The sequence below is a fragment of the Lagenorhynchus albirostris genome, chromosome 2, assembly GCF_949774975.1.
Source record: "Lagenorhynchus albirostris chromosome 2, mLagAlb1.1, whole genome shotgun sequence".
Taxonomy (NCBI): Eukaryota; Metazoa; Chordata; class Mammalia; order Artiodactyla; family Delphinidae; genus Lagenorhynchus; species Lagenorhynchus albirostris.
The window spans coordinates 80,181,495-80,253,583 of record NC_083096.1 but is presented as its reverse complement, the minus strand read 5'-3'; the positions used below and the strand labels follow the sequence as shown (position 1 = coordinate 80,253,583).

The 72,089-nt window shown below is 39.9% G+C and overlaps 1 non-coding gene and 1 pseudogene across 1 annotated transcript; both read left to right on the top strand.

Moving 5' to 3' along the window:
• Positions 1–35,726: 35,726 nt before the first annotated feature.
• On the top strand, positions 35,727–55,067 carry LOC132515469 (flavin-containing monooxygenase 5-like; annotated as a pseudogene).
• Positions 55,068–61,522: 6,455 nt separating this feature from the next.
• TRNAQ-CUG (transfer RNA glutamine (anticodon CUG)) lies at positions 61,523–61,594 on the top strand. Its single transcript has one exon. It is a non-coding gene; the product is annotated as a tRNA-Gln (tRNA).
• Positions 61,595–72,089: the final 10,495 nt, after the last annotated feature.

Sequence of the window (72,089 nt, the reverse complement as noted above, 5' to 3'; positions counted from 1 at the left end):
AGAAGAGAAAACATAGGGAAAACTCCTTGACATTGGTATTGGCAATGATGTTTTTTAGATGATCCAAAAGCACAAGCAACAAAAGCAAAAATAAACAAGAGGGACTACATCCAACCAAAAAGCTTCTGTATAGAAAAGGAAACAATCAAGAAAATGAAAAGACAACCTATAGAATGGGAGATAATATTTGCATCATATATCTGATAAGGGGTTAATATCTAAAATATGTGAGAAACTCAGGCAGCTCACTAGCAAGAAAACAAATAATCTGATTTTAAAAATGGGCAAAGGACCTGAATAGACATCTTTCCAAAGAAAATATACAAATGGCCAACAGGTACATAAAAAGGTGCTCAACATCAATAATCATCAGGGAAATGCAAATCAAAACCACAATGAGATATCACCTCACACCTGTTAGAATGGCTATTATCAAAAGAAATATATGTAAGAAATAACAAATGTTGGCAACGATGTTGAAAAGGGGAACTCTTGTACATTGTTGGTGGGAATGTAAATTTGTACTGCTATTGTGGAAAACAGTACAAAGGTTCCTCAAGAAATTAAAAATAGAACTGTGATAAGATCCAGAAATCCCACTTCTGAGTATGTATCTGAAGGAAGCAAAATCAGTATCTGGAAGAGATATGTGCACTTCCATATTCATTACAGCATTATTCATGATAGTCAAGACATGAAAATAGCCTAAATGTCTGCCAACAGATGCAAGGATAAAGAAACTGCATTATACATACATACAATAGAATATTACTCAACCATAAAAAGGAAATCCTGTCATTTGTTACAACATAGATGAACCTAGAAGCCATTATGCAAGGTGAAATAAATCAGAAGGGAAAAACAAATACTGTATGCTATCACATATAGTATGATGTGGAATTATTTTATGTGGAATCTGGAAAAAAAAAGTTACATTTATGTGGAATCTGGAAAAAAGAAGTTACATTCTACTGTAAACAGTAGAATGGTGGTTACCAGGGGCTAGAAGGTAGGGGAAATGAAAAGATTTTGGTCAAAGGGTATAAACTTTCAGTTATAAGATGAATAAGTTCTGAGGATCTAATGTACAGCATGGTAACTATAGTTAATAATGCTGTATTGGATACTTGAAATTTGCTAAGGAAGTAAATGTTAAGCATTCTCACCACACACACACAAAAGGTAACTGTGTTAGGTGATGGATCTGTTAATTAACTTGATTGTGATAATCATTTCACAATGTATAAATGTAGCAAGTCATCGTGGTGTACACTTTAAATATGTATAATTTTACTTGTCAATTATACCTCAGTTAAGCTGTGGTAGGGGCATGGAAATCTGAGTGCAAAACTTATGTATGCACATAAGTTTTCAACTCCTTTGGGTAAATACCAAGACTCACGATTGCTGGAGGGTTGGATGCATGGTAACAGTATGTATAGTTTGTAAGAAACCTCCAAAGTGGCTATACCATTTTGCATTCCCACCAGCAATGAAAGAGTATCTGTTGCACCATATAGCCTTGCCAGCATTTGGTGTCATCAGTGTTCTTGGTTTCTGGCCATTCTCATAGGTGTGTAGCGTTACCTCATTGTCACTTTAATTTGCATTTGCCTGATGACATATGATGTGGAACATCTTTTCATATGCTTATTTGCCATCTGTATATCTTCTTTGGTGAGCTTTGTTCTTTTTCAGGTGTCTTGGCTAAGATTTTAAAATCAGCTACACACATACAAACAAACACAGACACACACACACAGTTCTACACATTGAGATTTTGACTGGCATTGCATTGAATCTGAAGACTAAATTGCAGTGACCTGACATACTTGTAATATTGATTCATAACTCATAAACATGGTATCTCACTCCATTAATTTAGGTCTCTTTAATTTTTTCCAATATTTTTTCCCACTTTCTGCATAGAGGACTTGTATATTTTTGTTAGGTTTATTCCCAGGAGTTTAATATTTTGATATGGTATTTTTAAAATTTTCACTTCATATTCTTTTTAAAACACTATTTGCTGTCTAAAACAATAATACTGTCAATGTATTATGGGGTTCATAACATGTTAAAGTAACATATATGACAATGATAACACAAAATTCAGAAAAGATAAATAAAATTATAATTATACTGTTGTAAGGCTCTTACATTGTTTGTGGAGCTATTGAGTGCTAATTCAAGACAGATACTAATAAATTAAAGATACATATTGTAATCATTAGAGTAATTAGTAAATATATAGGAAATATATGTAAAAAGACAATAAAAGAGGGAAAATGGAGAACTAAAACATGCTTGAATAAGCTAAAGAAAGTTGGAAAGGAGGAACAAAGAAACAAGTAACAGATGGTAAAAATTAAAAAACAAATACGGTATACTTAAAGCTAACCATATCAGTAACCACAATAAATTTAAATAGACTAATCACTCTGTAAAAGAAAAAGATTGTCAGACTATTTTTTTAAAAAGACCCAACAATATCTTGCCTACAAGAGACACACTTAAATATAATTGATTTAAATATAAGTAATTGGAAATAAAACATGGGAAATGATAGTCCATGAAAACAGTAACCATATGAAAACTAATGTGGCTATATTATTAATGGTCAAAGTATATGTTAAGGAAGAAGTAACAGAGAAAAAAAGGAAATTAATAATAATTAGAAGATTAATTCCATAGAATACATAATCCTAAATGTGTATGCACCTAATACATAATCCTAAATGTGTATGCACCTAATAATATAATAACGTCAAAATTTATGAAGTAAACAATTGACAGAACTGTATGGGAAAGACCAATCTAGAATCAGAGTTAGAGATTTTAACATACCTTCTCAGTAATCAATAGAACAGGCAGACAAAGTATTAGTAAGGATATAGAACATCTGAGCAACAATACTAAGCAACTTAATTCACACTTGTAGAAAACTATACTCAAGAACTGTAGGTTACACCATCTTTTCAAATGCATATGGAACATTCAACAAAATATATGCTGAACCATAAAACTAGTAATCAATTTCAAAGGATTACAATTATACAAAATATGTTCTTTAACCACAGAAAAATTAAACTGGAAATCAATAGCAATAAGATCTTTTATGGAACCAAAACTTGGGTCCACTCACCTGCGAGCAGTAAAGCCAATCTACTGACACCAGGTTGTGGTGAAGGAAAGTGCAGCATTTATTTTAAGGCACCATATAATGAACATGGGACAACTAGTGCTCAAAAAGCCTGAACTCCCCAATGGGTTTCAGCAAGGCATTTTTAAAGGCAAGGTGAGGGAGGGGCATCCCAGGGTATGTGATGAGCTCCTGCAGAATTCTCTGGTTGATGGTGAGGTAACAGGTTGATGTCACAGAGGTTAACATTATCAGTCCTTAGGCTCCAGTAGGTCTGCAGGCTAGTGCTCATGGTCATCAAGTACTGAATTTCTTCCACTTGGTGGGGGATTTAGCATCTGTAAAACAACTCAGGAACTGTGCGTCGGATACTATCATCTAAGTACTTCAGAGGAGCTAAAGCAGAGGTTATGGGGGAGGGGCCTGTCAGGGGAAGGACCCATAGGGGCCTGCTTGGTTACATATCTAGAAAATCCCAAATTATCTGGAAATTAAGTAACTTATTTCTAAATAATCCTTCATCAAAGACGAAATTACAATAGAAATTAAAAATGTTTTGAAAGTAACAGTAATGAAAATACAGCATATCAAAATTTGTGAAATGCAGCTATAGTAGCTCTTAGATGGAAATTTTATGAATTAAGTATCTATCTCAACAAGGTACAAAAAAGAGAAGGTAGAAAGAAATAAAATCAGAAATTAATGAAATAGAAAACAGATATAAAACAGAGAAAGTCAGGACTTCCCTGGTGGTCCAGCAGTTAAGACTCGATGCTCCCAATGCAGGGGGCCTGGGTTTAATCCCTGGTCAGGGAACTAGATCCCGTGTGCTGCAACTAAGACCTGGTGCAGCCAAATAAATAAATAAATATTTTTTTAAAAAACAAAAAACAGAGAAAGTCAATGAAGCCAAAAGACGGTTCTTTAAAAAGATTAATAAAATTGACAGAATTGTTCAAGGAAAAGAGTGAGAGAGAAAACAGATATACCTAATATCAAGAATGACAGAGGCAACATCACCATAGATGCTACACACGTTAAAAAAATGAGGATTCATAAATAACTTTATCTCAATAAAAACACAACTTACAGAAATTTTGAATAAGCCTGTATCTTTTAATGAAATTAAATCCATAATTTATAACATTCCAACAACAAAAACACCAGATCCAGATGGCTACCCTGGTAAATGCTACCAAACTATTAGAGGAAAATATTAACAATTGTACACAAAATCTTTCAGAGAGGCCAGCATAACCTTGATACCAAAATCCATCAAGGGCATTACAAGAAAAAAAAATTACAGAGTAATATCCCTTAAAAATACAGATGGAAAAAAAATTCCTAATGAAACACTAACAATCAAATACAATATTATGTAAGAACCATACACATCATGGTCTTGTGAGTTTATTCCAAAAAGACATAGCTGGCTTAACACTTAAAAAGTCATACAATATAATTTTAACAATGTGATCATCTTAAAAGATACAGAAACAACATTTTATAAAATTCAAAACCCATATTAAAAACTATTTCATAATAAAAACTATTAGTTGGCTAAGAACAGAGAGAAATTTCCTCAATTTGATAAGATTATTTACCTAAAACATACAAATAATATCACACTTGATGGTGAAATAGTGAATGCTTCACCCTAACAAGACAAAGGTATCTGTTATCACCACTTCTATTCAACATTGTATTGGAGTTCCTGTCAGTACAATAAGAAGAGAAAAAAAAATTTTTAAATTGCAAAGGAAATAGAACAATCTTTATTCATAAATGACACGATTGTATACATAGAATATCCAAGGAACCTATAAACTACTAGAAGTAATAGGTGAATTAAGCAAGGCCATGTGATACAAAGTCAATATACAAGTATCAGCTGTATTTCTTTATACTTGCAGCAAACAATTGAAATATGAAAATGTAAAAATAATACCATTTACAATTAGATTTAAAAAATAATAAAGTACACAGGACTAAATAAAATGCATAGCGTTCTACAGTGAAAATTGTAAGACAGGAGAAATCAAAGAAGACCTAATGAAAGAAGAAAGAGCCTATTTCACAGAGGAAGATTTAACTGTTACAATGTCACTTCTTTCCAGTTGGTCTATACATTCAATGCAATCCTAATCAAAATCCCAGCAGGCTTTTTTTTGTAGAAATTGATAGGCTAATTTAAAAATTTAAATGTAATTGCAAAGAAACCTAGAATCATCAAAATCATCTTTAAAATAAGCATAAAGATGGAGGATTAATACTACCAATTTTCAAATTTTACTCTCAAGGTAAGTAATTAATACACTGTGGTATAGGCATAACGATAAACAAATAGATCAGTGGAACAGAATACAGTCCAGATATAAGCTCACACATATATTGTTACTTGACCAATGAAAAAGACACCAATGCAATTCTAGCGGAAAGAAAGGTCTTAGAATAAATGGTGTTGGAAGAACACAGCATTCAAATAGAAAAAAAAAAACCTTGACTCTTACACTCATACCATTCATAAAAAATTAATTTTAAATGGATTGCAGATATACATGTGAAATCTAAAATATAAATCTTCTAGCTGGAAACACAGGAGACTATATGAACTCGGAGTAGGCAAAGATTTCTTAAATAAGAGCAAAAGGTATTAACCATAAAGGAAAAAATGATAAAGTAGATTTCATCCAAATTTAAAACTTCTGCTCATCAAAAAACACCATTAAGAAAGTGATCAGTTAAGTCACAGACTGGGAGAAAATATTTGAAATACATATATTTGCAAAGGATTTGTAACCAGACTGTACAAGAACTCTTACAACTTAATAATAAAACCACTCAGCTTTTAAAAATCAGGCAAAACATTTTCACAAACACTTTGCGAAACAGATGTACAAATGGCCAAAAAATTAAATAGAAAGAGGTTCAACATCATTAGTCATCAGGGAAATTCAAGTTAAAAACACCGTGAGATAACACCACACACCTACAAGAATGGCTAACAGTACCAAGTGTTGAGAGGCTATGGAGCTACAGGAATTTATATATATAACTGGTGATTTTATAAAATGGCACAACCTCTGGCAGTTTCAACTAAAGTTAAACATATACCTACCCTATGACCCAGCAATTCTACTCTTAGGCACAAAAGAAAAATGAGAGCAGATGTCCAAAAAAAGACTTGTTCAAGAATAAAACATCTTCTTCATAACACCAGAAAGTGGAAATAACCCAAATGTTCATCAATAGGAGAATGGATAAACAAATTATATATTCATATAATTAAAAAGAGCAGCCTACTGATCATGTAACTACTTGGATAAATCTTAAAAATACTATATTGTATAGTGATTCCAAGCACAGAGAGTACGTACTATATAATTCTATTTATATGAAGTTTGAGAACAAATAAAATCATCAAATGTTAACTAGATTTATTGTGGTGGTCATCTCACAATATATGAACAGCGTATTCATATATACAAGCGTTATACACCTGAAACTAATATGTTACATGTCAATTATACCTCAGTAATAAAAAACAAAAACAAAGGAATCTATGGTGATAGAAATAAAAACAATGTTTACCTCTGGAGGTGGATATTGGCTGGTAAAGTGCACAAGAAAACTCTCTATAGGACACCTCTGCTCCACATCCATCATTACAGTCATTCTATCTCTGAACCATACCTAGAATCATCTCCTTCTCATGATCTCCACTGTCCTCACCCTAGGACAAGTCTCAACTATCTCTGATGTGCAGGCCACAAGAAGGACCCTGTGCCTGAGGAGTGAATGGGAGGACAAGAGCCCCCAGAGACTCATCAGATATGAGTGCTGTTCTTCTTAATGTGAATGAGCCATTACCACAAAACTTCCATTCCTACTGATCCAGAATTTTAACTGATTTTCTTTTGTGCTTCAATTGCTTTTTACATTTCCAGTGCATTAACCATGGAAAATGACATTGTTCCTATGGGAATATGTATTCTGATTTTCAGTAATTGATTAAAATTGATTAAACTTTTTAGAACCCAGTCATTTCTTCATTGGAGATTTTCCTCTTGTTTTTTATGGTATTTTTAAGTATCTTTAAATCTTTCTAATGGGTTTATATTCTGTATTTCCAATCATCTTTGAAATTCACGAAGGGCAGGGTCTTCCATTGCTTGTTTTTGTACCTTAGGCCAGGGGTCCCCAACCCCCAGGCCAGGGACCGATACTGCTCCGTGGCCTGTTAGGAACCGGGCTGCACAGGAGGAGGTGAGCAGTGGGTGAGCGAATGAAGCTTCATTTGTATTTACAGCTGGTCCCCATTGCTCACATTACCACCTGAGCTCTGCCTCCTGTCAGATCAGTGGCAGCATTAGGTTCTCATAGGAGTGGGAACCCTACTGTGAACTACACGTGTGAGGAATGTAGGCTGCGTGCTCCTTATGAGAATCTACTGCCTGATGATCTGAGGTGGAGCTGGGGTGGTGATGCTAGCACTGGGAAGCGGCTGCAAATACAGATTATCATTAGCAGAGAGGTTTGACTGCACAGAGACCATAATAAATCAATTGCTTGCACACTCATATCAAACCCCTATCAGTGAGGGGCAAATGAAAATTAAGCTGCATCTGGAGGCAGGCTTTATAGTGGCAAGTGAGTTGATGTACTTCAATTGTACAGCTGCATCTGGTGGCAGGCTTCAAGTCAGAATCCGACACATTTTAGTCCACATGTGGACCACACATTATTTTATTTACCACTTCCATTTGTGCCTCTTTCCTGCACTGCGCACTTGTCTCAGTCACAGTTTTGGTAAGCCACAGCTAACCCTAGCCAAAATGAGTCAAAAACAAACATTGCTGGAGAGCGTCTTTGAAAGGGGGAAAGACCAATGATGAGACAGCAGAATACTCTAAGACTGCCAACAAAAGGAAAGCTGCATTTAAAAGAAAATACCGAGTCCTACTTAAACTATGGTTTCATTGCAACAGGTGATTCACATTCTCCAAGCCCGCTTTGTATAATTATGTGGTGACTGGCTATCCAACGAAACCATGAAACCTTCAAAACTGCTTCACCACATGGAGACCAAGCACCCTGCATTAAAAGACAAGCCTTTAGAGTTTTTTAAAAGAAAAAAAACCATGAACACGAAGAACAGAAGCAATTATTGAAGGCCACCACTTCATCAAAAGTGTCTGCACTAAGAGCATCATTCTTAGTGGCTAACTGCATTGCTAAAGCTAAGAAGCCCTTTACTGTTGGTGAAGAGTTGATCCTGCCTGCTGCTAAGGACATTTGTCGTAAACCTTTGGGATAGGCTGCAGTTCAAAAGGTGGCACAGGGAGGCTTCTGGGAAGATGGTGGAAGAGTAAGACGCGGAGATCACCTGCCTCCCCACAGATACACCAGAAATACATCTACACGTGGAACAACTCGTACAGAACACCTACTGAACGCTGGCAGAAGACCTCAGACCTCCCAAAAGGCAAGAAAGTCCCCACGTACCTGCGTAGGGCAAAAGAAACAAGAATAAACAGAGACAAAAGGATAGGGAGGGGACCTGCACCAGTGGGAGGGAGCTGTGAAGGAGGAAAGGTTTCCACACACTAGGAAGCCCTTTCGAGGGCGAAGACTGCGAGTGGCGGAGGAGGGGAGCTTCGGATCCGCGGAGGAGAGCACAGCAACAGGGGTGCGGAAGGCAAAGCGGAGAGATTCCCGCACAGAGGATCAGTGCCGACCAGCACTCACCAGGCCGAGAGGCTTGTCTGCTCACCCGCCGGGGCGGGCGGGGTTAGGAGCTGAGGCTCCGGCTTGGATGGGAGCAGAGGGAGAGGACTAGGGTTGGCGGCGTGACCACAGCCTGCAGGGGGTTAGTGCACCACGGCTAGCCGGGAGGGAGTCCGGGGGAAAGTCTGGAGCTGGTAAAGAGGCAAGAGACTTTTTCTTCCCTCTTTGTTTCCTGGTGCTCGAGGAGAGGGGATTAAGAGCGCGGCTTAAAGGAGCTCCAGAGATGGGCACGAGCCACGGCTAAAAGTGCGGACCCCAGAGACGGGCATGGGACGCTAAGGCTGCTGCTGCCGCCACCAAGAAGCCTGTGTGCAAGCACAGGCCACTATCCACACCCCCTTCCAGGGAGCCTGTGCAGCCCGCCACTGCCAGGGTCCAGGGATCCAGGGACAACTCCCCGGGAAGAACGCACGGCACGCCTCAGGCTGGTGCAACGTCATGCCTGACTCTGCCGCCGCAGGCTAGCCCCGCACTGCGTGCCCCTCCCTCCACACCCCCACCCCACCCCGGCCTGACTGAGCCAGAGCCACCAAATCAGCGGCTCCTTTAACCCTGTCCTGTCGGAGTGAAGAACAGACGCCCTCCAGCGACCTACACGCAGAGGCGGGGCAAAATCCAAAGCTGAGCCCCAGGGAGCTCTGCGAACAAAGAAGAGAAAGGGAAATCTCTCCCAGCAGCCTCAGAAGCAGCGGATTAAAGCTCCACAGTCAACTTGATGTACCCTGCATCTGTGGAATACATGAATAGACAACGAATCATCCCAAATTGAGGAGGTGGACTTTGAGAGCAAGATTTATGATTTTTTCCCCCTTTCCTCTTGTTTTGTGTATGTGTATGCTTCTGTATGAGATTTTGTCTGTATAGTTTTGCTTCCACCATTTGTCCTAGGGTTCTATCTGTCCGTTTTTTTGTTTCTCTTTTTGTTTAAATTTTTTTCTTTTTTTCTTAATAATTATTTTTTATTTTAATAACTTTATTATATTTTATCTTACTTTATTTTATTTTACTTTATCTTCTTTCTTTCTTTTTCCTTCCTTCCCTCCTTTCTTCCTTCCTTACTTCCTCCCTCCCTCCCTCCCACCCTCTCTCCCTCCTTTCTTTCATTCTTTCTTTCTTTCTCTCTTTCTTTCTTTCTTTCTACTCCTACTAATTCTTTCTTTCTACTTTTTATTCCTTTTATTCTGAGCCGTGTGGATGAAAGGCTCTTGGTGCTACAGCCAAGAGTCAGACCTGTGCCTCTGAGGTGGAAGAGCCAACTTCAGGACACTGGTCCACAAGAGACCTCCCAGCTCCACATAATATCAAACAGTGAAAATCTCCCAGAGATCTCCATCTCAACACCAGCACCCAGCTTCACTCAACGACCAGCAAGCTACAGTGCTGGACATCCTATGCCAAACAACTAGCAAGACAGGAACACAACCCCACCGATTAGCAGACAGGCTGCCTAAAATCATAATAAGTCCACAGACACCCAAAAACACACCACCAGACTTGGACCTGTCCACCAGAAAGACAAGATCCAGCCTCATCCACCAGAACAAGGCACTAGTCCCCTCCACCAGGAAGCCTACACAACCCACTGAACCAACCTTAGCCACTGGGGACAGACACCAAAAACAACGGGAACTACGAACCTGCAGCCTGCGAAAAGGAGACCCCAAGCACAGTAAGATAAGAAAAATGAGAAGACAGAAAAACACACAGCAGATGAAGGAGCAAGATAAAAACCCACCAGACCTAACAAATGAAGAGGAAATAGGCACTCTACCTGAAAAAGAATTCAGAATAATGATAGTAAAGATGACGGAAAATCTTGGAAATAGAATAGACAAAATGCAAGAAACATTAAACAAGGAACTACAAGAACTAAAGATGAAACAAACAATGATGAACAACACAATAAATGAAATTAAAAATACTCTAGATGGGATCAATAGCAGAATAACTGAGGCACAAGAACGGATAAGTGACCTGGAAGATAAAATAGTGGAAATACCTATTGCAGATCAGAATAAAGAAAAAAGAATGAAAAGAACTGAGGACAGTCTCAGAGACCTCTGGGACAACATTGAACGCACCAACATTCAAATTATAGGGGTTCCAGAAGAAGAAGAGAAAAATAAAGGGACTGAGAAAATATTTGAAGAGATTATAGTTGAAAACTTCCCTAATATAGGAAAGGAAATAGTTAATCAAGTCCAGGAAGCACAGAGAGTCCCATACAGGATAAATCCAAGGAGAAATACGCCAAGACACATATTAATCAAACTGTCAAAAAATAAATACAAAGAAAACCTATTAAAAGCAGCAAGGGAAAAACAACAAATAAAACACAAGGGAATCCCCATAAGGTTAACAGCTGATCTTTCAGCAGAAACTCTGCAAGCCAGAAGGGACTGGCAGGACATATTTAAAGTGATGAAGGAGAAAAACCTGCAACCAAGATTACTCTACCCAGCAAGGATCTCATTCAGATTTGATGGAGAAATTAAAACCTTTACAGACAAGCAAAAGCTGAGAGAGTTCAGCACCACCAAACCAGCTCTACAACAACTGCTAAAGGAACTTCTCTAGGCAAGAAACACAAGAGAAGGAAAAGACCTACAATAACGAACCCAAAACAATTAAGAAAATGGGAATAAGAACAGACATATCGATAATTACCTTAAATGTAAATGGACTGAATGCTCCCACCAAAATACACAGATTGGCTGAATGGATACAAAAACAAGACCCATATATTTGCTGTCTACAAGAGACCCACTTCAGACCTAGAGACACATACAGACTGAAAGTAAGGGGATGGAGAAAGATATTCCATGCAAATGGAAACCAAAAGAAAGCTGGAGTAGCAATTCACATATGAGAGAAAATAGACTTTAAAATAAAGACTACTAGAAGAGACAAAGAAGGACTCTACATAATGATCAAGGGATCGATCCAAGAAGAAGATATAACAATTGTAAATATTTATGCACCCAACATAGGAGCACCTCAATACATAAGGCAAATACTAACAGCCATAAAAGGGGAAATCGACAGTAACACATTCATAGTAGGGGACTTTAACACCCCACTTTCACCAATGGACAGATCATCCAAAATGAAAATAAATAAGGAAACACAAGCTTTAAATGATACATTAAACAAGATGGACTTAATTGATATTTATAAGACATTCCATGCAAAAACAACAGAATACACATTTTTCTCAAGTGCTCATGGAACATTCTCCAGGATAGATCATATCTTGGGTCCCAAATCAAGCCTTGGTAAATTTAAGAATATTGAAATTGTATCAAGTATCTTTTCCGACCACAACGCTATGAGACTAGTTATCAATTACAAGAAAAGATCTGTAAAAAATACAAACACATGGAGGCTAAACAATACACTACTTAATAACGAAGTGATCACTGAAGAAATAAAAGAGGAAATAAAATAATACCTAGAAAAAACTGACAACGGAGACATGACGACCCAAAACCTATGGGATGCAGCAAAAGCAGTTCTAAGAGGGAAGTTTAGAGCAATACAATCCTACCTTAAGAAACAGGAAACATCTCGAATAAACAACCTAACCTTGCACCTAAAGCAATTAGAGAAAGAAGAACAAAAACACCCCAAAGTTAGCAGAAAGAAAGAAATCATAAAAATCAGATCAGAAATAAATGAAAAAGAAAAGAAGAAAACGATAGCAAAGATCAATAAAACTAAAAGCTGGTTCTTTGAGAAGATAAACAAAATTGATAAACCACTAGCCAGACTCATCAAGAAAAAAAGGGAGAAGACTCAAATCAATAGAATTAGAAATGAAAAAGAAGTAATAACTGACACTGCAGAAATACAAAAGATCATGAGAGATTACTACAAGCAACTCTATGCCAACAAAATGGACAACCTGGAAGAAATGGACAAATTCTTAGAAATGCACAACCTGCCAAGACAGAATCAGGAAGAAATAGAAAATATGAACAGACCGATCACAAGTACTGAAATTGAAACTGTGATTAAAAATCTTCCAACAAACAAAAGCCCAGGACCAGATGGCTTCACAGGCGAATTCTATCAAACATTTAGAGAAGAGCTAACACCTATCCTTCTCAAACTCTTCCAAAATATAGCAGAGGGAGGAACATGCCCAAACTCATTCTACGAGACCACCATCACCTTGATACCAAAACCAGACAAGGATGTCACAAAGAAAGAAAACTACAGGCCAATATCACTGATGAACATAGATGCATAAATCCTCAACAAAATACTACCAAACAGAATCCAACAGCACATTAAAAGGATCATACACCATGATCAAGTGGGGTTTATTCCACGAATGCAAGGATTCTTCAATACACGCAAATCAATGTGATAAACCATATTAACAAATTGAAGAAGAAAAACCATATGATCATCTCAATAGCTGCAGAGAAAGCTTTCGACAAAATTCAACACCCATTTATGATAAAAACCCTGCAGAAAGTAGGCATAGAGGGAACTTTCCTCAACATAATAAAGGCCATATATGACAAACCCACAGCCAACATCATCCTCAATGGTGAAAAACTGAAAGCATTTCTGCTAAGATCAGGAACAAGACAAGGATGCCCATTCTCACCACTCTTATTCAACATAGTTTTGGAAGTTTTAGCCACAGCAATCAAAGAAGAAAAGGAAATAAAAGGAATCCAAATTGAAAAGGAAGAAGTAAAGCCGTCACTGTTTGCAGATGACATGATACTATACATAGAGAATCCTAAAGATGCTACCAGAAAACTACTAGAGCTAATCAATGAATTTGGTAAAGTAGCAGGATACAAAATTAATGCACAGAAATCTCTGGCATTCCTATACACTAATGATGAAATATCTGAAAGTGAAATCAAGAAAACTCTCTCATTTACCATTGCAACAAAAAGAATAAAATATCTAGGAATAAACCTACCTAAGGAGACAAAAGACCTGTATGCAGAAAATTATAAGACACTGATGATAGAAATTAAAGATGATATAAATAGATGGAGAGATATACCATGTTCTTGGATTGGAAGAATCAATATTGTGAAAATGACTCTACTCCCCAAAGCAATCTACAGATTCAATGCAATCCCTATCAAACTACCACTGGCATTTTTCACAGAACTAGAACAAAAAATTTTGCAATTTGTATGGAAACACAAAAGACCCCGAATAGCCAAAGCAATCTTGAGAACGAAAAACGGAGCTGGAGGAATCAGGCTCCCTGACTTCAGACTATACTACAAAGCTACAGTAATCAAGACAGTATGGTACTGGCACAAAAACAGAAATATAGATCAATGGAACAGGATAGAAAGCCCAGAGATAAACCCACGCACATATGGTCACCTTATCTTTGATAAAGGAGGCAGGAATGTACAGTGGAGAAAGGACAGCCTCTTCAATAAGTGGTGCTGGGAAAACTGGACAGGTACATGTAAAAGTATAAGATTAGATCACTCCCTAACACCATACACAAAAATAAGCTCAAAATGGATCAAAGACCTAAATGTAAGGCCAGAAACTATCAAACTCTTAGAGGAAAACATAGGCAGAACACTCTATGACATAAATCACAGCAAGATCCTTTTTGACCCACCTCCTAGAGAAATGGAAATAAAAACAAAAATAAACAAATGGGACCTAATGAAACTTCAAAGCTTTTGCACAGCAAAGGAAATCATAAACAAGACCAAAAGGCAACCCTCAGAATGGGAGAAAATATTTGCAAATGAAGCAACTGACAAAGGATTAATCTCCAAAATTTACAAGCAGCTCATGCAGCTCAATAATAAAAAAACTAACAACCCAATCCAGAAATGGGCAGAAGACCTAAATACACATTTCTCCAAAGAAGATATACAGATTGCCAACAAACACATGAAACAAATCTCAACATCATTAATCATTAGAGAAATGCAAATCAAAACTACAATGAGATATCATCTCACACCGGTCAGAATGGCCATCATCAAAAAATCTAGAAACAATAAATGCTGGAGAGGGTGTGGAGAAAAGGGAACCCTCTTGCACTGCTGGTGGGAATGTGAATTGATACAGCCACTATGGAGAACAGTATGGATGTTCCTTAAGAAACTACAAATAGAACTACCATATGACCCAGCAATCCCACTACTGGGCATATACCCTGAGAAAACCATAATTCAAAAAGAGTCATGTACCAAGATGTTCATTGCAGCTCTATTTACAATAGCCAGGAGATGGAAACAACCTGGGTGTCCATCATCAGATGAATGGATAAAGAAGATGTGGCACATATATACAATGGAATATTACTCAGCCATAAAAAGAAACGAAATTGAGTTATTTGTGCTGAGGTGCATGGACCTAGAATCTGTCATACAGAGTGAAGTAAGTCAGAAAGAGAAAGACAAATACCATATGCTAACACATATATATGGAATTTAAGAAAAAAAATGTTATGAAGAACCTAGGGGTACGATAGGAATAAAGACACAGACCTACTAGAGAATGGACTTGAGGATATGGGGAGTGGGAAGGGTGAGCTGTGACAAAGCGAGAGAGAGGCATGGACATATATACACTACCAAACGTAAGGTAGATAGCTAGTGGAAAGCAGCTGCATAGTACAGGGAGATCAGCTCGGTGCTTTGTGACCACCTAGAGGGGTGGGATAGGGAGGGTGGGAGGAAGGGAGACGCAAGAGGGAAGACATATGGGAACATATGTATATGTATAACTGATTCACTTTGTTATAAAGTAGAAACTAACACACCATTGTAAAGCAATTATACTCCAATAAAGATTTAAAAAAACAAAAGAAAGGTGGCACATGTTCCTCTTTTGGCTAGCACCATAACTAGATGAATTGATGAAATAGCAGAGGATATTGAGGCCCAATTTTTAGAGAGGACAAATGAGTCACATGGTACACAATCCAGGTTGACGAGTCTACCAATGTTGACAAGATTACAATGCTTGTTTTTGTGCAGTATATTTTTCAGGAGGATTGGCATGAGGATAAATTACGTGCACTTTTGTTGCCAACCAACACCACAGCTACAGAAGTAGTCAAGTCTTTGAATGATTACATATCAGGAAAACTGAATTGGTCATTTTGTCTCAGAATATGCATGGACAGAGCGGCTGCCGTGACTGGACTGCTTTCTGGTTTCACTACTTGGGTCAAAGAGGTTGCTTCTGAATGTGAGTCCACGCACTGTGTCATCCATAGAGAAATGCTGACTAGCCGAAAAATGTCGCCTGAATTTAACGTTTTGCAGGATGTGATTAAAATTATCAACCACATTAAGTACATGCCCTTAACTCACATCTGTTGGCGCAGCTCTGTGAGGAGATGGACGCAGAGCACACACGTCTCCTCTGATACACAGAAGTGAGATGGCTTTCTAAAGGTAGATCACTGGCCAGGGTTTCTGAGTTACAAGCGTCGCTCCAGAAATTTCTTTTAGAAAAACAGTCACCACTGGCAGCACATTTCAGTGACACAGAATGGGTTGCAAAACTTGCTTCCTTGTGTGACATATTCAACCTGCTCAACGAACTCAATCTGTCACTTCAGGGGAGAATGACAACTATGTTCAAGTTGGCAGATAAAGTGGCTGCATTCAAAGCCAAACTGGAATTATGGGGGTGACGAGTGAACATTGGGATTTTTGACATGTTTCAAACATTAGCAGAGATTTTGAAAGACACTGAGCCAGAGCCTTCTTTCTCCCAGCTGGTGCATGATCACCTATCTCAGCTTTCAAAAGAGTTTAAGCATTACTTCCCAACCACAAAAGACCCCTGAACTGGGAAGGAGTGGACACGATCCATTTGTGAATAAGCCAGGTGAATCAACATTGTCCGTGCTAGAAGAGGACCAACTGCTTGAGACTGCAAATGACGGTGGCCTTAAAAATATGTTAGAGACAGGGCTTCCCTGGTGGCGCAGTGGTTGAGGGTCCACCTGCCGATGCAGGGGACACGGGTTCATGCCCCGGTCCGGGAAGATCCCACATGTCGCGGAGCGGCTGGGCCCATGAGCCATGGCCGCTGAGCTTGCGCGTCCAGAGCCTGTGCTCCGCAATGGGAGAGGCCACAACAGTGAGAGGCCCGCGTACCGCAAAAAAAAAAAAAAATCTCCGTATGTTCTTGGATTAAAGTCAAGGCGGAATGTCCTGAGATTGCCACAAAAGCACTGAAAAGCCTGCTTCCATTTCCAACATCCTATCTTTGTGAAGCAGGGTTTTCTGTAGTGATAGCAACCAAAACGAGATTACAGAGTAGACTGGACATAAGCAACCCACTTCAGGTGTCACTGTCTCCCATCACCCCCAGATGGGACCATCTAGTTGCAGGAAAACAAGCTCAGGGCTCCCACTGATTCTGCATTATGGTGAGTTGTATAATTATTTCATTATATATTACAGTGTAATAATAATAGAAATAAAGTGCACAATAAATACAATGCTCTCAAATCATCCCGAAATCATCCTCCCTGCCAACCACCCCCACCCGAGTCTGTGGAAAAACTGTCTTCCAGGAAACCAGTCCCTGGTGCCAAAAAGGTTGGGGACGCTGCCTTAGAGCAACAGCAAGGCATGCAGCACTGAATGCACAGGAGGCACAAATGAAATGGAGCAGGACCCTATGGTCCTCCCCCCAGCACCATGTCCTCTGACTGCCTTTTGTTTGTAGAAAAAATTAGTCAAAGTTGAGCCTGTATATACTCCCTTGCAAATTTGCAGTTAGAGAAAATTTGAGTCAATGTTTAAAACTTTTTACAAGTAATTTAACAACAACACAAAACATTTTGCCAAGTTTAAAAGTAATTAATTACAAAACGTAAAGTAGTAGAGCATTAAAATAAAATTACATTTTAAAAAATTAAGTTTTAAAAGTAATTCTTGTATTGTTCTGAAATTGTAAAACTGATTCAGTAGAGACAGATTAATATTCAGTTTATAAAAGTCCTCAAGAGTTTTCCTATAACTAGGTATCTCTAGTACATTCAAAATTATCCAATTTACAAATTAATCTATAAGTTAAACTTCCAATAGGTAAAATGGTTGCATTAAAACACTTTTCAGAATTTTATTTTTAAAAGTACTATTATAGTATAATTCACATTTATAACTGAAAACTTTTATGAAGATATCAGTCTTTTAAAAAGTTACGGGCCCAGGAGCTTCCCTGGTGGCGCAGTGGTTGAGAGTCCGCCTGCCGATGCAGGGGACACGGGTTCGTGCCCCAGTCTGGGAAGATCCCACATGACGCGGAGTGGCTGGGCCCGTGAGCCATGGCTGCTGAGCCTGCGTGTCCGAAGCCTGTGCTCCGCAACAGGAGAGGCCACAGCAGTGAGAGGCCCACGTACCACAAAAAAAAAAAAAAGTTACAGGCCCAAAGAATATTGATACTAATATTAATTAGGGTTGTCTAAACAGCAAAATTAAAAATTCAATAGCACAAACAAAATAGCAATTTACTTATCTCTCATGTAAGAGTCCAAGACTAATAGATCCAGATTAGAATATCCCGTCATTTAGGGCCTCAATCTGATAGTGGACCTACTTCAATACATAGTTCCCAAACATCTCTCTGGTTATCATTATTCTAGGCTACAGGAAAGAAGAGTGAGCAGAAGTCCAGGGAAAACCATTGCCTTTTAAATAGGTTAGGCAGAACTCAGTGAGAACTTAGTCATATGGCCACGTGCAGCTGCAAGGGAAACTGGGAAATACTGTTGCTATTTGGGCAACCCCATGCCAGCTACAGTCCTATAATGCTGTAATATGAGGAAAACAGATTTTAATGAAAAGTTAGCATTGTCTGACACCCCTCTAGCCACTAGAATTCTGTGTTCATCCTTCTCCTGTTATGCTCATCCCCACCCAAAGGAAGACAACTCCAAATTCCATCCAGGTGCTGCATCCAGCTCAAATTCTGGGATCTCTGGGTGACTTGCAATCATCTCCCTCAGATTCAGATTGGCTTTTTGTGGTCCAGCAACTCATTAACTCAAAGGAAGTCACTAACTTCTCCAACACCCAATAAACCATGGTCTAATAGAAACAGGATGATTATATGAGAACTTCTTGTTCTTTAGTATTCAGTGGCCCTTCTGCTGCCATAAATCTTGGGGAGGGATAAGACAAGAGATTAATATTTTTGAAATCTGAAGGGAGATGCGTTTAGGCAACTGGAAAAAAAAAACCCTGTTTTTCCTTTCTAAGAGAAAGTAGCATTAGACAGAAGAAAAGATATTTGGTGACAAATGACATTTTATTTCATGGTATTTGACGGTGAGGACACTAGTTAAATAGGGGATTTCTGGAGCAAAGTGAGAAGAGAATCCAGAACAAAAGTAAATAGTAGCCTTTTTTTTTTAAAAGAAAAATATGAACTTTTTCATTAGCTTGTCTTAAGATGACTATTGAGAGATTAATGACTTTTTTTTAACATCTTTATTGGGGTATAATTGCTTTACAATGGTGTGTTAGTTTCTGCTTTATAACAAAGTGAATCAGTTATACATATACATATGTTCCCATATGTCTTCCCTCTTGCATCTCCCTCCCTCCCACCCTCCCTATCCCACATCTCCAGGCTGTCACAAAGCACCAAGCCAATATCCCTGTGCCATGCGGCTGCTTCCCACTAGCTATTTACCTTACTACGTTTGTTAGTGTGTATATGTCCATGACTCTCTCTCGTCCTGTCACAGCTCACCCTTCCCCCTCCCCATAACCTCAAGTCCGTTCTCTAGTAGGTCTGCGTCTTTATTCCTGCCTTAACCCTAGGTTCTTCATGACATTTTTATAAGAACCATATGAAAAAGACAGAACCACATCAAAAAAACCACTTTAATTACTGAGAAATATATATAACTCCATCCTTAAGCTTCTTTCCCTTTATTCTCCCATTAGGGTATGTTGATGTCCTGTACTCCCCACTGTGTGTGCATGTGTCTGTGTGTTCATATAATTCAGACCATATTTTGAGCAGGAGTCTTACTGATGGAGCCAAATGATTTCCAAAACCAAAGATCTATTTTTATTTTAAAAATTTTTTTTTGCGGTACGCTGGCCTCTCACTGTTGTGGCCTCTCCCATTGCGGAGCACAGGCTCCGGACGCGCAGGCTCAGTGGCCATGGCTCACGGGCCCAGCCGCTCCGCGGCATCTGGGATCTTCCCGGACCGGGGCACGAACCCGTGTCCCCTGCATCGGCAGGCGAACTCTCAACAACTGCGCCACCAGGGAAGCCCCCAAAGATCTATTTTTAAACATATTTTAAAGTAGTTGAAATAAGGAAAGCTATGCTCAGCTAAAAGCAGTTCAGCTACAGTGTAAACTGTAAAGGCAGGAGTTAAGCAAAGGATAAGGATGCAATAGAGAGATGAGAAATGGACAAAGGACTTGTGGATAAATAAGATGTAAATATATCCTCATAAAGGAGCAGTATATATAGTGTTTGAAGCCAAGGCCTGAAGCCAGACTGTCAGGTGTACCTCCCTGTCTTTTCACTTACTTGCAGAAGAAGTGTTTGATAGTACTTTCTTCATGGGATTGCTGAGAGGAACTCCTGTGTCCCTTCCTATTCTGCCTTTTGCACCATTAAAAGGTAAACCCTTGAGAAATAACCATTGGTCTGGGAAGGATACTTCTGGGGTGAAGTCAGTAAGTCAAACCCTGGGCTGGGGACTTCCCTGGTGGCACAGTGGTTAAGAATCTGCCTGCCAATGCAGGGGACATGGGTTCAAGCCCTGGTCCAGGAGGATCCCACATGCCGCAGAGCAACTAAGCCCATGCACCACAACTACTGAGCCTGTGCTCTAGAACCCATGAGCCACAACTACTGAGCCCATGTGCCCCAACTACTGAAGCTTGAGTGCTTAGAGCCCATGCTCCGCCACAAAGAGAAGCCACCACAATGAGAAGACCACACCACAACGAAGAGTGGCCCCTGCTCACCACAACTAGAGAAAGCCCTCACACAGCAACAAAGACCCAATGCAGCCAAAAAGAAATTAATTAATTAATTAATTAAAAAAAAAAAACCCCAGGGCTGGCATTATTGGCAATAAATCACCTTCAGCAAAGTTGACTCAGGCATTAGTAAAAGTGAAACTGATAGGTGGTGTTTTGGGGGGCTCCAATGAGCTCCAGTCCTTTACGTCTCAACGCAGAAAGAATTCAGTGAGAGGTAAAGTGATTGATAAGAAGTGATTTATTAGAATAGGATGGTTGTAAAGCTTATAAGCGGGCAGGCCAGAGGGGGCCATGCCCTGAGAATTTAGTAGGCTACAGTTTTATAATCAAAGGAAAAGTAGGGAGGGGGAAAAGACCACCTTGTTCCTCATTCTTTAGTAGACATCACGCTTGCATCATCAGCTCCTCCTCCAGGCTGGGCAGGGGAGTTTTCTTGTCCCTATATGGTCAAGCTATGACTGTCGTGGCACTATGGAAAAATTATTTCAGGTCTCAGTACAATGAGTGTCTTTCATTTTGAAATGTCACCTTTCCATAAATTATTGTTTTTTAAGTGTGCAGAGAGCATGTCCTAGGGGTCATTAACTTACTGAGCTCACTGGGCAGGATGTGGTCTCATACCACCACTGTTTTATTGTTTTGGGACATGTTTTGTCTTATGCTTCTGCTGCATGGATTTTGTTGCTAAACAGGCCTGCTTGGTTTTGTGGTTAAGCAAACCTGCTTTCCTGAATGATCATTAACTTACAGGGGTCACCCATACTTTTTTCTTTACTTACAATCCCCTAGTGGGGTTAACTATTTAATTAACTAATTTGTCCCTTTACTCTGTCCCTAACATAAGGGGCACAAAGATGCATAGCGTCAGCCACAACGCGTACCTCTCCCAGAACTCCTTACACCTGTCAAAACAGATGCCTGGGTTGAATGAGCCCTGATTCTGACCCAATGTGTGAAATCTTATATCCATTACATTGGCCTTTCATGCATGATTTTGTATTTGAAGAATTTGTTACATTTCTAAAGTGGATATTTTGTGTTTGTAATCACACAGGTAGCTGTGTGAGGAAAGCGCTTTTTACAGTATTTTTACTGTTTTGAAATTATGTTTGTGTTTCAGTCTTCTCTACTAAACTATAAGCTCCTCTAAGTAGGAAACTTAATCCCCTCACTCCCCACTGTACCCCAGCACCCAGCTCAGTGCATGGGTATTTTAAAGTAAATTTCTTCCCGCAGCACGGAACCAAAGATCCGATTTGTGGGGTTGGGGGTTGGCTTGGAGAGGTGGACGAGGGGCCGGGATGTGTTCTGACAGATCTCCTGAAAGACAGATGTTCTCCGCTTAAGCTTTTGGAGCAAGACTTGCTTCGGGGCTGTTGGTGACAGTTTCCCTTCACCAGTAGGTGTTTGTCACTATAAGACAACACCAGGAAGTTAAAAGTGAATGGGAAGGGCGGGTGATGGAGATTCCAGCCCCTAGGGTCTCCCCTGAGAGTAGCTGAGAGTGCGGGCAACTGCAGGTAAAAAACGGAGAGGTCATAGGGTTAATTTTTTCTGCCCAGAACAGGTTTGGCCCACGTTTTCTCCCCTCTGTGGAGATAATGGGTGCTGCTGAGTGGGCGGTGTGTTGGCTGAAAGGAGGTGGAGCTGAACAGCCCCTCCACATTGGCTATTGCTGCTGTTTGTACTTTGTTGCTTTATATTTCTTTGAAAAGAATGGAGGGACTTCCCTGGTGGTACAGTGGTTAAAAATCCGTCTGCCAGTGCAGGGGACACAGGTTCAATCCCAGGAAGATCCCACATGCCCAAGAGCACCTGAGCCTGTGCGCCACAACTATTGAGCCTGCGCTCTAGAGCCTGAGAGCAACAACTACTGAAACCCACGTGGCTAGAGGCTTCAGTTTACTTTCATGTAGTAAAGTTCTAAAGTGTATATGTGATATAATGTAAAATGAGGCATATTTAATACATTTTTATATAAAATATAAAATTAAGTAATAATATTTAATACATTTTTATATAAATATAAAATTAAGTAATAAACACCCTTAGATGAATAGGTGCTTTTAATTCTTAAATACATCAACCCTCCCCACCACCATCAAAAACACAACTGAATGGATACAAAAATATTTAAAAGAGGGTAACTGTAGAGCAGTGGCTGTCAGCTTTGGCTGCAACACTGAACAATCACCTGGGGAACTTTAACAAACTTTAACAAATACTGATATCAGTCCATCCAGATTCTGGTTTTATTGGCCTGGGGTGTCAATAAAGCTCTCCACTAGCTATTTCTAATGTGCAGCCAACATGGAAACCTTTGCCCTTCAGCTTTTACCCCAGCTTTCCCAGGAGATAAATGAGGATGACATTGCATCTTTAAAACAAAATCGATAACAGTTTATTGAACAATTTTACCCCAGCTTTCCCAGGAGATAAATGAGGATCACATTGCGTGTTGAAAACAAAATCGATAACAGTTCATTGAACAAACATTTCTGAAGCTCAGACTTTGTTAGATGGTGTGGAGATACAGAGTTATATAACCTCCTGCCACTGCCCTCAGGCACTCTGCAGTTTAGCTAAGGATGTGTAGAGAAAAAACTTCTGAGGTGGATGGGATAAATTCTGGTGCCCTGAGCTTTCTAGGGCCACCACACAACCTCTTACCAGCAGATACACATCCTTGTCTACACATTAGACAAGAAGCAATTAAAACAGGGTCTCTGGGAGTAGGAACCAGGCATTAGTATTTTAGAGTTCCCCAGGCAAGTCCAGTGTGAAGACAATGCTGAGAACAGTCCTAAAACAGCTCTGTCCCTCAGGATTCTGAGAGTTTGTCAAAGGAACAGAAGCTCCACACTGTTCTCACTCCTGCCACTGACGGGGAGTCATTTTTCTCCTTTCTTCTGCCCTTACTATTGCCTCCAGTCCCTTCAGTTCCAATTATACTACCCTACGTCCCTGGTTCTCTCTTTTCTCATATGAACTTCCTACTCAATGAGAATAATGTGCTTAGGCAGGAAATACAATCAAGGTACATCTCTACAGGGCAGATTATTTACTGATGGTAGGAAATACTAAAGTGCAGGAGCAGAATCTTCTTTTTCCACTCACTGACCTAGTATTGCTCTGCCCTCACTCTCTTTTATATAGCAGTGAGTTGACAGTGATGAACCCTACGTAGGGTCCAATCAGGTGTTTAGAAGGGCTTGAAGGTTTTTGTTGACACACAACACTTTGTTGTCTTAGTTACTTGAAAAAGAATACAAATATATGATTATTGTCACAGAGGTAAGATCTGTGATTCATTTAACTCAGTGACCCCAACACACCTGCTGTGGAAACCATGGTTCTACTCCTTGTATTAAACTTTGAACCCTTGGAACAGGGACAGACTTGTAATTTTTAGCATTAATATAGTGTTTTTATTATAGAGGGACTTCAGAAATATCTACTGACTGAATGAATGAAATCAAATTTAATAGTTAGGAATGTGTCTACCCCTGCCCCCTCAAACATCTGGTTTCAAAGGACCCTACCACTCGCTAATGTAATTTAAAAAAAATAACTGCTATGTACACACAACACGTTTAAATAAATTTGAATTTTAGAACTGTGTTAGATTTACAGAATTACTAGGAAGATAGTACAGAGTTCCCATATACCCCATGCCCAGATTTTTTTTGAATTTTATTTTATTTACTTTTTATACAGCAGTTTCTTATGGGTTATCCATTTTATACATATTAGTGTATATATGTGAGACCTAATCTCTCAGTTCATCACACCACCACCACCCCACCCCAAACGCCACTTTTCCCCCTTGGTGTCCATATGTTTGTTCTCTACATCTGTGTCTCTATTTCTGCCCTGCAAACCGGTTCATCTGTACCATTTTTCTAGGTTCCACATATAGGCATTAATATACAATATTTGTTTTTCTCTTTCTTACTTACTTCACTCTGTATGACAGTCTCTAGATCCATCAAATCTCTACAAATGACCCAATTCTTTCCTTTTTATGGGTAATGTTCCACTGTATATATGTACCACATCTTCTTTATCCATTCGTCTGTCAGTGGGCATTTAGGTTGCTTCCATGACCTGGCTATTGCAAACAGTGCTGCAATAAACATTGGGGTGCATGTGGGGGTTTTGGGGGGATTTTTTTGCAGTATGCAGGTCTCTCATTGTTGTAGCCTCTCCCATTGCGGAGCACAGGCTCTGGATGTGCAGGCTCAGCAGCCATGGCTCACGGGCCCAGCCACTCCATGGCATGTGGGATCTTCCCGGACCGGGGCACGAACCTGTGTTCCCTGCACCGGCAGGCGGACTCTCAACCACTGCACCACCAGGGAAGCCCAACATGTGTCTTTTTGAATTATGGTTTTCTTTGGGTATATGCCCAGTAGTGGGATTGCTGGGTCATATGGTAGTTCTATTTTTAGTTTTTAAGGAACCTCCATACTGTTCTCCATAATGGCTGTATCAATTTACATTCCCACCAGCAGTGCAAGAGGGTTGGCTTTTCTCCACACCCTCTCCAGCATTTATTGTTTGTAGATTTTCTGATGATGCCCATTCTAATGGGTGTGAGGTGATACCTCATTGTAGTTTTGATTTGCATTTCTCTAATAATTCATGAGGTTGAGCATCTTTTCATGGGCCTCTTGCCGATCTGTATGACTTCTTTGGAGAAATGTCTATTTAGGTCTTCTGCCCATTTTTGGATTGGGTTCGTTTTTTTAATATTGAGCTGCATGAGCTGTTTATATATTTTGGAGATTAATCCTTTGTTTGCTAATTTGTTTGTAAATATTTTCTCCCATTCTGAAGGTTGTCTTTTCATCTTGTCTGTAGTTTCCTTTGCTTTGCAAAAGCTTTTAAGTTTCATTAGGTCCCATTTGTTCATTTTTGTTTTTATTTCCATTACTCTAGGAGGTGGATCAAAAAAGACCTTGCTGTGATTTATGTCAAAGAGTGTTCTTCCTATGTTTTCCTCTAAGAGTTCTATAGGGTCCAGTCTTACATTTAGGTCTCCAGTACATTTTGAGGTTATTTTTCTGTATGGTGTTAGGGAGTGTTCTAATTTCATTCTTTTACATGTAGCTCTCAAGTTTTCTCAGCACTGCTTATTGAAGAGACTGTCTTTTCTCCATTGTATATCCTTGCCTCCTTTGTCATAGATTAGTTGACCATAGGTGCATGGGTTTATCTCTAGGCTTTCTATCTTGTTTCATGATCTATATATCTGTTTTTGTGCCAGTTCCATATTGATTAGATTACTGTAGCTTTATAGTATAGTCTGGAGTCAGGGAGTCTGATTCCTCCAGCTCCGTTTTTTTCACTCAAGACTGCTTTGGCTATTTGGGATCTTTTGTGTCTCCATACAAGTTTAAGATTTTTTTCTTCTAGTTCTGTAAAAAATGCCATTGGTGATTTGATAGGGATTGTGTTGAATTTGTAGATTGCTTTGGGTAGTATAGTCATTTTCACAATATTGATTCTTCCAATCCAAGAACATGGTATATCTCTCCATCTGTTTGTACCATCGTTAATTTCTTTCATCAGTGTCTAATAGTTTTTTGCATACAGGTCTTTTGTCTCCCTAGGTAGGTTTATTCCTAGGTATTTTATTCTTTTTGTTGCAGTGGTAAATGGGAGTGTTTCCTTAATTTCTTTTTCACATTTTTCATCATTAGTGTATAGGAATGCAAGAGATTTCTGTGCATTAATTTTGTACCCTGCTACTTTACCAAATTCATTGATTAGCTCTAGTAGGTTTCTGGTGGCATCTTTAGGATTCTCTATGTATAGTATCATGTCATCTGCAAACAGTGACAGTTTTACTTCTTCTTTTCCAATTTGTATTCCTTTTATTTCTTTTTCTTCTCTGATTATCATGGCTAGGTCTTCCAAAAGTATGTTGAATAATAGTGGCAAGAGTGGACATCTTTGTCTTGTTCCTGATCTTAGAGGAAATGCTTTCAGTTTTTCACCATTGAGAATGATGTTTCCTGTGGGTTTGTTGCATATGACCTTTATTATTTTGAAGTAGGTTCCCTCTATTCCCACTTTCTGGAGAATTTTTATCATAAATGTGTTTTGAATTTTGTCAAAAGCTTTTTCTGGGTCTATTGAGATGATCATATGGTTTTTATTCTTCAATTTGTTAATATGATGTATCACATTGATTTGCATATGTTGAAGAATCCTTGGATCCCTGGGATAAATCCCACTTGATCATGGTGTATGATCCTTTTAATGTGTTGTTGGATTCTGTTTGCTAGTATTTTGTTGAGCATTTTTGCATCTATATTCATCAGTGATATTGGTCTGTAATTTTCTTTTTTTGTAGTATCTTTGTCTGGTTTTGGTGTCAGGGTGATGGTGGCCTCCTAGAATGAGTTTGGGAGTGTGCCTTCCTCTGCAATTTTTTGCAAGAGTTTGAGAAGGATGGATGTTAGCTCTTCTCTAAATGTTTGATAGAATTCACCTGTGAAGCCATCTGGTCCTGTACTTTTGTTTGTTGGAAGATTTTTAATCACAGTTTCAATTTCCTTACTTGTGATTGGTCTGTTCATATTTTCTATTTCTTCCTGGTTCAGTCTTGGAACGTTATAGCTTTCCAAGAATTCGTCCATTTCTTCCAGGTTGTCCATTTTATTATCAGAGTTGCCTGTAGTAGTCTCTTAGGATGCTTTGTATTTCTGAAGTGTCTGTTGTAACTCCTCTTTTTTCATTTCTAATTTTATTGATTTGAGTCCTCTCCCTTTTTTTCTTGATGAGTCTGGCTAAAGGTTTATCAGTTTTGTTTATCTTCTCAAAGAACCACGTTTTAGTTTTATTGATCTTTGGTATTTTCTTTGTTTCTGTTTCATTTATTTCTCCTCTAATCTTTATGATTTCATTCCTTCTACTAACTTTGGGTTTTGTTTGTTCTTCTTTCTCTAATTCCTTTAGGTGTAAGGTTAGATTGTGTATTTGAGATTTTTCTTGTTTCTTGAGGTAGGCTTGTATTGCTATAACTTCCCTCTTAGAACTGCTTTTGCTGCATCCCATAGGTTTTCGATTGTCGTGTTTTCGTTGTTATTTGTCTCTAGGTATTTTTTGATTTCCTCTATGATTTCTTCACTGATCTCTTGGTTATTTAGTAACGTTTTGTTTACCATCCATGTGTTTGTGTTTTTTACGTTTTTTTCCCGGTAATTGATTTCTAATCTCATAATGTTGCGGTCAGAAAAGATGCTTTATATGATTTCAATTTTCTTAAATTTACTGAGTCTTGATTTGTGACCCAAGATGTGATCTACCCTGGAGAATGTTCCATGTGCACTTGAGAAGAAAGTGCAATCTGCTGCTTTTGGATGGAATGTCCTATAAATATCAATTAAATCTATCTGGTCTATTGTGTCATTTAAACCTTGTATTTCCTCATTAATTTTGTTTGGATGATCTGTCCATTGGTGTAAGTGAGGTGTTAAAGTCCCCCACTGTTATTGTGTTACTGTCGATTTCCTCTTTTATAACTGTTAGCAGTTGCCTTATGTATTGAGGTGCTCCTATTTTGGGTGAATATATATTTATAATTGTTATAATTTCTTCTTGGATTGATTCCTTGATCATTTTGTAGTGCCTTTCCTTGTCTCTTGTAACATTCTTTATTTTCAAGTCTACTTTATCTGATATAAGTATTGCTACTACAGTTTTTTTTTTATTTCTATTTACATGGAATATCTCTTTCCATCCCTTCATCTTCCGTATGTATCTGTCCTTAGGTCAGAAGTGGGTCTTTTGTAGGCAGCATATATATGGGTCTTGTTTTTGTATCCATTCAGTGAGCCTGTGTCTTTTGGGTGGAGCATTTAATCCATTCATGTTTAAGGTAATTATCGATATGTATGTTCCTATTACCATGTTCTTAATTGTTATGGGCTTATTTTTATAGGTCCTTTTCTTGTCTTGTGGTTCCCACTTAGAGAAGTTCCTTTAGCATTTGTTGTAGACCTGCTTTGGTGGTGCTGAATTCTCTTAGATTTTGCTTGTCTGTAAAGCTTTTGATTTTCCATCGAATCTGAATGTGATCCTTGCCAGGTAGAGTAATCTTGGTTGTAGGTCCTTCCCTTTCATCACTTTAAATATATCATGCCACTCCCTTCTGGCTTGTAGAGTTTCTGCTAAGAAATCAGCTGTTAACCTTATGGGAGTTCCCTTGTATGTTATTTGTTGTTTTTCCCTTGTTGCTTTCAATAATTTTTCTTTGTCTTTAATTTTGTCAATTTGATTACTATGTGTCTTGGCATGTTTCTCCTTGGGTTTTTCCTGCCTGGGACTCTCTGTCCTTCCTGTACTTGGGTGGCTATTTCCTTTTCCATGTTAGGGAAGTTTTTGACTATCATCTCTTCAAATATTTTCTCGGGTCCTTTCTCTCTCTTTTCTCCTTGTGGAATCCCTATAATGTGAATGTTGTTGTGTTTAATGTTTTCCCAGAGGTCTCTTAGGCTGTCTTCATTTCTCTTCATTCTTATTTTTTATTCTGTTCCATGGCAGTGAATTCCACCATTCTGTCTTCCCGGTCACTTATCCGTTCCTCTGCTTTAGTTTTTCTGCTATTGATTCCTTCTAGTGTATTTTTCATTTCAGTTATTGTATTGTTCATCTGTTTGTTTGTTCTTTAATTCTTCTAGGTGCTTGTTAAACATTTCTTGCATCTTGTTCATCTTTGCCTCCATTCATTTTCCGAGGTCCTGGATCATCTTCACTATCATTATTCCCAATTCTTTTTCTAGAAGGTTGCCTATCTCCAATTCATTTAATTGTTTTTCTGGGGTTTTATCTTGTTCCTGCATCTGGTACATAGCCCTCTGCCTTTTCATCTTGTCTATCTTTCTGTGAATGTGGTTTTTGTTCCACACGCTGCAGGACTGTAGTTCTTCTTGCTTCTGCTGTCTGCCCTCTGGTGGATGAGGCTATCTAAGAGGCTTGTGCAAGTCTCCTGATGGGAGGGACTGGTAGTGGATAGAGCTGGGTGTTACTCTGTTGGGCAGAACTCAGTAAAACTTTAATCTGCTTGTCTGCTGATGGATGGGGCTGTGTTCCCTCCCTGTTTGTTGTTTGGCCTGTGGCGACCCAACACTGGAGCCTACCCAGCTCTTTGGTGGGGCTAATGGCAGACTCTGGGAGGGCTCACACCAAGGAGTACTTCCAGAAATTCTGCTGCCAGTGTCCTTGTCCACACGGTGAACCACAGCCACCCCTGCCTCTGCAGGAGACCCTCCACACTAGCAGGTAGGTCTGGTTCAGTCTCCTACGGGGTCACTGCTTCTTCCCCTGGATCCCATTGCACACACTACTTTGTATGTGCCCTCCAAGAATGCAGTCTCTGTTTCCCCCAGTCCTGTCGAAGTCCTGCAATCAAATCCTGCTAGCCTTCAAAGTTTGATTCTCTAGGAATTCCTCCTCCCGTTGCCAGATCCCCAGGTTGGGAAGCCTGATGTGGGGCTCAGAACCTTCACTCCAGTGGGTGGACTTCTGTGATATAAGTGTTCTCCCGTTTGTGAGTCACCCACCCAGCAGTTATGGGATTTGATTTTATTGTGATTGTGCCCCTCTTACCATCTCATTGTGGCTTCTCCTTTGTCTTTGGATGTGGGGTATCTTTTTTGGTGAGTTCCAGTGTCTTCCTGTCGATAATTTTTCAGCAGTTAGCTGTGATTCCGGTGCTCTCATAAGAGGGAGTGAGCACACGTCCTTCTACTACACCATCTTGAACCAATCTCCCAGATATTATTAACAGCTTACATTAGTATGACACATTTGTCCTAATTAATGAACCAATATTGATATATTATTGTTAATTGAAGTCCATGCTTTATTCAGATTTACTTAGGTTTTTTCCTAATGGCCTTTTCCTGTTCCAGGTGTTCCCATCCAGGACAACACATTACATGTAGTTGTCATGTCTCCTTAGGCTCCTCTTGGATGTGACAATTTCTCAGACTTTCCTTGTTTTTGATGACATTGACAGTTTTGAGGATTACTGGTTAGGTATTTTATAGAATGCCCCTCAACTGGGATTTTTCTAACGTTTTCATCATGGTTAGACTGGGGTTATGAATTTTGGGGAGGAAGACCCTAGAGGCAAAGTGCTATTCTCATCACATCATATCAATGGTACATGCTATCAAACTGATCACATTGATTTATGTTAACCTTGACGACCTGGCAAACAGGGTTTACCACTGTAAAGTTGCTCTCTTTTTCTCCCTTGTCATACTATACTCTCTGATTTGTTTTTTGTGGTACACGGGCCTCTCCCATTGCGGAGCACAGGCTCCAGACATGCAGGCTCAGCGGCCACAGCTCACGGGCCTAGCCACTCTGCGGCATGTGGGATCCTCCCAGACCAGGGCATGAACCCGTGTCCCCTGCATCGGCAGGTGGACTCTCAACCACTGCACCATCAGGGAAGCCCATACTATACTCTTTGGAAGAAAGTTACTATGCACAGTCCACACTTAAGGACAAAGTTGGCTATTCTAGGCCTTTTTTCTTTCCACATAAATTTTAGAATCAGTTTGTCAATATCTACAAAATAGCTAGCTGGGATGTTGGTTGGGATTGCGTTGAATCTACAGATCAAGCTGGGAAAACTAACATCTTAACAATACTGAGTCTTCCAATCTATGAGCACAGCATATCTTTCCATTTATTTATATCTTTGTTTTTCTTCTTCTCTGTTTTATGGTATCTGCATATAAATCTCATACATATTTTGTTAGATTGTTCCTAAGCACTTAATTTGGGGGGTGTTATTATAAATGGTACTGTATTTCAAAGTCCAAGTTTTCATTTCTGGTATATAGGAAAGTAAGTGACTTTTGTATATTAACTTTGTATCCTGCAACACTGCTATAATTGCTTATTAGTTTCAGGAATTTTTTTTTTAATTCTTTGGGATTTTCTACCTAGACAGTCATATCATTTGTGAATAAAAATCATTTATTTATTCCTTACTAGGCTGTATACTTTTATTTCCATTTCTTATCTTATTACATTAGTTAGGATTTCTATACAGTGTTGAATAGAAGTGGTAAGACAGGCTGTCCTTAACTTGTTCTCAGTGTTATGGGGACATTATCCATTTTCTCGCTATTAAGTATGCTGTTAGCTGCAGGTATTTTGTAGATGTTCTTTATCAAATTGAAGATATTTCCCTCTATTCCTAGTTTGCTAAAGTTTTTTATCATGAAGGTGTTATATAAACAACATTTCTACAAAAATAAAGAAAAAAATATACCTCCTTAATAAATCAATTTGTTTTTCCTACTTTCAAGTTTTATTGATTTAAAATAAATAAAATAGGGCTTCCCTGGTGGCGCAGTGGTTGAAAGTCCGCCTGCCAATGCAGGGGACACAGGTTCGTACCGCGGTCTGAGAAGATCCCACATGCCGCGGAGCTGCTGGGCCCATGAGCCACGGCCACTGAGCCTGTGCATCCGAAGCCTGTGCTCCTCAACGGGAGAGGCCACAGTGGTGAGAGGCCTGCGTACCGCAAAAATAAATAAATAAATAAAAAATTAAAAATAAATAAATAAAATATACTCGTATAACAGGGGAGAGATTATACAGTGTGTAATTATATAAACATGGGTAGACATAGGTATACAATTGCCCCAGGAACACATAATATTATATATTTGGTGATTAGAATGTGACCTTAATTTTGTAATATTACTTTTTCCACTTAAATTTATATCATAGGCCATTTTCAATATTCATTCCTACACAGATTTCAAAATCATAGTTTTAAGTGTCTCCAAATTCAATCTCTTTAATTCACTCATTAGTTCATTTCAAAGTATTTATTAACCATTCACTATACATCAGGTACTATGTTGATGATAGAGATACAAAAAATAAAACCCATTACTACTTTCGGGTACCTCACAGTCATAGAAACAAATTCAGAATATTGTGTGTTCTAAGTTGCCTTGATGGCAATATGAGCAGAAAGCTTTGGCAGCTTGGAGGTTGAATGGGGCATTTAACTCTGTGGAGAGAACAAGAAATATTTCATCAAAGAAGTGAAATTTGATGTGACTCTTGAATGATAGATACGAATTTTCCAAATGAAGATGCAGTACTGTAGTGTTACAAAAGTTTAATAAAGTTTTGAAAGAGTCTGGAAAGTTTCAACAACAATTTAATGACTCAGAAGCTTGAAATTAATTGAGGAGAGCACTAAGTGAAGATACAAAGGTGGATTGGGATAGATTGTGAAATATGGTGAATTTCAAAATAAGAAATTTGGTTTTCCAAATGGAATCAGTCGAACCCATTAAGTAGTGGGGTGAAAGGATGAGCTGTGAATTTAGCAGGATACTTAAGGAGTGGCATGGAGACAAATTCCGCATCATATTGAGATAACATAACTTGCCTATTGGGGGGGGCATTTTACAATAAGTGGTTTCTAATTCATTGCTATTTTAAATAATACAAAATGAATATCTTTATACATTTGTTTTTATATTATTTTTCAGTACAACAAATTCTTGTGAATAAGATAAAAACATCTCATTTAGCTGTTTTTGAAATGAATTTTTATGTATTTCGTTAGTTTGTTATGCATTTTGTGAAATTTACTTCCTTTTTCTATATGTATCTTTCTCAATATAATTCAACATACATCTAGTAAGTATCTACTAAGGGCTATTTATAATTTTATATGCTGTGGGGAAGATCATGCATACAAGTCAAGGGGCTTACAATCTAGTTGGGGAGATAAAGAATAGACTCTAAGACATTATGGAGGTCTTTGAATCCTAAGCTGAAAAATATAAACTAGAGAAAACGGGGCAGCATCCAAAATTTTAATTAGGGCAGAGATACAACCATACCCTAGAAAGAATACTTTGGTTGAAATAGACAGGTAGATTAGAAAAGACTTGTGAAAACATTATTAGTAGCCAAAGGGAATGAGATCTTGAAGTATGGGGCAGAGAAATTGGAATGATCTATTCAGGATTCTGAAACTGAAAATTTCTTCTCTAAAAATGGAAGGAAAATCATCTATAATGTGAGCAAAACCAATAGACACTCTCCTTTGTGGCCATTTAATGTTCAGTAACATCCATATATCTTTTTCTGGAATAAAAAGAGAAGAGGGGATCCAAGTTGGTTAAGGTAACTTTCCATAATCAAAACAATTTTTAAAACTTCTAATAGAGTTGAAAAATCATTGTTTATGATATCTCAGTGAGAGGCTAACATAACAATCTGGGTAGCTATGACGCTATTTTATGTGATCACTACAACACCCCCATGAGGTAGTTATTAGAAGTTTTTGAGGAAACAAAGAAGATAACCTTGATGGAGAAAGGACAGTGAACTGGGGTTTAATGTCAGCTACAGCAATGCTTCTCAGCTTTCAGATGCATCTGAATCACTTGAGGATTTTGCTAAAAGGCAGATTCTGATGCAGTAGGTCTGGGATGGGGCCTGAGATTCTGCATTTCTACCAGTCTCCCAAGTGATGTCCCTACAGCTAGTCCACAGATCATACTTTAGGTAACAAGGATCTGGAGCAGTGGTTCTCAAATTACAGTGTATTTTGTTGGGCACTAAATGGTTCTGAGACCAATGCCAATGTGTGTGTATGTGCATGGGCAGGGGGTGGTGCGCAGATACCAGCAAACAATTCTCAAACACTAGCAGGATGTTCAAGAATTCAACTCAGTTCTGATGCTTACCTACCCAGGTATAACATCAGATTCCACAAATTGAGGGCTCAGTCCTACAGGACTGCCCCCTCAAACCCACTTCAGACACCAGTCATAAGCCCTGGTCATTACCTGGGCTTCTGAACAACCACCTACAGATTGGAGGTTCCAACGACCCCCTCCTTGGATTTGGACTTCAGATGCCATTCTCAAGGCCAGGTTGTTACCTATGCTTCTAACCAACTGACTATAAATCAGAAATTCCCACAACCCCTTCCCTCGGTTTGATTAATTTGCTAAAGCAGCTCACAGAACACAGGAAACCCATTTACTCACTAGATTACTGGTTTGTTATAAAAGAATATAACTCAGAAACAACCAAATGGAAGAGATGCACAGGGGGAAAGCACACTGAGCTTCCATGCCCTCTCAGGCACACCGCTCTCCCCTAATCTCTTCAGTTCACCATCCCAGGAGCTCCCTGAACCCCACACTTTTGGATTTTTATGGAGACTTTATGAAATAGGCATGAATGATTGATTAAATCACTGGGCACTGCTACTGATTCAACTTCCAGCCCCTGTTGCCTCCCCAGAGGTCAGGGGATAGGTAACTGAAAGTTACAACCCTCTAATTACAGGGTTTGCTCCATTGGTAACCAGCCCCCATCCTTATTTGCGTTCTAAAAGTCAGCATATTAACATAACAAAGGGCACTCTCAACAGTTAGGAAATTAGGAGAGTATTGGGAGCTCTGAGCCAGGAACTGTGGAGAAAGACCAAATATATATGAGAAATATATTTTGACCATCTGGATAACCAAATATATATTTCCTATAAATCACAATATTGCAGGCATTTAACTTATTTCTTTTTTATGTTATAAATAATGCTGTCATTCACATCCTTAAACATAAATCTTTGTCTACAATGCTGAATCTTTCTTTAAAAGGCTAGGTTGCAAGGGTTTCATATTCTTGTCACATTGCTGTCCAGAAATAATTGTACTAAGATCTCATTTCACCTCATTTTTGCTAACACTGAGTAATTGTCTTTTAAATTAGTAAAAACAAGGTAAAATGAGAACACATAGTGGACAGGATGTAAGTTAGTACAGTGTTTCCTGGAGAACAATGTGGCAAGTGTATGAAACCCTTCAAACTTCCCAAGGCTTTGAAATATATATAGTATTTAAAAGACTATTACTCAGATGGGCAGTTCTCACTTGGAGTCTTATGTCATGGCAATCAGGTGACAGCTGGGACTAGACATGTGCCATGACCCCTCTGCTCACATATTTAGAACGTCAGCTGGGATAACTAGACCTTCTGGGGGCTGGCTGCACATCTCTCTATCCCAAACATGCTCTTCATGTGGCTAGCTCAGGCTTCCTCACAGGATCGTGGTCTCAGGGTAGCTGGACTTCTTACGTGGCTGATGACTTCCACCAGAGCAAGTTTTCTAAGAGACCCAGACAGAAGCTGCAAGACTACCTATCACTTAGTCTTGGAAGCCATTCAGTATCATTCCAACTGCATGCTGTTAGTCAAAAGCAAGCCATGAAGACAACTTAGATTCAAGGGGAAGAGATTGCACGAGGGCACAAATACTGGGAGATGTGAAGGGTTGTGGGGAGGGGACTTTTTTTTAATTGGCATTTCTTTCAGAAAACTTTTTCTTTCAGAAACATTTCTTTCAGAAAACTTGTTTCAAATGTTTCAAATGTTTGTTTTTCAAATGTTTCAAAACTTTGTCAAATGTTTTATAAAATGCTGTTTATAAACCATGACCTTAATTCTCAAGCTGCTATGAATGCTTTTTATTTACTGCAGGAAGAATCTGAAGTAGAAAGGGCCAGTATTTACAAGTCAGTGATCACCAACACTTCTAAGGAGATGATGTGCTTCAGTGACTATCCCATCCCAGATCACTATCCTAACTTCATGCACAACTCCCAGGTCCTGGAGTATTTCAGGATGTATGCCAATGAATTTGACTTTCTAAAGTACATTCGATTTAAGGTAGGGAATTTCATGGGTATCTCTGTGTTCTGAGTTGTTTGTCAAGTAAATGAATAACTGGTCTTATTTACCAGTGCTTAGATTGGTTTGATATGCTCATGTATCTATCCTATCCAAACTCCACTCTGTGTCTTCCCTGTGTCTCAAAATATTCATGGAAAGGTCCCTCTTCTATGTATTTTGACTGCAGATCCAGGAAGCCACCTTCATTTCATTGCCTTCATTCTATATCATTTGATTACAATAAAACAATGAGGGGAACTGACAGGTATGGGAACTTTAAAACCTTCTGTTTCCACAACTTGCTGCTTAGCCCTTTTATACTTTCTGAAGTACTTTCCAGTGCATTATTTATGTGATCACAACAACCCAGTGAAGTAGGTATTGAAAAGTTATGAGGGAACAAATAAGTTAACTCTGGTGTAGAGGGAGGAACACTGAATTGGGAAGCAAAAACTTGAATTCTAGTCTTTGCTCTACCACTAATCAACTTGTGACTTCAGACAAGTAAGTTCCTCAATGCCAATGTGCCTTCAGTTTATTTGTAAAACAAGATGCCTGTACTAGATCACTTCACAGTTTCTTTCCTGCTGTAAAGTCTTCTGTGATATTCCTATCATTCTAAACCATGACCATAAAAGAATCAATACTCTGACAGCTGGCAAAAAGCCCAAATCTTCTACCTTCTGATCATTCTACTAAATCATGACTTTCTCTTTAACAACAAAATTAAAATGGCAGTATCCAGTGATGACTTCCAAAGTCAGTCATTTACAGCCTAGTGGTGCTTCTCTTCACTTCTTTAAATGCTTATTGAACAGGTTTGTTACCATACTAAGCACTGAAGACACAAAAACAAAAAATTAGTGATTTCACAGTCTAGTTAAGGAGACAGAAAAATGAAATTTAATTGTAAACATAATTATTAAAAATAAAGAGTTACAGAGTGATAAAGGCCACTGAAATCTATTCATTGCAGCTCAGAGGAGGGACACTTAACCCATCAGGGCATGAGGCATCAGGCACCAGGGAAATTTTCTTAGAGGAGATAATACCAAGCTAAATGTTGAAGGGTGAATATCTCCAAATGAAGAAAGAATAAAAGGATGATCCAGGCAGAAGCACCAGCCTGTGTAAAAGTAAGAACGTGATAGAGAAGAACAATAAATAGTATAGGATGGCTCGGGTATACAAGAGGGGTATCTCTATTAGTCAACCAAGACATTAGGGTCATAAACCCTAGAAGCACAGGAACAGATTCTTAATGTTTCCTTAAGCTGGGTAGAGTAACCCATATTTATTACTATTTTTTAAAGCTAAAAATTGTGCCACTGACTATCCCATCTCACACCTTCTTTCTTTATAGTTACTTGTAAAATGGGCATTTATGGGAGTCAGAGAGGTTTATTTACATAAAATATGAGTCACTGAGATGTTTTTCTACTCTATTAGGAAAGGGAGCCCTCTAGTTCAGTCACAAGTTTAAGGCCAGACAGTGAGAACAGGACTTGCGGTAAGAAGGCATCAGAGGGTCTCAGGATGTCTGGGGGTATGGGGGAGGAATAGGCATTTCGTGCATGGAGTGTCTCAGAAGCACAAGAGAAGCCCAAACTTTATTCAAGTATCACATTGCCCTAGGGTATGGTCCAGAGAACTAGTAATTTGCACTTCTCTAGAAGCAGAGGAGAGTGCAACATTAGTCTGCCAACTCTGTTTTATTTAGCTTGCCTCATGGAAGTTTTCTCACTCTGACCACAGCCCCAAACAAAAAAGTTCTGATTTGTGGAGTATGAAAATGAAATACCCCTGCATGAGGCCTGTTAGGCGGTATCAGCCCTTTGTTTACCCTCTGCAAGGAGAGTCCTGTCAGGGAAGATGTCCACTATATGGGCTGTGGTTATAGTGCCCTGTGGCTACCCCTTTACTTTTTAGACCACCGTGTGCAGTGTGAAGAAGCAGCCTGATTTCTCCACTTCAGGCCAATGGGAGGTGGTCACGGTATCTGAAGGAAAAAAGGAGGTGAATGTCTTCGATGGAGTTATGGTTTGCACTGGCCATCACACCAATGCTCACTTACCCTTGGAAAGCTTTCCTGGTAAGTAGCCTACAAGGAAGGAAGACACTTGGACTATGCCTGTGACCTGATCCCTAAAGAATGGGAGGATTGTTGTCTGAGTGATTCCTACCTTGGGATGAAATAAGGCTTATCCTAATTCTGCATATTCTCCTGAAAGATGTTGGGGTAACTTGTATTAATGCTATTTAGGAGGTAGAGATAACAATAATTTGGGGGACTAGAGGAAAAGTAGAAGGCTCTATATTTAGTTTCACAATGATTTTAGTTTTCCTAGGGATAATAAGAGTTGATCTGCATTAGGTTGAATGAAGGCTTTTTTAGCAATTGAAGTAACAAACAGAAATATCGAGTTTCTAAGGAAGAAAATAAAGAAAGCTTAAAGAAAGAGTTTGATTACAGTCTTTGGCCTGGATTTTCATTTTGAGGGGAAAAAACTACTCTATGCATACTCTAGAGTATGTAAAAACATATATACTCTCATTGGAATGGAAGTAGGTATTTAGAGAAGATGAAAAGAGGGGGTGGGGGATGGGCAAAATAGGTGAAGGGGATTAAGAGATACAAACTACCAGTTATAAAATAAATCAGTCACAGGGTTGTAATATACAGCACAAGGAATATAGTCAAAAGACTGTAACATTGTAATAACTTTGTATGTTGCATAATCTATAAAAATATCAAGTTCCTATGCTGTACATCTGAAACTGTTATAATATTATAAGTCAACTACACTTCAATTTAAAAAAATAGAGGATGAAAAGGCAAAAGAGAATGGAGGTTTTCTGAAGCAGTTTGGATTTGTGAGTCCACAGGTCCAAAATACTAACAGATCCTGAGTTAAGCAGACTACTTATGAAAAGGAAATCACAGGGTTCCACTCTGAGGTGATGGGAAAAGAAAACAGGCAAAAATATTCAGAAAGGCAACAGTGCACCTGAGTAAAAGGAGAACATACAGAGAATATATGCATAAACTCTACACACTGCAAAAAAAAATGAATGATTTAACAAATGATATCAGATAAACCATCACCCAGTAATTATTTTCCCTTCTCTTGCAGGAATTGAGAAGTTCTAAGTACAATACTTTCATAGTCGAGATTATAATAATCCAGAGAGTTTCACTGGAAAGAGAGTCATTATAATTGTCATTGGGAATTCTGGAAGCGATCTGGCTGTGGAAATTGGCCACACAGCCAAACAGGTTTTAATTAGTGAATTATTTACTTTGCTTCACCAAGGAAGCTGCAGGTGGACCCAACAGAGTGTATGGATACCTGCACACAGCCCATCAGTGCCAATGGCAAATGCAGGGCTTGGTTTCACTGCCTCAGTTGGCAACATTTTGATTGATGATGTGATGGAGCCAAGGTTACAAGTTAGATTCCCATCATTCACTTGGCCTCACACTAAGGAATTTGGTCATGATCACAAACTGTGCTCATAATCTCACTCAGCTGTCTCTTCAGAGTGTGCCTCTGGCTTTTAAGAAGACAAAGTGATTGCTGGGAGAGCTTGTTAGAATGCAGCATTCAGAGTGTGGATCACCTGTTGGCCAGTAGAAGTGATAATGCTCTTATCTGAAGGAAAGTGTACTCAGACATTGAAAGCTTTTCACTCCTAGGATGGTGGGGGAATTGTCTTCTTTACTCCCCAAATGGAAAACAGAAGCAATCTAATCCTCCTAAAGACAACAATCCCACTACAGGGCATATACCGTGAGAAAACCATAGTTCAAAAAGAGTCATGTACCACAATGTTCATTGCAGCACTATTTACAATAGCCAGGACATGGAAGCAACCTAGGTGTCTATCGACAGATGAATGGATAAAGAAGATGTGGCACATATATACAATGGAATATTACTCACCATAAAGAGAAATGAAATTGAGTCATTTGTAGTGAGGTGGATGGACCTAGGGTCTGTCATACAGAGTGAAGTAAGTCAGAAAGAGAAAAACAAATACCATATGCTAACTCATATATATGGAATCTAAAAAAAAAAAATGGTACTAATGAACCTAGTTGTAGGGCAGGAATAAAGATGTAGACATAGAGGATGTTGATGACACAGGGTGGGAGGGGGAAGCTGGGGCAAAGTGAGAGTAGCATCGACATATATACACTACCGAATGTAAAATAGATAGCTAGTGGGAAGCCGCCGCATAGCACAGGGAGATCAGCTCAGTGCTTTGTGACCACCTAGAGGGGTGGGATAGGGAGGATGGGAGGGAGACTCAAGAGGGAGGAGATATGGGGACATACGTATGCATATGGCTGATTCACTTTGGCGTTCAACAGAAACTAACACAGTATTGTGAAGCAATTATACTCCAATAAAGATCTATTAAAAAAAAAAAGAAAAAGGAGAAGACGTACCTGCTGCTGCTGTGTGTCTTCACCACCCAGCAATGTCTCCCATCACGGAATGGATACGTCCTCCTGCAGAAATGTACAATCCAGTGAGCTACAGTGGTACACTTGGTTGAATGCAACCTTGAACAAACTGACTAGTTTAGTAAAAGAAATCTACCCAGGAGCTAGAAAGGGTACATAGATAAATTCTGTGATTCTTTTATGGCACTTAAAACATTCAGCTATCAAATAAGAAGACTGGCAGTACCATGTCTAGAAGAAAGAAGACTGATGATTCTGTAACCCTGCAGTCTAATGAGTTCCCTGTAGGAGATCACTTTGACATAACAATCACTCTAAATGGGGCACTGCCTCCTTCTGGCTACATGATGCCCTATTAAATTTTATTTACAGTTTCTTGAGAAAAAAAGAAGCAATGTTTAATCTTCTTTAGTTTATATTTTTATGGATATATGTTATTAATATGTTTCCAAAATTGTATGAAGTTCCTAGAAATTTTTCAATGTCTTTGGTGTCCATGATATGTCCTGTTATAATGTAATTAGTCATAATTCCAGTTATTATCTTAAAATGTTATGTGACTGAAACAATCAAATTTCCTAGTCAATTGCATTAAAGTGAACTCTCATCAGGTCTTTAATCCTAAAAAAAAAAAAGACAACATGGATATCAGTATGAAAAGCAACCACCACACTGTAGCACATACAAGCAGCTCTCTCCAGCCTTTGCATACAATTAGGTAACAGAATAACATTCATTCTAAAGCAGTTTCGAATAACATTCACTCTAAAGCAGTTTCTATATCCTTGCGTTTTTTGGTTTGTATTATTTTTTGTATGATAGATTTTGAACTGGGAAGGAAGTATCTTCATTATAAATTCCTAGAAAAAGACATTATTAAAAAAAAGACATTATTGATATATTTTGTTATTCATATATTTATTGAATCACAACTTTATTGGCAATACATAAATGCCTGGTTGTTCTTCAGTAACTTTAATTAAGCTGTGATTCTCCACAAATTGTTTTTAAATTATTTTTAAAAATAGAAGTTTAATGCCACAACTTTGTTAAATGAACTTTACCCACAAACTCCATTCAGTAACACTTCCTCTCAGTCTATCCCCATTGATCACCACAAAACTGATTTCATATATTACTCCACAAATTAATTCAACAAGCATTTATTAGGAAATAGGTATATAAACAATAAAGGGTATGGGTGCTATGATAAAAGAATGTACAAGGTATGTGGTGGGGACCGAAGGCATGAGCTTTCTTTAATACCATTGGCTTGTTAAATGGTCAGCTGTAGAGGAGCTGGGCCTTACAAGCACTGAGGAATTGTAAATTGCCAAAGAACAAGGCAGCAAGAGCCGGTGTAGGTAAGGTGGTTGTGTCTGAAAAAGCTTTGTGACGTATGTATTTTTGTCACTATTTTATACACAGAGAACTTTTTAATTAAAGCTCTGAGCATTTACATTACTCATAACTTATATGTTAAAAGTTATATAGAGTGCACAAAAAGCCATTGATTCCTAAGACCACACAGGCTCTTTCAACGATGACACGTAAAAGTGCTTAATTATGGTAGAGTTTAAGGTCACCGTCGGTGAGAATATATGTATGAAGTACATGATTAGCCCTCTATAGACAGGTCACATTTTAACACGAAGTGTGAAGACAAAACACCATAAAACAATGTACTTATATAGCTTACAACCCGCGAAACTATCTCCAGAGAGTTTTATAATATAAAGTAATGCTTTTGCCAGGTAGTTGAATACCAAACTTTTTATCAGCTCTGAATGTGGACTTTAGCCAGCAGATAACAGAAAGACGGACCAGCTCCCTTTGTGCTACTTGCAATCTTCAGTTTTTCCCTTAAATAATCGATGAAACATTACTTAAGCACAGGCTTTGGAGTCAGTAAGACTTAGGTAGGAAATTCAGCTCTACCACTTAGTGCTATATGACCTCAGGCAAGTTATTCATCCTCTCCATTCTTCTCACCCTTATAAAGGACATAACAATACCTACCTCAAGAGTTTGTTGTATTGATTAAATAAAAATATAGATAAAGGACCTAGTACAGCAATTTACAGGTTACAATTCTCAATAAAAGGAAGTGATGCTGATGATAGGTTGGTGACTAAAGGATGTATATGCTCTACCTCCCACCTTGGAGAAAACACATTTGGAAAGATAAAAAATAAGAATATATAATGTTAAATGTCAATATAAATAATTTTTTGTAATAATGTAAACAATGTCAAAGGCAAAATAAAGACTGAAGGTTTTGGATTAGTGATGTCCAGTTGCTTTCAGCTTTACTGTTCCATGATTTTAAATGAGTTGGACAGGTGACAAGTGCTAGAGAAGTTCAGAAGGTGGAGAGAAAATTATCAGCCAGAACAGTCAGTGGTATCTTCATGGAGGAGGCAGACTTGATCTGGATCTGAAAAATGAATAGGCTTTGGAGAATTAAGCTTTTCAGGGAGGCATAATGACATTAAACAGAAATGCACTGGTAGTTCAGAGCAAGACATAGTCTTGGTCAGTGACTACACCAATTTAATTGTAAGCTTAGTGTTTGAAAAGAAAATGGCAGGAAATTTAAAAATATATATATTACCAGGGAATGAAAAGCCAGACTAATGAGTTTGAACTTCATCTTGAAGAAAGTGGGTTCCCATTCCTTCAGAGAAATGAGTCAGAGAATGGCAAAAACAAACATTTTTTTCCCCCATGCCTCAGGTTTTCCTCAGCACCAGAAGAGGGGCTTGGATCTTCAATCGTGTCGGAGATTATGGATATCCTTTTGATGTGTTGTTGACTTCTCGATTTCAATATTTTATGAGGAAGATTTGTGGTCAATCATTAGCAAATATATTTTTGGAAAAAAAGATGAACCAAAGGTTTGATCATGAACTGTTTGGCCTGAAGCCTAAACACAGGTATGTTCCCAGGCTGGGAGGTGGGCAGTAACAGCCAAGGCAAAGAATAAGGACTGTTCACATAGACTAATAGTAGGATTACCTCTATGTTTACATTAAGCAAGTCCACAGAATCTGAGATTAGATTTCTACCTTTCCCCCACAGAATTCCAAGATCTACTGGTCTATAATTTTCAGGCTATAATTCTCCTTGGCATTAACCATTTTATCGTTCCCTGAGGTACCAGCTCCTTTTACATGATGCCCAATAGCAACAACAAAATGGTTCATTCATTCATCCAACAAACAACTGAGCATCTGTCATGAGCCAAGCATTATACTGGCATGAGAATACTGAGACTAAAGACCTAATAGTAATACTAATAGTAATACTAATAGTAATAATAACACCCTACCTTTTTGAGGACTTAATATAAGACAAGCACGGTGCTAAATGTTACACGTGTTATCTCATTTAATCCTCACAGCAGCCCTATAGGTTGGTACTATTTTGATCTCCATTTTGCAAATATAAAAATTGACACTTAGAGAACCTAATTTGCCCAAGATCACACAAGTAATAAATGACAGACTGGAGAAATGGATATTTCCTTTAATACTCTAACAAGAAGATAGACAGGGCTTCCCTGGTGGCGCAGTGGTTGCGAGTAGGCCTGCCGATGCAGGGGACACGGGTTCGTGTCCCGGTCTGGGAAGATCCCACATGCCGCGGAGGGGCTAGGCCTGTGAGCCATGGCCACTGGGCCTGCACGTCCGGAGCCTGTGCACCGCAACGGGAGAGGCCAAAACAGTGAGAGGCCCGCGTACCGCAAAAAAAATAATAAAGAAAATTAAAAGAAAATTTTAAAAAAAGAAGACAGAGAATAGAATATGATAAAGAAATGCATGGAGTCCTACGAGAGTTTCAAGGATAGGAGTCTTCACAGAGCCTACAAGGTAGACTGTGATAGCATTTCCAGAGGCTGATTTTAAATGCTGTTTTCTCTTTCAACTTTTATTTTATTTTATTCTTATTAAATTATGTATTTATTTTTGGCTGTGTTGGGTCTTCATTGCTGCGCATGAGCTTTCTCTAGCTGCGGCGAGCGGGGGCTACTTTTCGTTTCGGTGCGCGGGCTTCTCATTGCAGTGGCTTCTTGTTGCGGAGCACAGGTGTAGGCACGCAGGCTTTGGTAGTTGCAGCACGTGGGCTCAGTAGTTGTGGCTGGAGGGCTCCAGAGTGCAGGCTCAGTAGCTGTGGCACACGGGTTTTGTTGCTCTGCGGCATGTGGGATCTTCCCGGGCTCGAACCCACATGCCCGTGTCCCTGCACCACTGGGGATGTCCAATGTTTAGATTTACTTCCTATAAAATAGTGAGTGCAATAAGCACCCATATACCCTTCACTTAGATTCACCTATTATTCACAGTTTACTATATTTGCTTTCTCTCTCTCCCTCTCTCTGGAGATAGATAGATCCATACATATATAGCATCCATATATACATACATGTATTCATACATTTTGTTTTCTGAACCAGTCAAGAGTAAGTTGCAGCCAATAAGACACTTTACCCTACATTCTTTAGCATATATTGCCTAAAAGGGCATTCTTTACATAAACATAATTATCACACTTAGTAAATTTAACATTGATAAAAATACCATTATCTAATATACTGCATATTCAAATTTCCCAAATTGTTTCAATAATATTTGTAGCTTTTCTTTATTTTTGGCCATGCCGTGTGGCTTAAAGTGTGGAGTCCTAACCACTGGACTGCCACGGAATTCCCTGTGGCTTTTTAAATTTTAAATCCAGGATTCTGTCAGGTATTACACCATTGCATTTAGTTGTCATACCTCTTTAATCTCTCAATATGAAATAATTCTCTATTTTTTTGACATGGATTTTCGTTTATTTGAAAATTGAAGCCATTTATTTTGCAAAAGTCTCTAAATTTTGACTTTCATAGCTGTTCTTCCTCTATTATATTTAGGTTAAACAGTTTTGGTGTGAATTCTCATAGGTTATGTTGTGCCTTCTTGGTGGATCACATCAGGAGCTGTGTGATAGCAGCTCATTGCATATTAATGATGTAAAATTCGATCACTTGGATTAGGTGGTATCTACTAGGTTTCTTTACTGTAAAGATATATTTTCCTTTGAAATTAATCAGTGGGGTGATATTTTGAGACTGTGTCTGCCAACAAGCTTTCAGGCATTTATTTCACCCAATTATGCAAACTGTAGCATCCATAACTTTGGTGATCACAAAATATATTGAGGTTATATGGAATAATACAGCAAACCAGTAATACTGTTTAAACATATCTTGTTCCTAAGAAGAGGCCAGCTCTGTCTGAACATGATGGGCTGAGGATTCTCAGAGCTGTTAACACAGGGTCCAGGATTCACACTGCTTTTAGAAAGGTCCAAGATTCTGCACCTTATCCTATGCTATTTGTAGGAAATACTATTTACCATGCCCAGAGGAGCTCAAGAGAGTTCATAAAAAAACATTTTGAAATAAATCCTAAAATCCTAGGCTGTGTGACCTTGGGCAAGCCACTTAACTTCTTCAGGCCTCAGTTTCCTCATCTATAAAACCTGGATAATGACAACTGTCCTGTTTCCTTCGTTGGGTTTGCGTGAGACTCAAATACGTTAATGTACGTAAAGTCAATTTATAACTGTAAGTCACTATACACATGCAATTTATTATACCTTTTGGAAAATGATGGTCCAAGCCTGGCTCTTGGGCCTTTGAAGCGGAAAAGAGACTCAACAGAATGCTGATAGTCCAGTTCTGCAGATTTCTTGATATATGGGTAGAAGCTACTAGACTGTGGACTTATCATATCACTGAGAGCTTTATTAGGCCTTGAGAAACCATGCACGTACTCTTCAAATAAAACAATCCTTCCCTCACTTCTCCAACAGCTTCTCTTTCAATGCCATCCAGGGTCAAACTTTTACTCTGAGATCCTTACCTTTATCAAGCTGGTATACATTAGACCTTTCCCAAATTTCATGAATAAAGGGAGACTATTGGCATATTGATTAACCACCTCAATCAAAGGAGAATTTTACTTACATGGTAATGATCTCTCTCTCTCATGATCTCTCTCGTTTTTCCTTCTTTATCATCTTTCACAGAGCTCTGAGTCAGCAACCAACCATAAATGATGATCTGCCAAATTGTATAATTTCTGGCTTGGTGAACGTGAAAACAAACGTGAAGGAATTCACAGAGACAGTGGCCATATTTGAGGATGGCTCCAGGGAGGATGACATCGCTGCTGTTATCTTTGCTACAGGCTATAGCTTTGCCTTTCCCTTTGTTTGTTTTTTGTTTTGGCTGCATTGGGTTTCTGTTGCTGCGCAAGGGCCTTCTCTAGTTGCGAAGAGTGGGGGCTACTCTTTGTAGCTGTACACGGGCTTCTCATTGCGGTGGCTCCTCTTGCTGTGGAGCATGGGCTCTAGGCGCATGGGTTTCAGTACCTGTGGCTCTTGGGCTCTAGACCGCAGGCTCAGTAGTTGTGGTACATGGGGTTAGTGTCTCTGTGGCCTGTGGGATCTTCCCAGACCAGGGATTGAACCCGTGTCCCCTGCACTGGCAGGCCGATTTTCAACTGCTGCGCCACCAGGGAAGTCCTGCCTTTCCTTTTCCTGAAGATTCTGTCAAAGTAGTCAAAAACAAGATATCCCTGTATAAAAAGGTCTTCCCTCCTAACCTGAAAAGCCAACTCTTGCAATCATAGGCTTGATCCGGCCCTTGGGTGCCATTATGCCCGTTTCAGAGCTCCACGGACACTGGTCACTCAAGTATTTAAAGGTAAGTGACCATGCAAGATGACTACCGAATTTCTTAGTGGTTTGTTTAATTATGTTTATGTTCTTGCTTATAAATAGCTGAGACAGCATGTATAATTGTAACAGTGCCTGGCACAAAATTAGTGCTCAAAAATTAATTTTTGAGGGAATATAAAGTAGTAATTTATAACCACGGACATACAGCAGAATCTACTAGGATGGTTTCCCAAAATGGGTGTGCTTTGCCTTATGCTGTTTATTTAATAAGTCTTGGGTGGGGCAGACATAAGAGCCCCACACTTGAGAAAATGTTCCCCAGGTGATTCCAATGTGCACTCCAGTTTAAAATCCACGCATCTAGTTTTGAGACAACTAATATATATTTGTGAAGCAAAAGAATTTAATCTTCTTTCATTATAGTTAGAGAAAGTCAAATATAGAAGTGCTGTGATTTGATTTAAGCCAAAAATTAAGACCTGGTTAAAGACTAGTCCAGAATGTAGAAAATATAGCCATTTGAATTCTCACTTTCCTCTCTTTATATTCCCTCTTTCAGAAAGTTTTGGTTAGGAGAATGTGAGAAAAAATTTGGGGGTTTGAAATAGTAGGCTCAATATGAATCAAAAGAATGATGTGGCTTCCAAAATACTTAACTATATCTGGCATTATTAAAAAAACATAATGTCCTGGAATTTACAACTGTTCTTCCTTGAACTGGTCAGACCACACCCAAAGATATTTTAAAAGTAAAACTGGCGTACATTAAAAGGAGAGAGACAAGAATGGTAAAGGGATTTGAAAATGTGCCATTTGAAGTACAACTAAAGGAGCTGGAGAGGTGTGGCTGGAGAGGATAAGATTTAGGGAAGATAGGGAAGTTCCCTTCAGGTATCTGAAGAGATGCCCCAAAGCAGAAGGTTTTATTTCCTTAGTATCACTTCAAAGGGTTGAACTAGAAACAAGGAGTGAAACTTTGAGGGTTTGCACAATATCAGCTTAACATTACAAATAAACTTTTGCCAGGCCAATAGGAAGTAGATTCAAGCCTCAGAATAGGGAGAAATCAGATGACTTTTAAGGTCCCTTCTAATAAAGAAGTTCTTTGATTCTATGATTGTTATAATAAAATTTGCTACCATTACTAATGTTTAATTAAAACCATTCAAAGTGCTTGTTGAAATTACAGCATCTTCTTCCCTAGTAAAGATCATCATCGTAGCAGAGAAAAAATAAGCAATGGTGTTAGAGCTGATAGGTAAAAAACTTTACCAAATTTCCTCAAAGTTCTTTCATTTCTTAATTCCTTTTAATTCTATCCAGTAGATCATGTACTCCTTGAGCACTGGACCAGCAATCCAATGCAAGTAAACCATTAAGTTGGCTTAATTCCAGTCATATAAATTGGATCTTTTAATTGGGTCAATTAAATAAGAGGAAAAAGTTGCATTAAAATAGGCCACAGCATCTTAGTACACTTAGAACAACTGAGACTCTTTTCCAGGACCAAATGAACCATTGAGAGGATTAAGAAAAATGAGTATTTGGAAGATTCTGCATCATGGCCACAGGATTAGGGAATCTTAGGGGAAATACACAAAAAGCCCAGTTTCCTCTGCTAGCAAAGCTGACTGCTAATTCCTCCAGCTTCTTCTAACACTTGGAAGGAAGGAATCATCAGAGAATCCCTATAACTTTATCAAACTTCCAATAGGAACCCTGAGTTTTTTGTTCTACCCATAGCCCTACTGACTGCCTACCAAATCCTTGCCTTTATCATCTCTGAATTCTACCTTCACTGTGCCAATTTTAAGACCTTACTTAGAATCAGCTAGTTTCTCCCATTCTTTTACACCTGCCCAACTCAGCCTGTCCTCTTCCCTGGCCTGTCCTTTCCCTACCAAGCCCCATTTCCCTTCTTCCTGTGTTCTCTAGAATTACTATTATCTTGTCAAGAAAATATTCCACCCTTTTATAGAACACTGAACCCACTTGCTTGCCTTGACAGAAATCTAGTTTTCTTTTGTCGCATTTGTAGCCCTCTCAAGAGCCCTTGCAAGTGTTCCGCTTTCATTTAGTAACTTTCTTCCCTTGCAAACCTTGCAAACCGTATGAAATGATACCAATTCTCTGGATCACAAAGAAGCATTATGTCATAGCATGGCATTCACGTTCCTCCAAAAATTGGATACAGGCTGCTTTTCAGGCCCATCTTTTGCAGGTCTTTACCATCCATCCTACAATCTTCTAGATGCACTGAATGACTTACCCACTATGCAGCAAACACAGCAGGTACTCTTATACCCTGTGCCTTTGCTTCTGGTGTTCTCTCTGCCTGGTATGCCTTCTCTTTACTCGTTATTTGTGTGGGAAAAGCCTGTTTATTTCCTCCCTCTCTTTGTAGTATATTGAAAGCTCTTTAAATAAAAGAATCATGTTTATTTGCCTTTGTCTTCCAAGACTAGACCAGTGCCTAGCACATGGGAGGTAGCTAATACATCTCTATTCAGTGACTACAAGTTTAGTTTTGAAGGTTTTCTAAACTCTACAGTAGAAAGTTCTTATCTGAGGATCTCATCTTATAGACTACCTTCTCAATTTCCAGTCATGGTAAAGGCTGGACTGGACTGAAAGAGCAGAATGGCAGCCACACCTCCTTCTCTTGTAACATTATCTTTACATTAAACGTGCAGAGACTAGTCAGGATTACATAAATAAAATCTGTCTTAGGCCTGAGAGCCGACTGAAAGACTTAGTTACACAGAGTTATAATTCAGGCTCACTCCGTTTGAACCTTGTCTTGCAACCCTTAGGAAATTCTCTGAACTTCAGTTCCACACTGTTCTTCAACAACATTCTTCAGTTAACATTTACTGACCTCTTAGTATAAGCCAGACCCTCTGCTAGGTGCTGGAGATGCAAATATGACCAAACAGAAAATTCCTATCTTTACGGAACTCAGAGTCAAGCAAGGAAGACAGACAAGTAAACAGACATTTAATGTGTTCATTCATCCAGCAGGTATTTACTATATCCTAAACAAGGGTCCAATAACAATGTAGAGGAGCTGGCTATGGGAGCAGGAAGGAATAAGTACCCAATTCTCCCTACAAGTGCAAATACACTGTAAAGGAAAGTTAGAGTTTACTAAAAGGACAAGGACATTTTGACCATAACAGAGAAGAGAAGAATTTGTGATATTTATGCAAAGTTAGAGAAAAATGACTGAATAAACCAAGTCCTAAAAACTACAAGGAGTTCAGAATTCTGGAAAACAAAGTATTACAGGAATTAAAGAAAATGAAGCTGGAGATATTTATAGAGGCAAAGCCAAGAAAAATCCTTAGGTGCCATGCAAGAAGTTTACATTCAGTGTAGGCAATAGAGAACATTTGAAGGTTTTCAAGTGGGAGAGGGGGAGTCAGATCAGATCTGTAATTCAGAAGATGTGTTACAGGGGAGTGAAATGGGAAATAGGTCAGTTTCGAGCCTGTGATAAAAGTCCAAGTAAGACATGATGAGGGCTTTAAACTAAGGTAAAGTAAATGAATATGGGGAGACAAATTTGAATGAAATTTCACTGGTGAATTTGAAAGGATTTGGATGGAATGTAGGTTGGAGATGAAAGCGAGAAAAGAATCTGCTCAGGTGCTATGGCCATTGATTTAAACTGGTAATGTAAGAGAAGGAGCTGGCCTTCCCTGGTGGCGCAGTGGTTGAGAGTCCGCCTGCCGATGCAGGGGACGCGGGTTCGTGCCCCGGTCCAGGAAGATCCCACATGCCGCGGAGCGGCTGGGCCCGTGAGCCAGGGCCGCAGACCCTGCGTCCGAAGCCTGTGCTCCGCAACGGGAGAGGCCACAGCAGTGAGAGCTCCCCGTACCGCAAAAAAAAAAAAAAAGAGAAGGAGCAAGATAGGAAGGAGGATACTCCTAGTTTCAGGGCAGGAATAAAGATGTAGACATAGAGAATGGACTTGAGTACACCCAGTGGGAGGGGGAAGCTGGGGCGAAGTGAGAGTAACATTGACATATATACACTACCGAATGTTAAACAGATAGCTAGTGGGAAGCAGCAGCATATCACAGGGAGACCAGCTCCGCGCTTTGTGACCACCTAGAGGGATGGGATAGGGAGGATGGGAGGGAGGCTCAAGACGGAGGGGATATGGGGACATACTTATGCATATGGCTGATTCACTTTTGTGTACAACAGAAACTAACACAGTATTGTGAAGCAATTATACTCCAATAAAGATCTATTAAAAATAAATAAATGAAAGTATCTTCTAAAAAAAAAAAAGACATGTTCTCTGAACGAGGAAACAGTTCAACAAACAGTACCAATGAATTAATAAAGAATTGCACCACTGGATAACGTACACATTTTTATACATTCCTATCTATCTACCTATCTAATTTATAGTGATTTTTTGTTTGTTTGGTTGGGGTTTTTTTGATGAATTGGCTGCCTCTCACAGGCAGGAAATGGACCTCTTCCTCCATAATGTTTTTAGTTAAGAGAAGTAAAAGTTATGGTTGTACTATGAGAAATAATTTGCAAATCAACTCTCAAAATGCGTTTCATGAGCCTCTTAAGACCTGTGATTAACCTCGAATGAAGCATTTCAGTGATTTCTCATTGACTTATGAACATACATAGTAATTCCCAAGGCTAAAATGAAAAGAACACATGGCAAAGCACAGAAGGCTATTTCTTGAGTGTTGAATTTCTGAGTCTCATGTTTTAAGAGGGACACACCAGGATAGTTACTAGAGTGTGCCCAGAGAAGTGTAACCACGTGGCAGAGAATGTGAAACCTGTTATATGGGGGACTAGTACTATTAAGGCTTTAAGGCTAATAATGGGAAGACTTAAAGAAGTTATGACAGTTGTTCTCAAGTGGTTCAAACGCTGTCATTTGTTAACACTAGACTCCTTGGCTCCAGAAGGCAGAGCTAAGTCCACTGGTGCCAGTTGCATGGAGCCAGGTTCTGGGGTCAATGAAAAGAATAATGTTCCAGCAAGTAGAGCAGCCAAACAATTAAATCATCTCCTCAGGTGATGAGATCCCCATCACCAGAGATATTTAAGGAGGAATGAGATAACCACTTGAGAGTACTTGTAGAGCGGACTGTATTAGGTAAGATATATTCCCATTCTAAAATTACACGTTCCAGAATTTTGTGGAGTAACACTTTAGAGTTGGGTGCGGCTAAAGTTTTCTACATGGCATAGTGCCTGTAAATCCGGGCATAAAGCTAATCATTTAAATTGAGAGTTGTCTATGTCAACCTAAATACTATTCTACCTTTGTCTAGCCATGTTCTTGGTGTTAAATTCCTGCTACTGGAACTGTTCATTGGTGCTTAAATTTATCTGTTAAGATTGGGTATTATGAGTTGCCCTTGACCTTACCCCTCACTCTCAGTAAATAAAAAATTTAGAAGGTAAGGCTTATCTTCCATGGAACTGTAGGCATACAACAGGACTGAGAGTTTACTTTTACTTCCTTCTCCCTGTGGTATAAAGCCTCTTTGTTAATAAGAGTACAAGTACAGGTGTGTTTCCCATATTCCTCCCGCCCTTTTACTTTGTACCTCATTTTCCATATACTTTTAAGGCCATTTATCATTTCCTCATGTCCATATTTCATTTCCCAATTGAAAGACTATGTTAGGGAGGAGGCAGCTTTTGGTTGGAAAGCAGATTAGGAGAAATATCTTACAAAGACAAAGTAGAAAAGAGTAAGCTACTGAGGTTAATATTATTATATTCTGGTGGTGGGAGGGTAAGGTGATCAAGCGAAGCTGTAACCTCCTTGGTACAGAAAACTAGCCTGTATTCCTTTGAATTTTCCATAGCATGGTAATTGTTAATAGGGTTAGTGTTCATAATGAGGTAATTTTAATTTTACACTTAAAATTTTGATTTTTCTCTTTAGGGATAAAGACATTGCCCTCACAAAATGAAATGATAAAAGAAATAGCTAAGGCTCGAGAGGATATGGCCAAAAGGTAAGAATTCTCCTAGGAAGATAGGTGGTTATTTTTTCCCACTTCTTAATAAGAGCAATGTTGTATTTATTGTCCTCATGTCTGTTTAAGGATTTAGAGTATATTTTGAAGGAAAAGGAAATAATAGTTTGTGACAATAGAATAGAGAAATACCACCAAGTGGTTTGAATATGGATGGGAAAGGAGAGAAAAGCTTAAGAAAATTCTATGTTTAGGGCCTAAAAGAAAAGTCAAGTAGGAAAAAGCACATGGAGAGAAAACCAGGCATATTATTTTGGCAAGGATTACTTGAAGGGCTATTAGAGCTGCCAGAGAAAGGAAAGGCAGTGATGAATTAATGAGAGGTAGATATGGTTAAATTACAAATCTGTAGGTAGATTTACAAATCTGCAGAGGCCACTTTGCTGGCTGTCATGTGACAGCATACCCCGGTCACATTGGCTCTTGGTATGAGTAATCTATAGAATCTGGGAAGGTGGTACCATCAGCCAGTATTTTAGTGCTTGGGTGGACACATTCAGCAATCTGAATTTCAGAACTTGTGCTTATTCACTTGGTGATCTTTATTTGAACAAAGTTGATGTTGACGAAGTTCCTAAATTTTTGTGGAAAAGTCAGAGGCACAATCATCCCACGCCCAAAGACGTGGTTTTCTTCAATTGATTATACCAGCATAACTCTCCCTTCTGCAAGGAGGAGAAAGCACTTTTTTATTTAACCCTGATACCCTTTCTAGGTGCTCTCCTATTTTCCTCCTTCCTTTCACTGCCAAACTTCTACAATATATAATCTACATTATATATATTGACTTGTAATCCTTTCCTCTTTGTTCTCAGCTTATCTATTTCTTCCACATCCTTCAACGACTTATCATAGCTCTATTTTAACTACCCTCTTCTACATTTTTATTTAGCAGTCAAAACCACATGATTTACCAAAAGTCTTACATTTTTCTCTGTTTCATATGCATCTATCTTATCTAGTCCAGTGGATTATAAGGCCCTTAAGGATACAGACAGTGTCTTTCTTCTCTATTTTCTGCAGCTCCTAGCCCAATATTGAGCCAAAAGCAGATACTCAGAAAGCATTGATTGATTGACTGAATTCTTAATAGGCCAGGGTTTCCCTCTTCTCTGTTTCAGGTATGTGGACAGTGAACCACATAACATTCAGGGAGACTAATTCAAAGATGTCAGTTACGTAATAAATTAGGATTGATGATAACTAAATATAGGGGGTATTCTGCTTATAACAGTTCTTCTTATGTCAGACATTGTAGTTATGAAAAACAAAGCAAATAAAATGAAAACCAGGGACTCCAGTTGACGTCCAAGTGCTGCTGTTGATTCTGTTTTCTCACTCATAGAACTTTTGCTCTGTTCTTGTCTTTCCAAGAAGTAAACTAAGTGTTAGTTGTTGGGCACACTGAATTTCATGAAGAGAGCTACTGGATGTACCGGCCAAGTGTGTTCATAAATAAGCTACGGTGTAATACAGTTTGGGATTGCTGCCTATTGCTTAACCAAAGAATAAATTTGAACATCTGAAAGAACAACATTAGAAATTTTTATCTTTCCCAAGGTACAATAAATACGAGAACCAGAAATGTGAGAATGACAACTTCCTCTTAATCATATAACTATTTGTACAATTCCCTGCTATTTTGCCTAATTACACCTGTGGAAATGCTTTTTGAGTATTAGAAGGTCTTTTTTCTTCCATAATCCTTGTGATACTGGGGATTTATCCTCTATTAAAATGGACCTAGTATCTTTTAATCTGCAGACTATTCTGGTTCAAAAGTAAATTGAAAGCTGCTTCTTTTTCATTTCCTTCTTTTAACATATAAATTTGCCTCTTTCAGCATGGAAGTTTTTTGAATTAACAGTCTTTTGATAATATAATTCCTAGTTATCACTAATAAGTACCCCAGTTTCCTCTTTAAATAAAAGGCATGTAATTCTAAGTTCACTGATGCTCTCATTTTACTTATAATATGAAAGGTTACCAAAAAAAAAATCATTGGTTAAATTCTAAACCAAGGTAATAGTAGGATGTGAATAGGAAAGTGAACTCTAAACAACTCAAGATACAAAGCCCTAGTTACGGATGAATGTGTATTAATATTCACCAATTTACAACATCTTGCTTCTGTAATTATATTGAGAGGTTATATCATTTTCCCAATTATATTATAGAAGAAAAAAAAAATGCTTTCTTGTAGTGCCAGATAGTAAGGAAGTGCTCAAAAAGCAAACTGATGAGGGTATGTCACAGGGACACAGGAACCAACTGAAAGTGGTTCCAAAGGCCAAAGCTGGAACAATTTGAACAACAATATAAATAACCTAGTATTGGACTATAATATAAAGTATAAAAAATACCCATGAGTCCATACTGATATAAATAAGTGATAGAATAATAAGAGGGGTAGAATAGAGAAAACTCCCATACGGAAGAATTTCAAACAACTTACATAAATACTCTGTCCTTCAGGAGTTGGAGCATAACTCTCCATTCCTTAAGTGTAGGCTGCATAGAGGGACTTCCTTCCAAGGAGAATGTGTGAAATCTCGCCTTCTGTACCCCGGTGCTGAATAGAAATATGGAGAGAGAATTTCGGAGGAAAGAGAAACAGTAGCTTTATTTCTTTGCCAGGCAGAGAGAACACAGCAGGCTAGCGCCTCAAAAACTGTGCCCCACCCACCCCAACCCCACCTCCGGAGAGGACGGTGAGAAGTTTTATAGTAATTGTTCAAAAAGGGTGTGATCAGCTTGGGGACATTCTTCTAATGGGTTGGTGGTGAGATAAGTAGGAGTCAGCATCATCAACCTTCAGGTTCCAACTGGTGTGGGGCCTATGTGCTTGTGGGCAGCAGTTAATCCTTAACTTCTTCCACGTGGAGGGGGTTTCAAGTATCTGCAAAACAGCTCAATTATATCTTTGTGTGTATCTGTTGGATGGAAAACAGGACCTTGCCCCAAGGCTTCACTATTGTTTCTCTTGACTGTCTCTCCCTGGTCTCACATACCCTCCCTTCCCTAATTAGCAACTGCTTGAATCTGCCCTTGGAAGGTCATGGAGCCTGAATGAAGGCTATTTCCTGTAATCAAAGAAATGGGGGACACAGAAAGGCTTTGTGCCCAGGAGCCCCACAGGGCCCTGCTCAGTATCAAACCCCAGGCAACAGCAGCCATCAAGCAACAGTGATATATTTACACTGCACTTGGCTCAGATTACCTGAGAAAATAGAGTAGTCGTAAAATAGAACAGAGAAAAATCATAGGATTTAAGCTTTTCCAGGATGTCACTTAAGTCAATGAGTGTGAACTCACTTGAAGAAATCTCTCAATAAGGGGTTGATTGTTGGCAAAAATAAATGGTAAGGGGCTTCCCTGGTGGCGCAGTGGTTGGGAGTCTGCCTGCCGATGCAGGGGGCGCGGGTTCGTGCCCCGGTCCGGGAGGATACCGCGTGCCGCGGAGCGGCTGGGCCCGTGGGCCATGACCACTAGGTCTGCGCGTCTGGAGCCTGTGCTCCGCAGCGGCAGAGGCCACAGCAGTGAGAGGCCCGCGTACCGCAATAAAATAAATAAATGGTAGGTACAGAAGCTATTCCATGTGGCAAGAGTATGAAGAAAAAGAGTATTCTCATAAATGATTGGAAATATGAATTGGTAAAGCATCTTTTCAAGGAAATAGGGAAGGCATTAGCAAAATTAGATATGTATGTACAAGTATATTTCTAAACTGACCAATTGCCTTTACAGGAATAGCTATTAGAGAAATACACAAGCAGTGATGGAAAATAGTTGGCCCTCAGTATCCATGGGTGGGTCATCCAAAAATTCAACAAACCATGGATTAAAATATTCAGAAAAAATTTTCCAGAAAGTTCCAAAAGCAAAACTTACATTTGTTGGGCGTATTTGCTTTACCAAGTCCAAGCTCGCTCTGCTCGCCTCATGACAGGCCAATAAATCAGAGACAAGGTGTTGAGGCAAGGAATATGACTTTATTTGGAAAGCCCACCGAATGAGAAAATGGCAGACTAGTGTCTCAAAATAACTATCTTATCGGGGTCTGGATGCCCATTTCTTTTATAGAATCAGAGAGGGAGCAGCTGTGAGGAAGTAAAAAGACCATCAGTCTTGCAAAACATCTGGAATGGCCAGCCTCAGGGAGGGGATGTGTTAATTTCTTCTTTCTTGTAGCCATTCACAGCTGGGTAGAGTTCCCTGAGTCAGGCCATTATGTATGATTATAATAACAAAAGCAACGAAAAGCAAAGGCTGAAGTCAAAGAAACAGATCCAACATGGAGTCAAAATTGGCTCTTCCCTGTTACATTTGCCTAGAATTTACATAGTATTAGGTGTTTAACTTAAGTAATTTAGAGATGATTTAAAGTATACAGGAAGATGTGCATAGGTTACATGCAAACACTACACCACTTTATATAACGAACTTGAGCATCTGCAGTATGAACGGGGGTCCTGGAACCAATCCCCGGAGTATACCAAGATATTACTGGATTAGATATAGACACGTAGATGTCCCCTGCAGTATTATGTGTATAAATAAACACTGGAGTCAATTTCATGTCCATCAACTGGAGAACATTTATTTATAATAATCCATTCATACCCTGAAAGGGTCTGCAGTTATTTAAAAGAATAAGGCAGATGATAAAAATGCTGAGAGTGATGGACTGATAAAAGCTAACATGTATTGAGTATTTACTATGTGCTAGGCACTGGGCTTAATGCTTTACCTGCACTTCTCATTTAAAACCTAGGACAACCCACGTAGGAAGAACTCCTATTTGTCCCATTTTTAAGTGAGAAATTGAGCTACAGAAAATTCCAGAAACTTTGTTAAAGTCACTCTGATACCCAGTCAGGTTTGCACCTACAGCTTAAAAGACCAGAGGGCTCTCTTTTCTTGTTCTCTGTTATAGGGATTTCACAGCCTGACTGATTTGTTCTCATGTTGGAAATAAACAATGTCAGATACAGAATATCAACTTCAGACAGGCTACCTCAGAATTTTGTCCAGTCACAGAGAAAAACAAGGTCACTGTGCAACCTACAAAATTTTAAACATCTTCCTCTTTTCATAAGGAAATGACTGTTACTTTCTTATTCCAATCATAGAATTGCCCATGCTAACAGTATTCAATAAGGAGCAAACCCTGCTTCCTCCCATCTTCCCACAAATCACTCAACTAAAGCCCAAATCCTATAATAGGATTACACCTGACCACACCTTGAAACCACATCCCCTTAACAAGTTCCTCTGGGGAGTTTATTTTTAACCTATCAAAAATATTATTCCTTTTCTTGTCTGACACATTTGTTCCTCTCAAGACTGAGGAGTATCAAAGAAAACGGGGCACTGAAATTGAGCAGGACCCTGTGGGTCTCTCCCATGTACAAAAGCCTTTCCATGTCCCCCATTTCTTGTTTGTAGGAAAAAAGTTTCAGCCTCCTCACGGAGCTCCCAAGCGCAGATTCAAATAGTTACTAATGAGAGGACTGAGGAAATGCAGAAACAAACGAAAGGCTGTCAAGAAACAATAATGCAGCCACGGGGCAGGGTGCAGTTTCCTCCTCAAGGAATATACATAACTATCTGATACAGGTCTCTTGAGGTCTTCTACAGGAACTAGGGACCCACCCGGGTCGGGAGGATGGTAAATTCACAGTGGGTGCAAGAACCTGGACCCCAGATTGGCTGGAACCAGAGGCTGATTGAGATTCCTAGAACACCACCCTGTCACCTCACCACCAACCAGTCAGAGGAATGTCACACACCCTGCAGCCACCCCCGCACCCCAAATTTTGCCTATAAAAACTCTTCCCTGAAACTGATCTCTGAGAGGCAGCAGTGAGTGGGGGGCGTGAAGCAAGATCTTAATTCCCTGCCCAGGAATTGCACCTGGGTAGCCTGGATGAAAACTAGGAATCTTAGCCACCACGCCCCCTGGCTCTTGCCCCCAGTGAAAAATGAATTTCTCATGGAGGTAAAACTGTAGAAACAGGTACAAAGTTTATTATTAGAGACATAGCACAACAAGAAGTGGGAGAGCACACAGAGAAACTGTTTAGTGAAGATAGAAGCAAGGCAGAGATGCCCACCCAGAGAGGAAGGGTGTGGGCGTGGGCGTCCTCCCTAATGAGGAGGAGCGCAGTAAAGAGGCCGTTAAGTCATTTATATACTGCAGTTCTTCCAGGTCTTTGTTTACCTTTGGCCAATTATCTGGTTTCTTTTTCCACACCTGACCTGCCCTAGGACGCTCCGCAACACACGTGAGCAACTTTTTTTCCAAGATGGATTACAGCCCAGAGGCCTTAGCATTACATGGCTTTAGCATCACATATTATGGGGTGGTGCCCCCTCCTTTTTGACCCCCCAAGGTGCAATGTTTCCCTTGCCCCGAGGATGGGAAATGGATGACCACTTGATCTTTTAACAGGGTTAGTCCCAACTCTGTCCCTGCCATAAAAATATCTAGTGTCTGGTTATTTATCCTATTTCTATTGCTGGGATTTTTTGTTTTGTTTTTTTTTGTGGTACGCAGGCCTCTCACTGTTGTGGCCTCTCCCGCTGCGGAGCACAGGCTCCGGACGCGCAGGCCCAGCAGCCATGGCTCACGGGCCCAGCCACTCTGTAGCATGTGGTTATCTTCCCGGACCGGGGCACGAACCCATGTCCCCTGCATCGGCAGGCGGACTCTCAACCACTGCGCCACCAGGGAAGCCCTGTTGCTGGCTTTTAAATTCAGGTACAGATCTCGAAATATAGACAGGAGTCAGGTCATAAATATGTAGTCCTGGAGCCCGTTTGTCTCTTGCTTCAGTAAATGTAAACAGGGGACTGGTGATGAATGTCGGGCCTGGAGCCCATCTTCTTCTCACCCCAGGAAGTGTGAACAGGAGGGCACTTTTAAACGTGTAGCCTGGAGCCCATCTATCTCCTGCCTCACAACCTATCAGGGAGTTTGGGTCTTTTGAGCAGGAGTCCCCTTTCTCCGTGCGTGGCCCTGCAATATACCTTCCTCCAGCATTTCCATTTGTTTGGCCTCACCGCGCCTTCAGCAGAGGACCTTGTGTCACATAACCTGGCAGGCCATGAGCCGCCCTGGGCGCTTGCAGTGCGACGTGTGCGGCCGGATCCCCCGGCAAAGCCCCCAGCACCCAGCGACTCTACCCTTGGACCTGGGGTCCCAGGGAGGGGTCATCCCACGAAGTCCCAGGGGCTGTTCTGAGGGTCTTCAGAGCTCCCAGGGCAGCAGAAATAGGACACTTGGAAAGAAGAGGAAAGGAACCTTTTTTTTTTTTCCTCGCGGGAATTTTACCTCAGGGCAGAAAACTCTAGAAATGCCGGCAGACCAGGTGGATTTGGGGGAGCCCTAAAAGCCCTTCCCTGTAGCTCACCCCGAATGGAGTTCATCTCATTCCACGACAAACTAACCTCAAGAGACGGCCGAGGGCAGGCGAGTCAGGCGCCTCCTGGCGTCGCGGAGGAAGCGGGCTCGGGGCGGAGTGACGAGAGCGCCCAGCGAGAGGCCACTCCTGCGCTCTCGGGGCTGTGCGCAACCAGGTTCAGTGGCGGGAGCAGCAGAGTGCCTGGCAGAGGGTTCCATGGTGTAATGGTGAGCACTCTGGACTCTGAATCCAGCGATCCGAGTTCAAATCTCGGTGGGACCTTTCTCTTTAGGCAGCGCCCAGCCGTCTTTTACTCGGTCTCCTCCCGAAAGCGAACTCGCGCCTCAGAGGCGCGCTGCGTGGACGCGCTTTCCCGCCCCCGCGTCCTCCTCAGTCCTGCTCTCGGACCCGACCGTCTGGGTCACGAGAAGGAGGCTCCCCGGACCCGCGACCCTCCTGCCGCCGCCCACGCCTCGCAGCCGCGTCCCCCGCGCTCTGCCGCCGCCTCCTGAAGAGGCGCTCCACGCGGCGCGCTCCACGCGGCGCGCTCCACGCGGCGCGCTCCACGCGGCGCGCTCCACGCGGCGCGCTCCACGCGGCGCGCGGGACGCCATGGCGGGCAGGTGGGGCGAGGAGTCCGCGGCGTCCCCGCTGCACCCTGGCGACTCTGCCCGTAGCTGGCCATCGGAGACCCCGGCCCCCCCGCCCAGGGGCGCAGGGACCGAGCCGGTGGCACCCCCTCGTCGGGTCACCCTGGGTCTCGGGGGCAAAAGGCAGAGGCTGCGCCCACTGAGTCCTGCCTCGCGAGGGGACTTCACACCGCACGTCTTGTAATTGCGCGCTGGTCCCTGTGAGTAAAGGGTCGCGGTGCGGGTCTGTGACGTCGCTGAGCAGCCAGGGTGACAGCGTCTTAGCTTTCGGGTCGAGGGTTCCAGACCTGGATGGGAAGTACTGTATTGTATTCAGGTGCCCTATTATTCCAAATATTAATGGATCCTATCCCAGTTTATTCCCATTTTATTCAGAATTTCTCGCTTCTAAGTCTCCATTGGACACGGAAAGCCGCTGTTAGGCTAAGATTTGAACCTTCACTCCAGAAAACCTCGTCCTTTCGTCCCAAGCTCAGCCTGAAGGAGGAGGAAGGCCAAGGATTCCGGCGTCTGAGGAGACCAGGGATCCCTGACCCACATCCACCCAGGCCTTTGAGACACGTGCACATCTTAAGTCCAGGCTAGACTATAGTGAATATGCCTTGTTTGGTTTGATTTGAGTTGGAAACCACATTCATTTTTTTATCATTATAAAATTAATTTTTTAAATGTCGCCTCTAGACATTGAAAGCACAATGTAACAAATGAACCTGTGTATGCCTTTTGTGGAACAAGCATATGGATAAGAATTCTCCCAAGAGGCTATAAAACACAGTAATTTATATGTACCCCAGGACAGGGACAGAATTTAAAAACTGCTTTCTTCAATTGTGTTGTTATTGGCATTGTTAGTATTTCTTTATTCTTTTGTCCATGTAATGTAGGAAAAAGCAAAGGAGACTGTATGAAATATCGTATTTCTATTAGTCCCAGTGTCCTTAAAAACAAAAATACTGGTATTAGAGAAAAGAGATGCAGATGTACGATAGACGTTCAATAAAAAGCCTGTAGTTCTGAATTTGAATTGTGAATGTGGATATATGTAAATACATGAATACATACAAATATGAGTATTTCCTAGCTCTGTCCACTGGAAAGACCTAGAAATAAACCAATTCCAATGAGTATCTTTAGGTTACACAATTTGACTTGAGAATAATGTTTTGCACAAAAAGAAACCAGAGATTCTTAGAGAAATGACTGAGTCCAACTCAGGCAGAAAATATTCAAGATGAGACAGAAGCACCTTGTCATACTGATATCAGGAAAGTTCTCAAAGACTATTAGGATCTTATTAAAAGAATGAAGGAGCCAGCTTAAAGTCACTTTCCCTACTGAAAGAGAGGATAATTGGAGTGTCAGTAAAGACTATATTGCCACGAATTGAAATACTTAAATGTGTTTGAAACTTTGAATTCATATTAGCACAGGGGGAAAAAAAAAGAAATAAACTAACTGGTGACCACAGAAGATGCTTGGGGAATTGCTCATTAAGCTGCAGTTTTCTTTACAGAGGGTACCACTAAATAACTAAACAGTATTTAGGGGAAGTTTCTTTTTATACAAGTGTTCCAGTTAAATAATACATGATGATGGAACATCACCCTTTTGCTCCACATAATCAGTTAATGGATCTAGGCCTTGAACTCCAAGAGCTGCTAATATTATTTGAAGAAACACACAGGATTTGATGTGCCTCCTGACCAGAGAGCACACACCACTTCTGAGGTAGTCTTGCCAAGATATCAGACGTGAATCTCATCAGTCTCTGTATCTGCCAGGTCCAAAATAGGGACCACTAGACACATATGGCTGTTGAACACTTAGAATGTAGCTAGTAGGACTGAGGAACTGGATTTTAATTATATTTAATTTATAATTCATGTGAATGTAAAAATAAAAATGAAGACATGCACAATATTTTTCTATTAAACACAGCTTTAAAACTGGTAGAATTATATTTCCTTTACTGTGTAGCATTAACTAGCTATGTATTGAATAGGTCATATTTATATTATTGTGTGATTATACTTTTTTAGCTTGCAGTGTGGCTACTAGTAAAATTTAAATTACATATGTGCCTTGTATTTTCTTTTTATTACAGCACTGCTCTAGATTCTACCACCAAAAAGGAAATATGGAGGACAAGAGAATTTATGAAAGTACACCCAGGTATTCAATTTAGACTGCAGGAATGCTACAGAACAAACAGCTCAGTTTCCTCAACAAATGAATGATTTAAAAAAAAAAAAAATGACAGCAAGAGACCAAGAGAGAGCTGGAGCAAGAGAGAGAGAGGAAGGAAGGAAGGAAGGAGGGAAGGAAGGAAGGAAGGAACTGAGGGTAAACATATATGTAAAGACTTAAACACATATCCTACTGATTACAATTTGTGGATTTTATTTGGCTCCCAAGAAAGGATACTAACTTAAAAACAATAACTGGGAATTTGAACACTATTTTTATGATATTAAAGATTTTAAATTGATTTATGAATAATTGTAGTGCTATGATAATACTTTCAGAAAGAGTCTTCATTTAGGGAAACATATTGGCATAATTACAGATGAAATATGATGTCTGAGATTTGCTTTAAATAATATAGGAAAAGATAAGTGGGTGGAATTGTAGTAAAACAATTTCAGCCATAAGTTGATAAATGTTGAACGTGGCTGACAAAGATGGGGATGTTCTATTATATAATTCTGTCAATTTTGTGTACTATTGAAATTCTTCATTTGAAAAAGAATGATAGGAGACCACAGATCCACCTAGGATAACGGCAGCTGAATCTATCAACACATATTTCAGAGGGCTAGAGACTTAACATAGAGAGTCAAAGACACCACTCATAACCCTGCCCTAAACAACCAGAGGCCAGAGAACACTGTGGATTCCAACTGGTTTGTTTTCACCCAGGTCTTGGAGCCACACAGCAGTAGAGGGACTAGCAAAGACTCTGCATATAAAGGAGAGGAGAGCAAGGAGGACATACTCAGGAGGGAACCCAGGTAAAATTACTCACAGAAAGAGCATGGGGATAAACTCAGAGGATGCCTAAGACCTGGTCGTATATAGCTCTGGTGTCTGGGGAATTGACAGGAAGGGGTTTGACAGTGCAGAGAACCAGAGGGTGACAATTTTGAGGAGGCACAATTACTGGGATCAAGTGTGAGACCTAGATGAAGGTAGCATCCTTTGGAAGCTTGTGGTGAAGAGAAAGAATGAAGTAACTGGTAGAAATTAAAGGTCCTACTGGAAGAAACAGAATCCCAGAATCAGGAGACACACCATGCCTTTCCCCAAAACCTTACATCTGCTAAAATAATTGCACAAGACAGATCCAGAACTAAGAAATTGACTAAGCCACTCAAAGCACTAATCTGTTCCTACCTAGAACTGTTCCTACCTAGAAACTGCTGTTTCTCGTTCAAGTAGACCCAGTCATGTTAAAATAAAAATCATACAACAGACATTTATTCTAAGATGACAGGATAAAAAACATAAATAGTTAAAAATTTCGGGTCATGAAAAAATTCCCTTCAAAATCCATCACAAAACATAGGAAAAGTGTAAAACGGCATCTGTATCTGAATTAAGTGTTTGTGAACAAAGCATTTGTACACACACACACACACACACACACACGGGGGAAAGCCCCAAAACTTCACATAAATACACAACACAAAATAGAAGTAGACAAGAAAGAAGAAATGAGAAATTAGAATTGGCAGAGATTAGAAAAAATTGAAGGAAAAGAAAATTCTCTGGAAAAGAGGCTAAATGACAAAGTACATAAGGGATCATATTTGTCTGAAATTAGGAGGGACATTGAACGAAAAAATGAAAGCATCAAACAGAATAGTAATGAATAAAAGATAATGAGAAAGGATCAGAGAGAAAGTCATAGAGACCTGGGAGAAATAGAACTGGAATGGTCAACTCTAAGACCTATCCTATTAGAGCTAAAAGATTTTATTTTGTTTAATTAATTAATTTACTTATTTTTAAGATTAAAAAAAAAATTTTTTTTCCGTGAAGCTCCAGGCCTCCCTTTGCCCTCAATGGAGAGAAAGTTACATTCTATATCTCAATAGAACATACAAAGCAAGATGTTTTTTAAAAAATCAGTAAATTCATTATGGTCAAGTCATGTATATTCAGTCAAGCTGTCCATGTATCAAAGCAATAGAAAACAAGTATTAAGTATGCCATACTTAGGGAGTCCTCATTCCATCATCAGGAATCTTTAAGGATGAACTCCACTCATCAAGAGCTGACTGAGGAAACTTTGAGTTTTGTACAGCTGGTCATCATTGAATATATGTAATTGTAGATTTAAGCCAGTGTGTCATGGGCCCTGCGCTGGGGGCAGCCTGGGCATACCCTCGGGCCTCTGCAGGGAGGCTGCTGGCACTCCCAGGGTGGGGCAGCCATCCTGTGCCACTAGGGGGTCTAAAGGGCCCGGTGGGCCCCTCCAGCTCCTACCCCTACCTTGCCAGTTCCCTCATTAAAAAAAAAAAAAAAAAAAAAGAGGTGGGGACAAGGTGGGAAAAATCGAATGTAAAGGGTATACATTTGATTGGGTTGAAATAATACTGTAAGAAGTGGTAGGTAAAGACAGAAGAAAAGAGAAAAGTAGAATAATGTCCTTGATCATCACAGTGGTAAAAGTTGAAGTTGAGAGATGTCATTTAAAACTTATATTCCAAATATTAGAAATGTGACAACATACTCAGGGACTAAGGGGTCAAAAATTTTAGTGCACTAGCTAAAATTAGTGCATTTAGCCAGTCCTTTGTAAATACCAAACACACACACACACACACACAAATAAAATAACACAGAAAACAAACACAGTAAATACAATCGCCTATAAATGGTAAATATAGCTTAAAAAATGTGGGAGAGTTTAACATATAAAGATGAATAGGAGAAACAAGAATATTTATATTAATTTGTATCTATACCCACTAAAATCAATCATGATAATAATGGATTATAACACTGAATTTTAAAAACGCATGAGTCCACAGTGAAACTCAAAAACACTTTTAATGATATGGAAGGGGTATGGATTGTCTTTCCCACAGCACAAGGCCAGGAATACAAGTTTACAGAATGATTGAATTAGAAAATGTCCAGGGTACAAACACGAGTATGATAATTGACATACATGAGGGAACAATAAGGGATGGTAAAATATTTAGAGAAAGAGCATCACGGAACAAGATATTCATAAACTCTCAAAGTACCGCTAATCAAGTTACTGATTATAGACAGAAAACATGTCTTTCCAGTGAACGGATCTCATGGCCCCTGCATAACAAAGTGTCCAATGCTAAAATGACAATAGTGGTGACAGGCAAAGTGGACACTCTTAGTCTCCAAAGGGGCTGTGCTTGGAAGCACACAGCATGCAGTAAGTGGTGTTCTTGGCAAAAAGGGTTCAACTGAACCCTTGAGGAAATGATCAGACAACTGCAAAATGTAGACCCTTGAGCCAGACAACTGACCTGTCCTCTGCAAGCAAGTCAATGTCACCACCATTGAAGACAACCACAGAAAGCTGAGGAGAGGTTTTGGGTTCCAAAGGACTAAAGAAATATACTGACACAATCTTTTTAGTCCTTGGGAATCCCAAACACCTATTCTCCTTTTTGTTGTCTTATTTGTGGAGACGTTGACTGTTTGAAGAAAGACAGGCCACTTGTCTTGTTCAATGGCCTAAATTCTGCAGTCGTCTGATAACTACCTCATGATGAAACTCAGGCTAAACAGTTTCAGCAAGAACACTGCATAGTTAATGCCCTCAGATCCTAGTACAGTCCATCTAGTGGCAAAGAATGACCGGGTTGACATGTTGCCTTCTTCTGGTTGCTCCTGATGCCGGTGTGTGGAGGATGAACATTGAGACGAGCAAGAGTTAAGGTCTCTCCAAACTGTGTGTCCATCAAAGCACTGGTCTCCTTATCAATGAATCACCCTTGGAGGCTGATAACTGGGATTTCTTCCATCAGATCTGTGTCTTGGCGTGTGGAGAGTGGTTGTTGGTTGTAAGGTTGGTTCTCAGGAAAGGATCCCTCCAGGGTTCTGTTTGGGCTTTAACTTGACTTGCTGCTGCAGATTTATTTTCATCAAATGGAAAAGGTACATTTTATAATGTGGTTTCTTCCAAATTGGCGATATCTTTTCTTAGTTCCTAAAGTAATTGGTATCTGTGAAAGACAGAGAGAGAGAGAGAGAGGGAGAGAGAGGAGAGAGAGGGAGAGAGAGAGATGAAATGTGAGTTTTGTTAGGTCCTGCTGATAGCTGAGCCTGGAGGGATGGCTACATGGTGACAGAGGCCAGGGTCAGGCTGAGCTCCTGTCGACAGGAGGAGCTGAAGGGGGAGCCACAGGCTGGCTGAAGTGGAGAGTGAGGTACATGAGTTAGAGGAAATACCTCCCTAAACTTTCATCCAGCCTGTGGTGCAGGATCTAGGGACCCCTGTCCTCACCCCACCAGTGCTTGGTGATATCCCAGCTCAAAGCTGCTGCAAAGCCTTAACCGAATCCCCACCACCCAATCCTCAGCAGCCACGTACGTCCCTCTTGAATCCCCTTCATCTGGACCGAATGATGACTTTCTCACATGTACCAGGATGGATGTGCTTAGCATCCCTTGTACACTTTCAGAAACAGACTGCTATGGGAGCAGAGGATCCTTGGTAGAGGATCCTCTACGTCCCTGCCTTCTGAGGAGGAGGGGCAGGCTACAGGGAAAGCCCTGGAATGTGAGAGCCAACAGGAACCTCAGAATGTTTCCAAGTCCAGTTCCACCTTTTACAGATGAGGAGCTATGTTTCCAAGGGGCTAGGGACTAACTAAAACCACGTGGCCTGTTATTGACAACCCTGGCCCTAGAACCCAGGCCACAGGCCCTTTCCATACATTTGGGGGAAGGGAGAGGAAAGGCTCCAATCTGGAGGTGTCAACAGTTAATGGAGGTTGTTTGGTCACCCTCCTGGACAGGAATAAGGCTTTGCAGAGAAATCCTTCTCCAAAGGGGCTGAGGAACAAATGGAAAAACAGGAAACTCAAAATGAAATTAGCAAAAAGAGAGCAGGGAGTGTAACTGTGGCCCAACCCATTTGCATCCCATGGACACCAACATTCTAGAAAGGTAACTTCATGATGGATCCACCTTAGGGCATTTCTAGGAATATTCTCAACATATAGAAAAACAAAACTCTGAAGTAAAAGTGAAAAAGCATTAGTTTTAGTTATACTAGATTCTCATCACTTTCTTCTCAAACTTTTCCCAAAGAAAGAGTCTCTCCTACTCTTTTATGCTAGTGCATAGAAGCGCATGAAAAAGGATAAACATAGGAGAATGAGGCCTAAGATTCATTATGGGGTTTTTGCATAAGGAAAAAATTAAGTGAGAAAAAAAATCAATTTGTTGAATCTGCAGTTCTGAACCCGTTAGGGAAATCAATTTAGTGAATAGCGAACTGCAAGTTGCATTTTAACAGTAGAAAAGGAAACACTAAATTTCATTATTGTGGGAAGGGGAGGTACTATTTTATACTCTGGGTTTTTATGTAATTTTTTTAAACTCTATCTTGTACGATAAAAATTGTGAGAAACTTGGATCCAAACAGAGATATTATATATCTAACTTATCTACCTTTTTTCTCTTTTCTCTTCTCTGAGCTGTACAAATAGTTCTGTTGAGAGAAGAATGCAAATTCCCCTAATGGCTGATATTCAGGTTTTCTATGAAGTAGCCACACAATGGACGTTGCCATACTGGTTACTGATATCCTACCAGATCCACAGTCCTTCTAATCCCTAGATTCAAATTAGCAGAGATTTTAAAAATACTGATACCCAAACCTCACTGCAGAACTTTAGAATCAGAATTTCAATGGACTGGGTTAAGGCATTCATGTTAGATAAAAACTCACCCAGTTTTTATTTTATAATAGCATGATTTAGAACTACTCAGTAGACCTACACTATTTCACACCATTCTTTTTCTTCTCTCCATCTACTCCAGCATGGACTTCTTTCCCACTGGCCCTAAAGATTTTTTGATCTTTCTCTGACACTCTTATATAAATAACCTGCCTTCTCAATTAGATTTGTCTGAAGCAACGATCATCTTGTATTCTTGTATATCTCCCTGGGTCTTCATAAATCTGGCCCAAAGTTAATTCACCACCATGCTCTCCTACATTCCCTGGCCTCAGATTCCAACTCAATTCATTTCTTCTGGATTTTTACTGAACATGTAGAAGGAGTAATTTTAAGAAAGGGGAGAGGGAAACGCAAGAGGGAAGACATATGGGAACATATGTATATGTATAACTGATTCACTTTGTTATAAAGCAGAAACTAACACACCATTGTAAAGCAATTATACCCCAATAAAGATGTTAAAAAACATGATTTTATGAGTAAAGCTTCTAACAATGCAAATGCTTCTCATAGAAGAAAAGTCAAAAACATAACCCGAGAAGTAACGCAAACCAGGTTTTAATCTACACGCCCTATGAACTGCTGCCCAAGGGGAACTTGCTCATAAATTAGGTCAATAACCCCATCAGGTGTACAGGTTGTGGATAGTTTCCATGAGATTATACCACTGAGACTACACACACGATTGAAACTATAACCCACACATGGCAGGCTCATTGTTGCTACACAAAGGAGGAGAACCATGGCTATTTCTGAAGGATGGGACACCAGAGACAGATCTTTGGCTTCCTGGAAATCACAGGGCATGGACAGGATTTTATATTCAGGATCTGATATGTAAATGCTTCAGAGGGAGGTAGGCAGCCCAGGGAAAAAGCCTGGAGCTGGTGAACAATATAACAGACACTGCAAATATGGAGCAGACTGAAAACGTGTGGAAAGCCAGAGACTTTGTAAGAAACTTCAAGAAATAAAATTATCAACATAATTTCATGAGTATGAGGATCCTTATCTTGAAAAAAAGAGGTCTGTTACACAAATTCCTGCAGGTGAGACAGTGGCAGCCGAGATCCTGCCCTTACCCCTCCACTTCCCCTCTCTAGCCTGACTTGATACCAAATGCCTGCACTGGTGAGGGGGTCCAGGTGACAGAGGTCAGCCTGGGACAAGAAGAATGAAAAGGCACATGATGGATGCCTTTTAAAAATTAAATCCAAGAGTGCTTCCCTGGTGGCGCAGTGGTTGGGGTCCGCCTGCCAATGCAGGGGACGCGGGTTCGTGCCCTGGTCCGGGAGGATCCCGCGTGCCGCGGAGCGGCTGGGCACGTGAACCATGGCCGCTGGACCTGCGCGTCCGGAGCCTGTGCTCCGCGACGGGAGAGGCCACGGCAGTGAAAGGCCCGCGTACCACACACACACACACTCAAAAAAATAAATTAAATCCAAGAACGTAATTCAAATCAACATCAGTCTGAGGACCTGTTTACAGGGATGCCACTCATAGCCTGTACTGGTTGTTGGATACAAAGAATACAGATGCTACCTCGTGACCTACTAGGAGCTTAATGTTCTTTATAATGGGAGTACTCACCATTTACGTCTAGAACTGTGGAGACCTCCCTTTTATCCGATTGGAATGAGGCACTTGTGTAAGGTGTACAGGAGTCTGACAGACGATGGCCAATAGAACCAGTCAAATCACATTCATCCAGTGAGTCCTGCTGGACTTCATTCTTTTCTACCGCCAGCAGCTCCAGACTGAGCTTTGTGGGGTCGGGAGGACTGATGATTAAACAGCAAATATTCATGAACACGGAGTCCTGGCGGGTTTTGATGGGAGGGTTAAGGGACCGGTCATGTTACGGGTTTGGTGTGCATTGTGTTGGAGGGTTTCAACCGAGGAGGTCAATAGATGAATCTGGACCAGCCATCTCGGTCCTTGTAATATTAAGCCAAGCATTGCAGACGAACACTTCGGGTGTAAGTTCAAAGCAAAGTTTACTTAAAGCATAGACACACTCTCGGAGAGAGCGCAGACTGGCTTCTGCGAAGTGAAACCAGCCCAGCTATAGGGGCGCGGGGTGTTTATAAGCGCTTTGAACCTAAGGGTAGGAGTTGGGTTCAGATCCAGTGACAAGGTCTCATCACGTGAGTGACGGGTTAT